Genomic DNA, 72,089 nt, shown 5'->3' with positions numbered 1-72,089 from the left:
TGCTCTTGTTGCCCCGCCGCTCCCGCGGTCCTTGTGGCCATAAACGCTTTTCTGGCTGCTGCGCGTCTCTGCCCCGATTGCAGTCCGGCCCCTGGCACCGGCTGCGGTCGTGTTCTCCGCCCTTTTCATCGTTTTCCCTCCCCTTCTCCCACTGACAACTCGGCCGACTTCACCCCCGTGCCCCTCGATCGGGCTTACCTGCCGCTGTCGTAGAAGGGATGATCACTGATGTTGGACTTCGTGGCCAGAAGACCAACCCGGGTTCCCGATGGCCTCCCGTGCGATGCAGTGCTCAGCAGGATGTTGAGGGCGGATGCCCTTTTTCGACGCCCGTTTCTGAGAACGAAGCTTCCTTGGATGCAAAACTGCCGCTAGGTAAGATCAGACTCGTCGCCACTGTTGAGTCTGTGTTTACAAATGCAGTTATACTGAATAACAGGACACAGACTACAGAAGTAAGTAAACAGGTCTTTAGTGATTGAGGGTCAGGGTGGAACTGAGGTACACTTTGCTCTGCAGGGTTTATATACCGGTGTGGTCACCACCGGTACTACAATGTACAGGAGCCATCAAAAAGTAGTCCATCACCTTAAGGTATCTGTTGTGTATGTACCTTTAAGAGAATAACTGGTCTCAGACTGCAGTACCGGCAGTGACCACCCCTGTATAAAAGGCGCTAGAGAGCCTCTGTTGTTTAGTTTTGCTTATGCCTTTCACCAGTAAAGACTTGTTTGTTTCTTTCCTGCTAGTCCGTGTCTCAATCATTCACGGACTTAACACTGGCGATGAGTTAGAAACGAACTTACCTGCAACTCAGCAGCAGCTCCAATGACATGTTGAAGGTCGGAGCCAGAAGAAAGTAGAAAAAAAAAAGAGGCCATTGAAACTCGAGAAACGGGCGTCGACCTTCAATCATCGATTTCAAAATTTGCAGGAGAGACTGTCCAGAGCCAGGCTGGGTTCTTCGGTCCGTGGTTTCCCAGCTAATCGGGCTGGTGGCAGGTAGTGCTCTGATCCTTCCTGGGCTGCAACGGGGCCGGGCAGCGAGTTGGGAAGCAAGGAGAGAGAGAGAGGGTGGAGCATACAGGGCGCGGCCGGTGTTTCGAAGCTGGGCAGCGTTCGGACCTCAGAAGAGGGAGGGAAGTGTCCCAGAGGATCCGCTCCGCAAGAAACCGTGGAAAGCAGCGCTAACAACAGCGGGGAAGAAGGAAAACCGCGGGAGGCGCCATTTTGTTAAATCGGAGAAGAAGGCAAAGCGCGGGAGGCGCCATTTTAGATTTGCAAGATGCCAAAGACTGGCTGTATCACTGCTTTTGATAATACCTTAGAGGACTGGACCACGTATGTGGAAAGAGTCGAGGTATATTTCGAGGCAAATGAAATAGCGGAGGGGAAAAAGGCATCGATATTGTTAAACTTAATGGGCGCTAGAACATACGGCCTATTGCGGGACCTGATTACTCCAGCCAAACCGAAGGTGAAAAGTTTTAACGAAATTGTTGCTGTTCTACAGGAGCACTTAAACCCTGCACCGCTGTTGGTAGCAGAAAGATTTAAATTCCACAGGAGAACTCAGCACAAAGATGAGAGCAATGCTGAGTATCTTACGGAACGACGCAAGCTATCAAAGCACTGCCAGTTCGGAGCAGGACTGGCAGATACCCTACGGTATTTGTCTGTGGACTCCTGAGTGAAGGAACACAGAAGAAGTTACTCGCAGAAAAAGAGCTGACGCTAGATAAGGCTTTCAGCGTGGCAGTATCGTATGAAGCAGCAGCCAGGGGAGCTGCAGAAATTCAACAAAAACCACAGGAATACGGCACCCACGAAGTGACACGGGAATTTGCAAAATGTTATCGCTGCGGCAGAACTAACCATGACCAGAAGGACTGCTGGTCCAAAGACAAAATATGCAGACAATGCGGGAAGATTGGACACATTGCATGAGTTTGTAGGTCTGGGAAGAAGACCAGCGACAACAAAAAGGCTACTAAGGAACCGTACAAGAAAGTACAAAAGATGACGGACAGTAGTTCCGAAGACCAGATGAGCGATAGTGAATCCGGAAACAGAAGACTAAGCTGTCTCAAACTTCACAATGTAATCGCAAAAGAGGATCACCGAACCATTTGGGTCACTCTCATGATAGCAGGGTCCCAAGTTAAAATGGAATTGGATACAGGATCAGCGCTAACCGTCATGAATCGACGAGACTACGAGCGGCTATTTTCACACATACCCTTGAGAGAGACATCCATCGTCTTGACGACGTATACGGGGCAAAATGTATACCCCAGAGGAAAAATAAGGGTGCCTGTCAAATACAATGGCAAGAAAATACGGAAATTCTATCTCTACATACTACCAAATGGTGGACCACCGTTATTGGGACGGGAATGGATCAGGAAGATAAACTTAGATTGGCATTCCATTCATGCAATGACGGTGGACGGTAAAAAAGATGAAGACGTCACTCCTGGATGATTGTCAACAATCTTAGCTAATGCCAAAGAGGTATTTCAACAAGAACTGGGCACGCTTAAAGGCGTAACCGCCTCGATAAAAATAGAAGAGAATGCAGCTCCCAAGTTTTTCAAAGCGAGACCGGTACCATATGCAATTCGCCCAGCTGTCGAGGCAGAGCTGGAGAATCTGGAGAAGGTGGGCGTGTTGTCTAAGGTCGACTGGAGCGAGTGGGCGACACCCATCGTTCCTGTCATGAAGAAAACGTTAACCAATAAGTCCGGAGAGCCAAGGAAGATTCGCATCTGTGGGGATTTCAAGGTGATGGTGAAGCCTGTCCTTCGCACAGTACAATATCCTCTTCCAAGGACAGAAGACATCTGGAGGGAAGCGTTTTACAAAAATTGACCTAGCACAAGCATATTTGCAGATGGAGGTTGAAGAGTCCTCTAGGAAGTATCTCACGATAAACACTCACAAAGGTCTTTATCAGTATCATCGATTGGTATTCGGAGTAGCATCGGCTCCGGCGATATGGCAAAGAGCGATGGAACAAGTCCTGCAAGGGATTCCGGGGACTCAGTGTTACTTGGACGACATCCTTGTAACAGGTGAAGATGACAGTGAACACCTTAACAACCTAGAACAGGTGCTCACTAGACTACGAGAACATGGGCTGCGAGCCAACCGCCCCAAGTGCGAATTTAAAAAAAAACATATATCGTATTTTGGCCACGTGATTGATGAAGAGGGGTTACATAAGTCCCCTGACAAAATTGAAGCGGTTGTTAAGACCCCAGCACCTGAAAATGTGTCGCAGCTGAGGTCATTCCTCGGGTTGGTGAATTACTATCATAAGTTTTTGCCGAATTTGTCGACAATTCTGCACCCACTGAACGCCCTGCTACGAATGGGGGTAGCATGGAAATGGAGCGATGATTGTAAGCGTGCTTTTCAGAAGAGTAAGGACTTAATCACTTCAAAGGAAGTATTGCCTCACTCCAACCCAGCACTGCCAATCAGGCTGGCATGTGATGCGTCTCCCTACGGCATTGGGGCGGTACTGTCACATAAATTCCTTGATGGTTCAGAGAGGCCGATAGCTTTTGCGTCATGCTCGTTAACTTCTGCCGAGCGTAACTACGCCCAGATTGACAGAGAGGCCCTCAGCCTAGTGTGGGGGGTGAAGAAGTTCAATCACTATCTGCACGGTCAAAAATTTACTCTACTAACCGATCATCAACCTCTTGTCTCCATTTTCAACCCTCAGAAGGGCGTACCGATAATGACAGCACAACGGCTGCAGAGATGGTCCCTTTTCCTAGGGGCACACCAATATGACATCGAGTACAAAGGAACTAAACAGCATGGAAATGCTGATGGATTGTCACGTCTACCGTTGCCGACGGTGGAAGAAGAAGACCTTGCAGTGGATCCAATGGAGTTATTCCACTCGACCATAGTCGAATGTCTCCCTGTGACGAATGCAAACATAGAAAAGGAAACACGGAATGACCCGACACTATCACGGGTCTATGATTTAACGGTGAAGGGATGGCCAGCACATGGCGAACCACTGTTGTCAGCATTCTCGCCGAGAAGAGAACAGCTGTCAGTGTGCAGAGGAACCTTGATGTGTGGATCCAGAGTAGTAATTCCACCTAAGTTGACGGATAGAGTGCTCAATGAGCTTCATGAGGGTCATCTGGGTGGGGTAAAAATGAAGAGCTTAGCCAGAGCGTTTGTGTGGTGGCCGGGAATCGATAGAGAAATCGAAGAGATGACCAAGAGCTGTGCAGGATGCCAGAAGGTCCAAAACGCCCCACCACAAGCTCCTCTGCATCCATGGGAGTGGCCCTCATCTCCATGGCAAAGGGAGCACATTGATTTTGCTGGTCCCTTCATGGACTCGATGTTTTTAATTGCGGTGGATGCACATTCAAAGTGGCCAGAGGTAATAAAAATGTCCTCAACCACCACGGAAATAACTATCACAGTTTTACGAACCATATTCGCCAGGAATGGGCTGCCTGAACAGATTTGCTCTGACAATGGACCACAGTTTGTGTCTGAAGAGTTCCGGAGGTTCTTAAAGAACAATGGTGTTCAGCATTACACATCTGTCCCATTTCATCCAGCCACTAATGGAGTGGCCGAGAGGTTTGTCCAAACATTCAAGAAGGCTATCAAGGCAATGTGTAATGAAGATATACCCCTACAACACAAGGTGGACAACTTCTTGTTTGCCTACCGGAATGCGACACATGCGGTTACGAACCAAACTCCAGCCATGATGTTCTTCAATCGAAGACTACGATGCCGCTTGGATTTGGTTAAGCCAAATGTCCGAAGAGATGTGGAGAACAGGCAGTTTCAGAATATGAATGAAAGGCCGACCAGGAATTTTAAGATAGGTCAACCAGTTTTGGCCCGTGACTACCGCACTGAGAAATGGCAGCCAGGAACGATTTGTACACGACAAGGACCTCTCATGTATACCGTGGACGTTGGGGAGAGCATTGTAAGACGACATGCTGACCAGATTCTAGAGTCACTGTAAAACGTCAACTCCACACCACGATCTAATACACCTGGTAATGAAATTGACGTTCCAATTGCAGCTACCGCAGACCCGGTAATATTGGAAGCAGATGAACCAAACAACGACATTGATTCCGACTCAACATTGCCAGAAGAACCTGATACCCCAAAGAGGCGTTATCCAGACAGAATCAGGAAGCCTCCTCAAAGACTGAACTTATAATTGCTTAAACTTAACCAATGTATCTAGCAACAGTAATTGTGATTGTAATTCGTTATCATTAGTTGTTAAATGAATGTTATGTACTGTTTATCTGAAAGGGGAGGAATTGTTGTGTATGTACCTTTAAGAGAATAACTGGCCTCAGACTGCAGTACCGGCAGTGACCACCCCTGTATAAAAGGCGCTAGAGAGCCTCTGTTGTTTAGTTTCGTTTATGCCTTTCACCAGTAAAGACTTGTTTGTTTCTCTCCTGCTAGTCCATGTCTCAATCATTCACGGACTTAACAGTATCCTCTTAAGGTAATACAGGTTACATACACTACATTGATAGCCTTCTTGAATGTTTGAACGAACCTCTCAGCCAATCCATTGGTGGCTGGATGATATGGGGCGGATGAGTAATGCTTAACACCATTGTTCTTTAAGAACCTCCAAAACTCTTCAGACACAAACTGTGGTCCATTGTCGGAACAAATCTGTTCAGGCAGCCCATTTCTGGCGAATATGTTTCGTAAGACTGTGATAGTTTTTTCTGTGGTGGTTGAGGACATTTTTATTAACTCTGGCCACTTTGAATGTGCATCCACAGCAATTAAAAACATCGAGTCCATAAATGGACCAGCAAAATCAATGTGCACCCATTGCCATGGAGATGAGGGCCACTCCCATGGATGTAGAGGGGCTTGTGGTGGGGCGTTTTGGACCTTCTGGCATCCTGTACAGCTCTTGGTCATCTCTTCGATTTCTCTATCGATTCCCCGTCACCACACAAACGCTCTGGCTAAGTTCTTCATTTTTACCCCTCCCAGATGACCCTCATGAAGCTCATTGAGCACTCTATCCTTCAATTTGGTTGGAATTACTACTCTGGATCCACACATCAAGGTTCCTCTGCACACTGACAGCCGTTCTCTTCGCGGCGAGAATGCTGACAACAGTGGTTCGCCATGTGTTGGCCATCCCTTCACCATTAAATCATAGACCCTGGAGAGTGTCGGGTCATTTCGTGTTTCCTTTTCTATGTTTGCATTCGTCACAGGTAGACATTCGACTGTGGTCGAGTGGAATATCTCCACAGGATCCACTGCTGGTGCTTCTTCCACCGTCGGCAACGGTAGGTGCGACAATCCATCAGCATTCCCATGCTGTTTAGTTCCTTTGTACTTGATGTCATATTGGTGTGCCCCTAGGAAAAGGGACCACCTCTGTAGCCGTTGTGCTGTCATTATCGGTACGCCCTTCTGAGGGTTGAAAATGGAGACAAGAGGTTGATGATTAGTTAGTAGAGTAAATTTCTGACCGTGCAGGTAGTGATTGAACTTCTTCAGCCCCCACACCAGGCTGCGGGCCTCTCTGTCAATCTGGGCGTAGTTACGCTCGGCTGAAGTTAACGAGCGTGACGCAAAAGCTATCGGCCTCTCTGAACCATCAAGGAGTTTATGTGACAGTACCGCTCCAATGCCGTAGGGAGACGCATCACACGCCAGTCTTATCGGTAGTGATGGGTTGTAGTGAGTCAATACTTCTCTTGAAGTGATTAGAAAGGCCCGCTTACATTCATCGCTCTATTTCCAAGCTACTCCAGTTTGTAGTAGGGCGTTCAGTGGGTGCAGAATTGTGGACAAATTCGGCAAAAACTTATGGTAGTAATTCACCAATCCTAGGAATGGCCTCAGTTGCGACACATTTTCAGGCGCTGGAGCCTTAACTACCGCTTCAATTTTGTCAGGGGACTTATGTAACCCCTCTTCATCAATCATGTGGCCACAATACGATATCTGTTCCTTAAAAAACTCGCAGTTGGGGCGATTGGCTCGTAGCCCGTGTTCTCTTAGTCTAGTGAGCACCTGCTCTAGGTTGGCAAGGTGTTCACTGTCATTTTCACCTGTCACTAGGATGTCGTCCAAGTAACACTGGGTCCCCGGAATCCCTTGCAGGACTTGTTCCATCGCTCTTTGCCATATCGCCGGAGCTGATGCTACTCCGAATACCAGTCGATTATACTGGTAAAGACCTTTGTGAGTGTTTATCGTGAGATACTTCCTAGAGGGCTCTTCAACCTCCGTCTGCAAATATGCTTGTGCTAGGTCAATTTTTGTAAAACGCTTCCCTCCAGATAGTGAGGCGAAAATATCTTCTATCCTCGGAAGAGGATACTGTACTGTGTGAAGGACTGGGTTCACCATCACCTTGAAGCCCCCACAGATGTGAACCTTCCTTGGCTCCTCAGACTTATTGTTTAACGTTTTTTTCATGACAGGAACGATGGGTGTCACCCACTCATTCCAGTCTACCTTAGATAACACGCCTGCATTCTCCGGATTCTCCAGAATTGCATACGGTACCGGTCTTGCTTTGAAAAACTTGGGGATTGCACTCTCTTCTATTTTTATCAAGGTGGTTACGCCTTTAAGAGTTCCCAGTTCTTGATGAAATACCTCTTTAGCGTTAGCTAAGATTTTTGACAATCGTCCAGGTGTGACGTCGTCATCCTTTTTAACAGCCACAGTCAGTGCCTGAATGGAGTGCCAGTCTAAACTTATCTTTCTGATCCATTCACGTCCCAATAACGGTGGTCCACCATCTTGCAGTATGTACAGATACAATTTCTGTATTTCTTTGGATGTCTCTTTCAAGGGTATGTGTGAGAATAGCCGCTCGTAGTCTCGTCGATTCATGATGGTCAGGGCTGGTCCTGTATCCAATTCCATTTTGACTTGGGACCCTGCTATCGTGAGGGTGACCCAAATGGTTCGGTGATCCTCTTTCGCGATTATGTTGTGAAGTTTGAGACAGCTTAGTCTCTTGTTCCCGGATTCACTATCGCTCTTCTGGTCTTCGGAACTACTGTCCGTCATCTTTTGTACTTTCCTATACTGTTCCTCAGTAGCCTTTTTGTTGTCGTTAGTCTTCTTTCCAGACCTGCAAACTCATGCAATGTGTCCCATCTTTCCGCATTGCCTGCATATTTTGTCCTTGGACCAGCAGTCCTTCTGGTCATGGGTTGTTTTGCCGCAGCGATAACATTTTTCAAATCCCTGTGTCATTTCATGGGTGCCGTATTCCTGTGGCTTTTGCTGTATTTCCGCAGCTCCCCTTGCTGCTGCTTCGTACGATACTGCCAAGCTGAAAGCCTTATCCAGCGTCAGCTCTTTCTCTGAGAGTAACATCTTCTGGGTTCCTTCACTCAGGAGTCCACAGACAAATTTGTCCCGTAGAGTGTCTGTCAGTCCTGCTCGAACTGGCAGTGCTTTGATAGCTTGCGTAGTTCCGTAAGGTAATCAGCATTGCTCTCATCTTTATGCTGATTTCTCCTGTGGAATTTAAATCTTTCTGCTATCAGCAGCAGTGTAGGATTTAGGTGTTCCTGTAGGATATCAACAATTTCGTTAAAACTCTTCGCCATCGGTTTGGCTGGAGTGATCAGGTTCCGCAATAGGCCATACGTTCTTGCGCCCATTAAGTTTAGTAGTACTGATGCCTTTTTCTCATCGGCTACTTCGTTTGCCTTGCAATATACTTCGACTCTTTCCACATACGTGGTCCAGTCTTCTGTTGCATTATCGAAGGCAGTGATATTGCCAGTCTTCGGCATCTTGGAAATCTAAGATGGCGCTTCCCGCGCTTTGCCTTCTTCCCCAATTTAACAAAATGGCGGCTCCTGTGCTTTGCCTTCTTCCCCGCTGGATTAAGATGGCGCCTCCCGCGCTTTCTGTCTTCTCCGCTGCTGCTAGTGCTGTTGCTGGCTTTTTTATGCCTTGATGGCGACGCCCTATGGTCTTCGCGCATTTCCCCCCCGCGCTGCTGCTAACGCCACTCTCCGCGGTCCCCGTGGCAAACTGCAGCTCCTCACGGCTTTCTGCGCTTCTAATATCTTTTATTTTCCCGTCGTCAGAGCAAACCCCACGGGACACTTTCCTCCCTCTTCTCGGGTCTGTACGCTGCCCGGCTTCGTAGCACCGGCCGCGCTTTGTATGCTCCACCCTCTCTCTCTCTCTCCTATTCCCGACAACGCTGCTCGGCCCCGTTGAAAAGCCACGCGATCGAGCTCTAGCCCGCCGCAGCCCAGGAAGGGTCAGTGTACTACCTGCCACCAGCCCGATTAGCTGGAACACCATAGACAGGATAACCAAGCCCCGCTCTCGACAGCCTCTCCTGCAATCTTCAAATCCGATGAATCAGAGGCAGTTGCCCACGGTCGACGCTCGTTTCTTCTGTTAGTTTTTTTTCTTTCATTCCTTCTTCCTTCTGGCCTCGACCTCTGACAACTTCGCTTCAGGGATGGAGCCCCATGAGGTGGTGCAGACTGCAGGTAAGTTCGGATCTGCTCGTCGCCAGTATTATGTCCGTGTGTAATTGAGACATGGACTGCAGGAGCTGGTTACAACAGGTGTTTACTGAGTGGAGACAAAACTGGAACTACTATGCAAAGTTACTACACAGGCTTACACACAGGGGTGGTCATTACTGGTACTGCAGTATACAGGGGCTGCAGAATATAGTTCCTTCTGCAAAGTACATACACTACACTTCTGTGTCCTCCCCTGGAAAAAACTCTCTCCCAACTCTCTGACAACTGCACTTATGAAATCCCAACTGTCCAGCCTTTGGCCCTCCATTCACCACAACATTTCTGCAGCTACCGATCTGCTCAACCACACCATCACCACCACCATTGATGCTCTAGTCGCTATTAAAACAATTACTCTCTCTCACCCTGGCCATTCCCCTATGTACGGCCCTCATCTTCGCTCCCTTAAGCTCAAGGGACGCAGGCTTGAACGGATATGGCGGACAACTGCTTTAGCCATTCATTGCCAGATCTGGCTGTACCACATAAAGCATTATCGGGTCCTGCTCTTGTCTGTCAAAATTTCTCACTATTCCAGAGTCATTCTGGAATGCAAAGATAAACCCCGGCTTCTATTCTCCACTGCTAACCATCTTCTTAAACCCCTCTACCCTGTCTCCTCTCTCTCCTCCACCCTCACCTCCGACAACAAATGTGAGGAGCTCATGCACTTCTTTGTCTCTAAGATTGAGACCATCCATTCAGCTACTTCTGCCACTTCTCTTCCTTTCCCTAGCCCACTGGGCCAAATTTCCTCTAAGGTTCCCGTTGCCCTAGCCCTGAACTCATGGGGGTGATTTTCATTCAGAAGTCGGGAAGGAGGCGGGACTACATCTTTCGGGGTTGTAGTCCCGCCTCCATCGAGGTGCGGCCAAGCCACACAATTTTCACTTGATTGACCTTGTTGAGCCCACCCAGCGGGCTCAGCAGGCCAATTAAGGGCCACCCGGCAACAGGTGACGTCACAGACTGAAATTTCATCTGTCAAGGCGTGTTTACAGATGAAATATCAGCGTTTCACAGCTGTTTGAAGCTGTCAAACACTGACAGTCTTACTTCTAACCTGAGTCCTTCTACGCAGACACAGTTAAAAATCACACCGGCACTGAAAGCTGCAGGCTGTCACTTTTGACAGATCGCAGCCATTCTGCTTTCTGTGCCGGCTGAATGATGGACTCTCGAAACCTAGAGGAAGGAAGGCTGTAAAGGTAAGTGCAGGTAATTTAAACTTCTTTACACACTTTAGACACACCAAACACACTTACCTTTGCACTCATGCACCTATCACTCACCTGAACACCGACATCGCGACCCCTCCAAGTCCTTCAACCCGATGGCCCGACTCCTCTAACTTGGCGTGGCTTGGAGCCGTCGGGAATCCCACACGACAGCCTTCAAAATAGGGATTAGGCTAAAAAGTGCCTGTTAACAGGCAGTTAATTGGCACTAATCCCTTCCCGCCTCGGGTCGGCGGGTCCCAGTGCGGGGCGGGTACCTGCCTCCTTTGAAACTTACATGGAGGCGGGTTTTGGGCGGGATGGTGTCGGGACCCCCGAATTCGGGAATTTAACCCCCCGCACACCTCCAATCCTGACTCCACGGCACACTGAAAATCGACCCCCACATCTTTCTCCAGTTTCTCTCCGATCTCCCCTTATGACATCTCCGCGCTTATCTTGACCATGAGACCCATTTCCTGATCCCTTGACCCTATTCCCACCAAGCTGCTGACCACCCAACTTCCTTTTCTGGCTCCCATGTTAGTTGACATTGTTAACGGTTCTCTCTCCTCAGGTCCTGTCCCCCTCTCCCTCAAATCTGCAGTCATCACCCCTCTCCTCAAAAAACAACCCTTGACCCCTCCGTCCTTGCAAACTACCGCCCCATCTCCAACCTCCCTTTCCTCTTCAAAGTCCTTAGGGAGAATTTTCCCAGCCCTGGGGAGGCGTTTATGGAGGCGGGACTGCCGGGAAAATGGCAGAAACTTGGAGCGGGTACTGACCCCCCTCCCAATCCGCCTCCGTGCCATCTTCCCGGGAGGTGGGACCCCAAGTCGTGCGGGGACCCATCTCCTCGAGGCAGGAAGGGGATTAGAGTCAATTAACTGCCTGTTAACAGGTAGTTAACAGGCAGTTTTGAGGCTTTTCCCCATTTTACGCCTGCAATTGCGGGCTTTCCGATGGCTGCGAACCTCGCCAGCATCAGCGAGGTGAGCAGTGGGTCTGTGGGGGTGAGGGGGTCAAAATATCAGCTGTAGAGGTGAGTGATGGGTGCAAGTGTGGACAGGTAAGTATGAGAGGTCAGTGTAAAGTGTGGGAAAAAGTTTCCTTACCTTTGCTTCTTTCTGCAGGCTTCAATCTTTGAGGACCCAGAGGTGCCTCATCTCAATGGCAGAGATGACAGGATGGCTACTGCATTCTCAGATGCAGCAGCCATCTGCTTTCTGCTGAGGAGAGCGGTCTTGGTTAGTGTGTGTACAGGGGCTCACCTTAGAGCATTGTGACATTGTTAGTAAAGGATGAAATCAGAGCAATAGTGAGAAAGGATATTGGCTCAGAAAATCAAGATGTAGAATCAGTCTGGGTGGTGCTAAGAAGCAAAATTAAAGCACATGGGATTGGTGGTAATATACTGGCATGGTTAACAGACAGGAAACAGAGAGTAGGAATAAATGGGTCTTTTTCAGGTTGGCAGGCGATAACTAGCGGCGTGCTTGGGCCCCAGCTATTCACAATACATATCAATGATTTGGATGAGGGAACCAAATGTAATATTTCCAAGTTTGCTGACTGAAGTCAATGGGAATCGCGGGGGGGTGCTGAACTCTCCACTGGCTGGAGTGATACCTAGCACAAAGGAAGATGGAGGTCAATCATCTCAGCCCCAGGACAATGCTGCAGGAGTTCCTCATTGCATTGCCCTAGGCCCAACCATCTTCAGCTGCTTCATCAATGACCTTCCCTCCAACATAAGTTCAGAAATGGGGATGTTCGTTGATGACTGCACAGTGTTCAGTGCCATTCGCAAATCCTCAGATAATGAAACAGTCTATGCCCGCATGCAACAAGACCTGGACGACATTCAGGCTTGGGCTGATAAGTGGTATGTAACATTCATGCCACACAAGTGCCAGGCAATGACTATCTCCAACAATTGAGAGTCTAACCACCACCCCTTGACATTCAATGGCATTACCATCGCTGAATCCACCACCATCAACATCACCATTGACCCGAAACTTAACTGGATCAGCCACATAAATACTGTGGCAACAAGAGCAGGTCAGAGGCTCAGTATTCTGCAGCAAGTGTCTCACCTCCTGACTCCCCAAAGCTTTTCCACCATCTACAAGGCACAAGTAAGGACTGTGATGGAATATTCTCCACTTGCCTGGATGAATGCAACTCCAACAACACTCAAGAAGCTCGACACCATCCAGGACAAAGCAGCCCGCTTGATTGGCACCCCATCCACCACCTTAAACATTCACTCCCTCCACCACTGGTGTGCCATGGCTGCAGTGTGTGCCATCTACAAGATGCACTGCAGCAACTCGCCAAGGCTTCTTCGGCAGCACCTACCAAACCCACGACCTCTTCCACCTAGAAGGACAAGGGCAGCAGTTGCATGGGAACACCACCACCTCCAAGTTCCCCTCCAAGTCACACACCATCCTGACTTGGAAGTATATCGCCGTTCCTTCATCGTCGCTGGGTCAAAATCCTGGAACTCCTTCCCTAACAGCACTGTGGGAGTACCTTCACCACACAGACTGCAGCGGTTCAAGAAGGCGGATCACCACCATCTTCTCAAGGGCAACTAGGGATGGGCAATAAATGCTGGCCTTCCCAGTGACACTCACATCCCAGGAACGAATTTAAAAAAACTCAGCTGCCTGTGTCCAAACTCACGCCAAGTCCCATTCACCCATCACCTCTGTGCTCGCTGACCTACATTGGCTCTCGGTTAAGCAACATCTCAATTTCAAAACTCTCATCCTTGTTTTCAAATCCCTCCATTTCCTCACCCCTCCCTATCTCTGTAATCTCCTCCAGCCCCACAACCCCCCTGAGATATTTGCGCTCCTCTAATTCTGCCCTCTTGAGCATCCCTGATTATCATCGCTCAGCCATTGGTGACCGTACCTTCTGTTGCCAAGGCCCTAAGCTCTGGAATTCCCTGCCTAAATCTCTCCACCCCTCTACCTCTCTTTCCTTCTTTAAGACACTCCTTAAAACCTAAGCTTTTGGTCACTTGCCCTAATTTCTCCTTAGGTGGCTCGGTGTCAAATTTGTAACACTCCTGTGAAGCACCTTGGGATGTTTTACATTAAAGGTGCTAGATAAATACAAACTGTTGTTGTTGTTAAAACTGGTATTCAAAAAACAAACTAACATGTAATTCATGACAATCTTATGGTCCCTGCCTCTTATCTCAGTCTCTGGAATTCCATCAATTCTCTCAGCTTTTCTCACAGACTGACTGTTGCTTTGCAAACAAGGCTGGTTGGAGTCTGCATTTTTAATATTTGGTTAATCAGGCCTCTTTCTTCCATTTTAAAATCTAACCGGGTCTACCCAAGGCATATTACACTAGTTTAAAAGCATGATTATTCAGGAATCGGCTTATATTGACTAACAGTTACATAATATAAACTTAAACCTACAACTAATAATGCTTAATAACAACAGAAAAAGCTGGAAAAACTCAGCAGGCCAGGGCAGCATCTGTGGAAAGAGAAGCAGAGTTAACATTTCAGGTCGATGACCTTTCGTCAGAACTGGAAAAAAGCAGGAAAAGGAATAGATTGTGAAGCAAGTTAGGTGTTGGGAAAAGGGGGAGGGGATGAAAGAACAAAAGGGAAGGTCAGTGATAGGATAGAAAGCAGGAGAGATTAAGAGACATTGAGAGACATTAAGAGATATTCAGGGCAAGAGGAGGTGGTAATTGTTGTGTATGTACCTTTAAGAGAGAACTGTTTTACAGCTCCTGTATACTGTAGTACCGGCAGTGACCACACCTGTATATAAAGCCAGAGCAGGATTCTGTACTTCAGTCTTGAGACTACTCTACTCTAGTAAACAACTGTTGATTGTTAAGTTACAGCCTCCGTGTAGTTCTTGGGGAAACATCCTATTTAAAGAATCACAGATCTAACAGTGGCGACTACAAGCGGCTATTTCCACATATACCCTTGTGATATACCTATCAATTCCTCCAATAAAAGGCGAAGAGTTACGAAGGTGACTAAAGGTTTTTATTGACTAAATAACAGAGCCCACTCTCGTGGGTGATCCGATCCAAGCAGGAGGAATACCAGCCAGTCGCTCACCTTTATACCTGGCCTGGTGGGTGGAGCCAAGGCGGAGTCGGCAGTGGTCATCCCAGGTATAGCAGTGTGGCAAGAGGCGACCTCGTACCGTGATACAATAGTGGTCAGTGATACAGTTATAACGAACAGTGGTGAACAGTGCTAACTACTAACAGTGATACGATAGTGAACGTGGTTTACCACATTCACCCCTTGTTTAGAATTAAGTCCGGCGGGGTGAAGTGTACTACCAATTCTGGTAGGTCAGTCTGTCCGGAGGCTTCGTAAGCCTCTCCGATCGCCGCAGCAGTGGTGTTGCCTTATCCGGTGCTGGTGCCTTATCCGGTGTTGATGCTGGTGTTTGCGTGGTCGGCGAGGGCTCGTGGGGTTCCGGCATGCCGTCTACCTGGGCTGGGGTTGCGGGGGGTGGTGGCGGTGTTTCCGGATCGGCTGAGGGTGCGAGGTCTCGTAGGGAGACAGTGTCCTCCCGCCCGTCTGGGTACGCCACGTAGGCGTACTGGGGGTTGGCGTGCAGGAGGTTCACCCTCTCGACCAGGGGGTCCGTTTTATGGGCCCTCACGTGTTTCCGCAGCCAGACCGGCCCCGGGGCGGTCAGCCAGGTTGGTAGAGTGGTTCCCGTAGTCGACTTCCTGGGGAAAACGAACATTCGTTCATGGGGGGTGGTGTTAGTGGCCGTGCAAAGTAATGACCGGATGGAGTGCAGCGCTGTCGGGAGGACTTCTTGCCAGCGGGAGGTTGGGAGGCCCTTAGACTTTAAGGCTAAGAGGACGGCCTTCCATACCGTTGCGTTCTCTCTTTCCACCTGACCGTTACCTCTGGGGTTGTAGCTGGTGGTCCTGCTTGCTGCAATACCTCTCTCTAGGAGGAATTGCCGGAGTTCCTCGCTCATGAAGGAGGAGCCCCGGTCGCTGTGTATATAGTTCGGGAACCCGAACAAGGCGAAGAGGGCATTCAGGCACTTAATGACCGTGCTACTGGTCATGTCGGGGCAGGGGAAGGCAAAGGGGAAACGGGAGTACTCATCAACGATGTTGAGGAAGTACACATTACGGTCAGAGGACGGGAGGGGCCCCTTAAAGTCGATGCTCAGGCGCTCGAAGGGGCGGGTGGCCTTGATCAGGCTTGCTCGGTCCGGCCTATAGAAGTGCGGTTTGCACTCCGCACAGGTCTGGCAGTTCCTGGTCATGGCCCTGACCTCCTCGATGGAGTAGGTCAGGTTGCGGGCCTTAATGAAATGGTAGAGTCTGGTGACTCCGGGGTGGCAGAGCTGGTCGTGGAGGGTCTGAAGCCTATCGATATGCGCGCTGGCGCATGTCGTTCGTGAAAGGGCATCAGGGGATTCGTTCAGCTTGCCTGGCCGGTACAAGATCTCATAATCGTAGGTGGAGAGCTCGATTCTCCATCTCAAAATCTTGTCATTCTTGATTTTGCCCTTCAGCTTGTTATTAAACATGAAAGCCACCGAACGCTGGTCGGTGAGGAGGGTAAATCGTTTGCCTGCCAGGTAGTGCCTCCAGCGCCGTACTGCCTCCACGATCGCCTGGGCCTCCTTCTCGACCGACGAATGTCGGATCTCGGGGCCCTGTAGGGTCCTTGAGAAGAAGGCCACTGGCCTCCCCTCCTGGTTTAGGGTGGCGGCTAAGGCGAAGTCGGATGCGTCGCTCTCCACCTGGAAGGGGATGGACTCGTCCACTGCGTGCATCGTGGCCTTGGCTATGTCTCCCTTAATGAGGGAGAAGGCCGCGCACGCCTCCTCCGTGAGGGGGAAGGAAGTGGCTTTCAGGAGGGGTCTGGCTTTGTCCGCGTAATTGGGTACCCATTGGGCATAGTAGGCGAAAAGCCCCAGGGTTCTCCTAAGTGCTTTAGGGCAGTGGGGGAGGGGTAGCTCCATGAGGGGGCGCATTCTTTCTGGGTCGGGGCCGATGATTCCGTTCTCCACTACGCAGCCGAGGATGGCAAGGCGCGTGGTGTTAAACACACATTTCTCCTTATTGTAGGTGAGGTTCAGCCGTTGGGCCGTACGGAGGAATTTCTCCAGATTCGCGTCATGTTCCTGCCGGTCGCGGCCGCAGATAGTGACGTTATCTAGGTAGGGGAATGTAGCCTGCAGTTCGTTCTGGTCAACCATCTGGTCCATCTCCCTTTGGAAGACCGAGACCCCATTAGTGACACCGAAGGGGACCCTAAGGAAGTGGTATAGGCGCCCATTCGCCTCGAAGGCGGTATACTGGCGGTCCTCAGGGTGGATAGGGAGTTGGTGGTAGGCCGACTTCAGGTCGATGGTCGAGAATACTTTATACTGTGCAATCTGATTGACCATGTCAGATATGCGGGGGAGGGGGTATGCGTCCAGCTGGGTATATCTGTTTATGGTCTGGCTGTAGTCGATGACCAGGCGGTTTTTATCGCCGGTCTTTACGACTACGACCTGGGCACGCCAGGGGCTGCTGCTCCCCTCGATAATGCCCTCTTTCAGGAGGCGCCGCACCTCAGAGCTAATGAAGGCTCTGTCCCCGGCGCTATACCGCCTGCTCTTGGTAGCGACGGGTTTGCAGTCAGGGGTAAGGTTAGCAAACAGAGAGGGTGGCGGGACCTTGAGGGTGGAGAGGCTGCAGGTGTTACGCGGTGGGCGGTTTAACGTTTGCTGGTTGTTGACTGTGAGTGGGGGGAGGGGTCCACCGTATGCTAGGGTTACGCTTTGGAGGTGGGATTGGAAGTCCAGCCCTAGTAGGACGGCAGCGCAGAGATGGGGGAGGACGAGGAGTTTAAAGTTTTTATACTCCGTGCCCTTAACCGACAGGGTCACGACACAGTAGCCGCTGATGTCCGTGGCGTGGGACCTCGATGCCATCGAGATTCGGCTGCGCGTTGGTAGGACAGAGAGGGAGTAGTGGCTCACCGTGTCTGGGTGGATGAAGCTCTCCGTGCTTCCGCTGTCGAACAGGCAGGTCGTGGCGTGGCCATTCACTTTGATGTCCATCATTGACTTGGACAGATGGTGCGGGCGGGCTTGGTCCAGGGTGACGGAAGCTAGTGTGTAGCTGAGCGCGTCGTTGTCATCTGCGGGCAAGGCGGTCGGGCGTGGTGAGTAAAATGGCGTCTCCCACGAGGTAGGGCAAAATGACGGAGAAGATGGCTGCCCCCGTAGCTCACATGAGGCACTATTGGGGTCGGTTGCCTTAATCAAAGATGGCCGCCCCCATGACTCATGTGTGGGGATGCTGGCCTCAGTTGCCCTAAACAAAGATGGCCACCCCATGACTCATGTGTGGGGATGCTGGCCTCAGTTGCCCTAAACGAAGATGGCCGCCCCCATAGTTCGCATGCGGCACTGCTGGCCTCTGAGGATCCGCTCCTGCAGGCCTTGGAGAAGTGGCCTTTCTTCAGGCAGGTTTTGCATATGGAGTTCTTGGCTGGGCAGCGCGACCTCGGGTGCTTCTCCTGGCCACAAAAAAAACAGCCGGCGGCCCGATCGCGGATGCCCGATGTCGGGGCCGGTGCCGGGGGTGGCGGGGCCGGTCGGGCCCGGGTCGCCGACGCAGAGGTAGGTCCCGGGGGCGGCGCTGGGAAGGGTGCTGTGGTAGGGGTCGGGCCCGAGTCCCAGGGTCGCGAGCAGTACCTGGTGAATGCTTCCTGATCTTGGTGGGCCACTTCCAGGGAGATAGCGAGGGCTTCAGCTTTTTCCATGCTGAGGTCTTTAGCTTCCAGCAGTCTTTGCCGTGAGTACTCGGACCGTAGGCCTTTCAGGAATGCGTCGCGGATATTATCTTCAGTATTTTCGGCTGCCGACACCGATTTAAAGTCACAGTTCCTGGCGAGTGCATATAGCGCCTGTGAGAATTCGGCTACTGATTCTCCTGGCTGTTGCGGCCGTGATCTTAGGAGGTGCCTAGCGTACATGTAGTTTACCGGGGTCCGGTACTTCTGTTTCAGCAGGTTGATGGCGGTCTCGTAGGTAGTCATGTCCTCGATGAGAGTGTATACTCTCGGGCTCAGTTGTGCCTGCAGGACACTTAGTTTGGATGCCTGAGGGACGCTGGATTCTCTCAGGTATGATTCGAAGCAGACCAGCCAGTGTTTAAAGTCTGCGGCTGAGTTTGCTGCTCGTGGGTTCAGGTCCAGGTACGGCGGTCTGAGGGCTCGCAGCCAAGCTGGCTGGTGTGGCTGTGCTCCTGGGAGCTGCGCTGGTGGCTCCTCCGCCGGTTGTGACTCGTTGTCGGACATCATTAAATTTAGTCAATAAAATTGATATACCTATCAATTCCTCCAATAAAAGGCGAAGAGTTACGAAGGTGACTAAAGGTTTTTATTGACTAAATAACAGAGCCCACTCTTGTGGGTGATCCGATCCAAGCAGGAGGAATACCAGCCAGTCGCTCACCTTTATACCTGGCCTGGTGGGTGGAGCCAAGGCGGAGTCGGCAGTGGTCATCCCAGGTATAGCAGTGTGGCAAGAGGTGACCTCGTACCGTGATACAATAGTGGTCAGTGATACAGTTATAACGAACAGTGGTGAACAGTGCTAACTACTAACAGTGATACGATAGTGAACGTGGTTTACCACACCTTGAAAGCTACAGAGATTGTCTTGAAGACGTACACAGGGCAAAAAGTCTACCCCAAAGGAAAAATAAGGGTGAAAGTGATATACAAAGGCCAGGAAATACCTAAAATGGACCTATATGTATTGCCAGGTGGAGGACCACCACTACTAGGACGTGAATAGATCCGGAAGATACAATTAGATTGGCATTCCATACAGGCACTGAAGGTTGAGGCCAAAAAGGACGACGACGCCACACCTGGACGACTGTCAAAAATGCTAACTGACACACAAGAAGTGTTCCAGGAGGGACTCGCAACACTAAAAGGCATAACAGCAACGATTAAAATAGAGGAAAATGCAAGTCCAAAGTTTTTTACGGCCAGACCGGTGCCTTATGCGATCCGACCAGCCGTTGAAGCATAGCTGGAAGGGTTGGAACATTCAGGAGTGCTGTCCAAAGTAGACTGGAGTGAATGGGCTAAACCCATCGTCCCTGTAATGAAGAGGTCGTTGAGTAATACGCCTGGGGAACCAAAGAAGGTCCGCATCTGTGGGGATTTTAAGGTGACAGTGAACCCAGTCCTTCACACGGTACAATATCTGCTTCCACGGATTGAGGATATTTTCACCTCGCTATCTGGAGGTAAACGCTTCACCAAAATTGATCTGGCCCAGGCGTACTTGCAAATGGAGGTAGAAGAAGCCTCGAAACAATACCTCACGATCAACACTCATAAAGGTCTCTATCAATACAACCGACTGGTGTTCGGGGTAGCATCGGCTCCGGCTATTTGGCAAAGGGCAATGGATCAAGTCCTGCAAGGGATTCCAGGGACCCAGTGTTATTTGGATGACATCATGGTCACGGGCGAAAATGACAGTGATCACCTCGCCAACCTGGAGAACGTGCTCACTAGATTAAAGGAATATGGGCTATGAGCTAATCGCCACAAGTGCGAGTTTTTCCAGAAGCAGATCTCGTATTGTGGCCACATTATTGATGAAGAAGGGTTACATAAGTCTCCTGAAAAGATTGAGGCAGTAGTCAAGGCTCCAGCACCGGAAAATGTGTCACAACTGAGGTCGTTCCTCGGGCTGGTAAACTACTACCATAAGTTCTTACCAAATTTGTCTACAGTAGTACACCCACTGAATACCCTACTGCAAACGGGGGTACCATGGAAGTGGAATGACGAATGTAAACGAGCTTTCCAGAAGTGCAAAGAATTGATCACATCAAAAGAGGTGTTGGCCCATTTCAACCCAGCACTACCAATTCGGTTGGCATGTGATGCATCACCCTATGGTATTGGAGCGGTGCTGTCGCACAAATTCCCAGACGGGTTGGAGAGGCCAGTAGTCTTTGCGCCTTGGTCACTAACCTCAGCCGAGCGCAGCTACGCCCAGATCGACAGGGAGGCCCTCAACCTAGTATGGGGAGTAAAAGAATTCAACCACTATCTGCATGGGCAGAAGTTCACCTTGCCGACTGACCACCAACCACTGGTCTCCATCTTTAATCCAAAGAAGGGCGTTCCGGTGATGACTGCACAACGGTTACAAAGATGGTCCCTTTTTCTAAGAGCGAACCAATATGAAATAGAATATAAAGGCACGAAACAGCATGGAAATGCTGATAGGCTATCACGCTTGCCACTGCCTACTGTGGAGGAAGCACCAGCAGTGGACCCTATCGAGATATTTTATTCGTCAATAATTGAACGATTGCCAGTAACTAACGCGGATATAGAGAAGGAGATCCGACACTGTCTCGGGTGTATGATTTGACGGTGAGGGGATGGCCAACACATGGCGACTCACTGTTGCCAGCATTCTCATCCAGAAGAGAACAGCTGTCAGTATGCCAGGGGACAGTGATGTGTGGATCCCGAGTGGTAATTCCACCCAAGTTAAGGGAGAGAGTGCTCAATGAGCTTCACGAAGGTTATCTGGGAGGGGTAAAAATGAAAAGCCTTGCTAGGGCTTATGTGTGGTGGCTGGGGATTGATCAACAAATTGAGAACCTAACCAAGAGCTGCTCAGGATGCCAGAAGGTCCAAAATACACCACCACATGCCCCTCTACACCCATGGGAGTGGCCCTCCTCTCCATGGCAACGGGTGCATATTGATTTTGCTGGTCCATTCATGGACTCAATGTTCTTAATAGCAGTGGATGCGCACTCGAAATGGCCTGAGGTGATAAAAATGTCCTCAACCACTACAGAGAAAACGATTGCAGTCCTACGGACCATATTTGCCAGGAACGGCTTGCCAGAGCAGATTTGCTCTAATAATGGACCACAGTTTGTGTCCGAAGAGTTTGGGAAATTTATGAGAAGGAATGGGGTAAGGCATTACACATCCGCCCCGTATCATCCAGCCATAGATGGATTGGCTGAGAGGTTCGTACAAACCTTTAAAAAGGCGATAAAGGCCATGCGCAATGATGAAATTCCACTACAGCATAAGGTGGACAATTTCCTGTTAGCCTACAGAAATGCGACACATGCAGTTACCAACCAGACCCCGGCCATGATGTTCTTTAACCGAAGGTTGAGATCTCGTCTGGATTTGCTCAGACCAAATGTGCGAAGAAATGTTGAGGATAAACAATTCCAGCACATCAATGAGAAGCCGACAAGGAGCTTCAATGTAGGACAACCAGTCTTGGCCCGTGACTACCGAACAGAGAAATGGCAACCCGGAACAATATGCACACGGCAGAGGCCATTAATGTACACAGTGGATGTCAGGGAGAACATTGTGAGACGCCACGTCGACCAGATCTTAGCGTCACAGGAACGAGTCAACCCCACGACTCGCGTACCTGGGGATGAACCCGACATACCGGTAGCATCTACCTCAGAAACAGTAGCAGTGGAAACTGATGAACTAACCGACGAAAGGGTGCCAGAATCGCCTCCGCACCAAGAACAAGAACCTCAGGGAAGGCGCTATCCAGAAAGGATCAGGAAGCCGCCCCAAAGACTGAATTTATAAATGGACTATTTTCAGTTAATGTTGCATGTTAAAATGTTAATTGTTAAATGAATGTTATGGTTCTGTTAATCTAAAGGGGGAGGAATTGTTGTTTATGTACCTTTAAGAGAGAACTGCTTTACAGCTCCTGTATACTGTAGTACCGGCAGTGACCACACCTGTATATAAAGCCGGAGCAGGCTTCTGTACTTCAGTCTTGAGACTACTCTACTCTAGTAAACACCTGTTGATTGTTAAGTTACAGCCTCCGTGTAGTTCTTGGGGAAACATCCTATTTAAAGAATCATGGATCTAACAGTAATAGGACAGGTTAAGGAACAAAGGATGGCTATAGATGAGGTGTGAATTACACTGGCATAATGATGGACAGCTGCCATGTGGGAGGGAAGAAAAAAGGCCAAACAAAAGTGTGGATAAAAAAATAATAAAAAATGTACATGTATGTGATAGTGGCCGAGGTTATGATCTGAAATTGTTGAACTCTATCTTGAGTCCAGAGGGCTGTAGAGTGCCTAATCGACAGATGAGGTGCTGTTCCTCGAGCATACGCTGAGCTTCCATGGAACAATGCAAGAGGCCGAGGACGGTGAGGTCTGAATGGGAATGAAGCGGTGAATTAAAGTGACAGGCTACCGGGAGCTTGGGGTCCCCCTTATGGACTGACCGGAGGTGTTCCACAAAGCGGTCACCCAATCTGCGTTTGGTCTCCCCAATGTAGAGGAGACCACATCGTGAGCAATGAATACAGTATACTAAATTGCAGGAAGTACAAGTAAATCGCTGTTTCACCTGGAAGGGGTGTTTGGGGCCCTGGACAGTGGGGAGGTATAAGGACATGTGTTGCATCTCCTGCGCTTGCACGGGAAGGTGCCGGGCGAAGGGGAAGGGGTGCTGGGGGTGGTAGAGGAGCGGACTAGGGTGTCGTGAAGGGAGCGGTCCCTACGAATGCTGAAAGGGGAGGTGAGGGGAAGATGCGTTTGGTGGTGGGATCACGCTGGAGGTGGCGGAAATGGCGAGGATGATCCGTTCAATATGGAGGCTGGTGGGGTGAAAGGTGAGGACAAGGGGAACCCTATCGTGGTTCCGGGAGGGTAGGGCAGGGGTAAGGGCAGAAGTGCGGGAGATAGAACAGACACGGTTGAAAACCATGTCAACCACAGTAGAGGGGAATCCTCGGTTGAGGAAGAAGGAAGACATGTCGGGAACACTGGTATGGAAGGTGGCATCGTCAGAGCAGATGCGGCGGAGATGGAGAAACTGGGAGAATGGAATAGCATCCTTACAGGAGGCGGGGTGGGAGGAAGTGTAGTCCAGGTAGCTGTGGGAGTCAGTGGGCTTGTAGTGAATGTTTGTCAATAACCTATCCCCAGAGATGGAGACTGAGAAGTCGAGGAAGGGAAGGGAAGAGTCGGAGACGGACCATGTGAAGGTGAGGGAAGGGTGGAAATTGGAAGCAAAGTGAATGACATTTTCTAGTTCAGGGCGAAAGCAGGAGACGGCACCAATTCAGTCATCAATGTACCGGAAAAAGAGGTGACGGAGGTGACCCGAGTAGGACTGGAACAAAGAGTGTTCCACATATCCCACGAAATGGTAGGCATAGCTAGGATCCATGTGGGTACCCATAGCAACACCTTTGATTTAGAGGAAATGAGTGGAGTCAAAGGAGAAGTTGTTCAATGTGAGAACAAGTTCAACCAGGCGGAGGAGGGTGGTGGTGGATGGGGACTGATTGGGCCTCTGTTCAAGGAAGAAGCGGAGTGCCCTCAGGCCATCCTGATGGGGGTGGAGGTGTAGAGGGATTGTACGTCCATAGTGAAAAGGAGGCGGTTGGGGCCGGGAAACTGGAAACTGTTAAAGTGGCGGAGGGCGTCGGAAGAGTCGCGGATGTAGGTGGGAAGAGACTGGAGAAGGGGAGAAAAAGTAGAGTCGAGATAGGAAGAGATAAGTTCCGTGGGGCAAGAACAGGCTGAAACGATGGGTCTACCAGGGCAGTCCTGTTTGTGGATCTTGGGAAGGCGGTAGAAGCGGGCTGTGCGGGGTTGGGGAACTATGAGGTTGGTGGCCATGGGGGGGAAGATCTCCAGAGGAGATGAGGTCAGTGACAGTCTTGGAAACGGTGGCTTGATGTTCGGTAGTGGGGTCATGGTCCAGGTGGAGGTAGGAGGAGGTGTCGGAGACGAAAGGTCATCGACCTGAAATGTTAACTCTGTTTCTCTCTCCACGGATGCTGCCCCGGCCTGTTGAGTTTTTCCAGCATTTTCTGTTGTTATTTCGGATTTCCAGCATCCGCAGTATTTTGCTATCGTACTAATAATGCTTATTTCATTTCGTCCATGTTAGTGAGTGGGAATCTGAAATGGAGATTTCTCAGGATTCTTACACTAGGCATTTGTGTACATTATTTTAAGACATTGATCACTTCAAATTAAACTAGACAATTCATGGGGAAAAAAAAGACAACATAATTAATTTAGTTCCTTTGGAATAAAGAGACTCTCGCAGTGATTGCTGGCAGCGTTTATTGTGTTGCTCGGCACGACTAGTACATGCAGCCCATTGGCTCTACACGAGTTGGATAGTGTAATTACTCATAACATTAGTGACTACATATATCAAATACTCAATGGGATTGGCTTTTATGCTAAACTACAGAAGTGTGTAGAAGCTGTTAGTATTCCACTGAACACACACTTTTCCAATTGCAGCAGTTAAAGCAATGGTGTAGAATGAGTAAGCGTCAGCAGAAGCGTTTCGACCATTCTTTTGGGTGGAGTTCTATGAAGCTCTGGTTGAACACGTGAGGCCTTACACTATTGGAAAGACTGCGTAGTTGGCAATTCCACAGTTATTCCTCCTGTCCTTAGCCATGTTGATGTAACCTCTGTTACCCCAGCCTGTTCCCCAACTGGAAAATAAGAAAAAAGAATGACATGAACATCACAGTTCTGTTCAAGTGACAGGCTTGAGGAACTGGGACATTTTAGGTTGGTAAAGCATAGATTTTGAGGGGATATGATTAAGATCTTTAAAATAACGGAGGGATTGGATTCTGTCCAAGTATATAAGTTATTTGAGCTTGATAGCCAAGCAGAACCAGACTACATCAGTACGAGTTGTGAAAACAAAGTTAGGTTAGGTGCCAGCAAGTTCTTATTTTCTTTGTGACCTCTGATGTAAGTTGCCAGTCCATGCGGTGAGTGCAGATTCACTTCAAGCCTTCAAAAGGGAGTTAGGCAAGATCCTGCGAGTTGAAGACATCTCAAGTTATAGAGATAGGTGGGTTAGTGGGGACGAGTGATATCAGTCACCGTGCTGTCCTGGAGCTTGCCGGATTGCCTTATGGGGAGAAGAATTTCCCAGAGTTTTTAATTACATTGTCCTAAGATTGCCTCTCGCGGGAGATTGTGTGACTGCGGAGGGAGAGTTGATGGTGCATGTAGATTGCACCATGTCAGGATGAGGCAGGCTTGATGGACCAGATGGTCTTATCTTGTCCTTTTTTGTACCTATGCATCCTGCCCTCCAAGGATATTGGGCCAGAAATTCGCGGCCAAAGGCGTGAGTGCGCTCGGGGTACTCACGCATCTGGCCGTTGGAAATGCCGGCGTTCAGCATGAACAGCGCATGCGGGGAACGCCGGCATTTCCAGACCTCGAGCGCGTGCGACTGCACAGGCAGCGCTTGCGCAGTGAACTTTGTAGATTTCATTCATGAAATCCGTGAGGGTAAGTCCTCAGAATTTACACTTGAAAAAAGCAAGTGTAAAGTGGTTCATTGGCTGCGGAGGAAGAAACATTTTATCGTGGAGCTTCTGAAATGCAATATTTTTGTTTGGGAAAGGGAGGGAAGTTATTTTAAGAAATTTTAAGTAAGTTTTAAAGTTAAAATTTTTTTATTTTTTAAAAAGGGTTTTCAGAACGGTAGGTAGAAGGAGCAATTGTGGCTGTGTGAATGGAATGTGAGAATGAGTTATGTATGTATGTCCACATATATTCCTTTACGTATATGTATGTATGTTTTATATTCCTTTACTAATGTGTATGAATGTATGTTTTTAATTATGATTTTCCAATAAGTTACTTTCTCTGAAAGTCATAATTAAATAATATATTCATACACATAAGTAAAGGAATATATACATAACACGCAAAGGAATATATACAGACATACATACTTTCAGAAGCTCCACGATAATAAATATCTTCCTCCGCAGCCTCTGGAGCAACTGTACCCATGCTTTTTTCATGTGTAAGTTGTAATGACTTGACCTCACTGAAAGCATTAATGAAAGCGGCGAATTATACTGCGCACGCGCTGCCTGTGCAGTCGCACGCGTTCTGCCTCTGAACCCCTTCGTTCAGAGGACAGGAAATGCCGGTTTTCCCCACATGCACTGTGCATGCTGAAAACCGGCATTTCATCCAGCCAGATGCGTAAGTACCCCGACCATACTCGCGCATTTGGAAGGGAATTACTGGGCCAACATTTTACATGTCAATAAAATGAAAAATTTAACAATTGCACAACTTGCCCCCTCGCATCTGCGACTGAGGGTCCAAGGAGGTGCATTGCGCAAGAGGTCATCGTCGTACGTATCCTCACACTGTTCCCTTTGGGGAACTGTATGAAGTGGTGGAAGGATTTATGGCCGTGATTAACGCTCATTCCGTGACCGTAACCATCTTTGAACCAGCCATTAGGGTGGTTAGTCCTATGGCGGGAGGGTTTTACGGGCTCCCACAACCCATCTGAGGGGGGGGGGCCACCAACACCCACGGACGCAAGTATCCTGCTGGATGTCCACCCAGAATTTAAAGTTGGAACTCCGACTCCACTTGCCGGGACTGTCTGGAGTGGGGTTCAAAGCCCTACTCCTTCTGGCCCAGCGGCGGGGGTGCTTACTGCTATGCAAAAGGCCCACTCCGCACAAAAGGTGACACCCATATGTTTCCTGCGCCTTTTCCCTCCCCGTGACTGGAGCCCTATGCTGCCATTTCACGTTGCTAATCGGATTGGGCCTTTGTCATAGCGGTAGGATCCCCGCCGCTGGGCCAGATCAGGGTAGGGTTTCGAACCCCGCTCCAGACAGTCCCGGCAAGTGGAGTCGGAGCTCCGGCTCTAAATTCTGGGTTGACATCCAGTGGGATATTTGCGTCCGTGGGTGTGGGTGGCCCCCCCTCCTTGTATAGCTTGTGGGAGCCCGTAAAACCCTCCCGCCATAGGACTAACCTCCCTAATGGCTGGTTCAAAGATGGTTATGGTCACGGAATGAGCGTTAATCATGGCCATAAATCCTTCCACCACTTCATACAGTTCCCCAAAGGGAACAGTGTGAAGACACGTATGACGACGACATTGCTAAATAAATAAATGGAATTTAAAAAATTCTTTTAGGGCTTTTAAAAGTCTTTAAATTGCTTTAATTCTGTTTAAAACTACTTCAGATTACTCAAAATAATGTAAACATTTTAAAAAGTTTATAAAAGTTACCAAAATCTTCAAAAAACTTCCAAAAACCTATTTAAACTGCTGCTTTGCATGTAAAAATGGTTAGCAGCTTGACAGAAACATTGGGGGCGTGTCCAGTGAAACTGAGACCTCAAGGGGCATGTCTCACTTGCACTGCACGCTCCTGGCTTCGCGCTGGCTGCACTCCTGGGCGGCGTGACATCATACGCTGCCCGGGATTCTTCTTCTGGAAACACCAATTCCAGGCGTCCCTGGAGCTGATCGGCAGTAGCGCGGGGTAAGTGTAAATACAGGGCTTGCATGCGCTGCAAGCCCCGTTCTGGAATTTCTGGGCCATTACATTCTAATTGCTTGCTTCCAAATGTTGCCATCCCATTCACCCCTCATACCTCACCCAACCATTCTAACACCCCATCAAACCCTGATACTATCCATCTTACCCAACCATTCTACCACCCGAGTGAACCCTGATACCATTAACCTTATCCAACCATTCTACCACCTTATTCAACGCTGATACTATCCACCTCACCCAACCCTGCCACCACCCCATCCAACCCTGATATCATCCCGCCCAACTCTCCCATCAATCCTTCACATCCACACAAACACATTTTCGCGATTTTGCTGAACTCGGCGGGTCTGTGACGGGTGATATCGGTGGCGGGTCCCGACCCCGTTGCTGTCTCCATCCTGGCCTCTGAAATGAATTTCCCGATTGGGCTTGTTAAGCCTGCCCAGCGCGTTTGCCGGCCAATTAGAGGAAGCGGGTCTGGTGACGTCATTTGATGGCGTGTCATCAGCCAGTTTCCTTAAAGGGACCAACCATGGTCAACTTTCTTTTGACATTTGTGCTGTCAGTGTTCTACAGCATTGAGGTGCAAACACTGACAGTGACTGCACAGAGGCACAGGGCTTCACCCATGCTGTCCCATGGAGGGAGCCACAGAATGCAGGGAGGTCCTCTACCCTTCCGATGGGCGGAAGACACCTCCACAGGAGATCAACACAGCCAGGTTGCACATTGCAGAGGAGGGTACATGCAGGGATTTGGTCAGGAGGACCTGGGTGCAGATCCGCAAACGTTTCAATTATTTCAGTAGTTCATGAAACGTTAGTACAAAGCACACTCAACCTCATCCTGCTGTGCCTCTCATCACATCCTCATCACTCTGCCTTCCCTACCCTACTCCTGCACATCCTTACTCACATCAACTTACCTTGCACCTCCACCCATCCCTCTCTATCTACATTATCATTTCCCCATCTCACTAGCCACCCCTCACACTTACCCTCATCCTAGTCCAATCATACCAACTAACAACTCACAAGGGTAGGCACTTGGGTGTTTTATGCAATGTTCATGTAAAGTTTCTGTTAATGTGGTGTCAAACATTGAAACCTTTATTTTCAACACTTTGCATTCTTGGACAGATTTGTGTGCACCTTTGAAAGTGGGTTAGTGAGTTGCAGTGAATGGTGAGACATAACGGTACCCCCCACAATGGTGGTGAGTATGAAAGGAATGGCTTGGGCATTGTAGGGATGCTTTATGATGTTGGTGTGGAGTGGTGCCAACTTGGTGCATCATGTGGCAGCCAGGGTGTACAGCGTCAAGTGAAGTAAATGTGGCCATGATGAGGCCATCCCTGGCCTCTCGGGCAGCAATGTGATTGGGTGCTGATGCCCTCTGTCCTGTGCAGCTTCAGGTGATTGTGGAGAAGATTGGTGGTGTTGTTGTTGGTGCTGCTGGTGTGCCTGGTGCTGCTGGTGTTGGGGCTGATCGTGGTGGGATTCTGAGGAACAAGATGAGAGAGTATAAAAGAGTACCTATGCTGATGGAATAGATGGCAGGTGAAGTAGAGATGACAGAAGCGATCTGTCAATGTGAGAGAGGTAATGAGGTCAGACTGGATGGAGACTTATGTAAAGACTTGTAGCATGGTGACTCTGTTGTGTAAATGCTTGAGGAAGTGCTTGCAGCTGAGGGAAGGTATCTCTGTAAGGTGGGAGCTTTTACTGCACATTTGAAGCTGTCAACTCAACAGCTGATTCAATGGCCACTAAATTCCCACCTCAGTTTGACAGACGTGGTCCATGACCAGCGTGGACCCCATGGGTGAGCTATCAATGCAGAAGGTGAGCTCAAATTGATTCTTAAGTAGCTCTAAACAAGCCACTAATTACCTGAATTGGGTCCCCCACTGTGAACCCGACGCTGCGTGTCGGGTCTGCTCAGCGCTCACAGTCCCATCATCAGGGAAAGGCGGGTCCACAGCGGGGTCCCGACCCGCTGGGGAAAAAAAACACTTCCCCACCCGACCCGCCATTGATAGCGCTTTCTTACCCCCAGCAAAATCCAGCTTATAGACTACAGCACAGAAACGGGCCATTCAGCTCAGCTGGTCTGTGCCGGTGTTGATGCTCTACATGAGTCCCCTCCCACCCCTCTTCATCCAACCCTATCAACATATCCTCCTATTATTTCTCCCTCATGTGCTTATCTAGCTTCCTTTAAATGCATCTGTGCTATTCGGCACAACTACTCCTTGCATAGAAACATAGAAGATAGGAGCAGGAGTAGGCCATTCGGCCCCTCGAGTTTGCTCCGCCACTTAATGAGATCATGGCTGATCATCCAAATTCAGTACCCTGTCCCTGCTTTCTCCCCATATCCCTTGATCCCATTAACCTTAAGAAATATATCTAACTCCTTCTTGAATATATTAAATGAATTGGCCTCAACTGCCTTTTGTGGTAGAGAATTCCACAGGTTCACCACTCTGGGTGAAGAAATTCCTCCTCATCTCTGTCCTAAAAGGCTTACCCCTTATCTTTAGACTGTGACCCCTGGTTCTGGACTCCCCCGCCATTGGGAACATCCTTCCTGCATCTAGTCTGTCTAGTCCTGTTAGAATTTTATAAGTTTCAATGAGATCCCCTCTCATTCTTCTAAACTCCAGCGAATATAAGCCCAATCGACCCAATCTCTCCTCATACGTCATTCCTGCCATCCCAGGTATCAGTCTGGTGAATCTTCGCTGCACTCCCTCTATGGGAGTGCCAACCAGTTCTCTATCCACGTCAGTACCTTACCCCCAATCCCATGTGCTTTAACTTTACACGCTAATCTCTTATGCGGGACCTTATCGAAAGCCTTCCGAAAGTCCAAATACACCACATCCACTGGTTCTCCCTTATCTATTCTACCAGTTACATCCTCAAAAAATTCCAGTAGATTAGTCAAGCACGATTTACCTTTTGTAAATCCATGTTGACTTTGTCCGATCCTGTCACTGTTTTCCAAGTGCTCTGCTATTACATCTTTTATAATGGACTCTAGCATTTTCCCCACTACCGATGTCAGGCTTACCGGTCTATAATTCCCCGGTTTCTCTCTGCCACCTTTTTTTTTAATAGTGTGGTTACATTAGTTACCCTCCAATCCATGGGAACTGTTCCAGAGTCTATAGAATTTTGGAAGATGACCAGCAATGCATCTACTATTTCTAGGGCCACTTCCTTAAGTACCCTAGGATGTAGATTATCAGGCCCTGGGGATTTATCGGCCTTCAATCCTGTCAATTTCCCTAACACCATTTCCCTACAAATACTGATTTCATTCAATTCCTCCCTCTCATTAGACCCTATGTTCCCCGACATCTCTGGGAGGTTATTTGTGTCCTCCTTTGAGAAGACAGAACCAAAGTATGTATTTAATTGGTCAGCCATTTCTTTGTTCCCCATTATAAATTTCCCTGATTCTGACTGCAAGGGACCTATGCTTGACTTCACCAATCTTTTTCTCTTCACATATCTATAGAAGCTTTTACAGTCAGTTTTTATGTTCCATGCAAGCTTACTCTCATACTCTATTTCCCCCCTCTTAATTAATCCATTTGTCTTCCTTTGCTGAATCCTAAATTGCTCCCAATCCTCAGGTTTGCTGCTTTTTCTGGCCAATTTATATGTCCTCTCCTTGGATTTTATGCTATCCCTAATTTCCCTTGTTAGCCACGGTTGCACCACCTTTCTTGTTTTATTTTTATGCCAGACAGGGATGAACAAATTCTGTAGTTCATCCATGCGATCTTTAAATGTTTGCCATTGCCTATCCACCGTCAACCCTTTAAGTAACATTCCCCAATCCATCCTAGCCAACTCATGCCTCATACCATTGTAGTTTCCTTTATTTAAATTCAGGACCCTAGTCTCTGAGTCAACTACTTCACTCTCCATCTTACTGAAGAATTCTATCATATTATGATCGCTCCTCCCCAAGGTGCCTCACACAACAAGATTGCTAATCAATCCTTTCTCATTACATAATACCCAGTCTAAGATGGCCTGATCTCTAGTTGGTTCCTCGGCATATTGGTCCAGGAAACCATCCCGTATACACTCCAGGAATTCCTCCTCCACAGTATTGTTACTAATTTGGTTAGCCCAATCTATATGCAGATTAAAATCACCCATGATAACTACTGTGCTCTTATTGCACGCATCTCTCATTTCCTGTTTAATGCCATCCCCAACCTCAGCATTACTGTTTGGGGGTCTGTATACAACTCCCACTAACGTTTTCTGCCCCTTGGTATTTCTCAGCTCTACCCCTACAGATTCCACACCATCAGAGCTAATATCCTTTCTTACTATTGTGTTAATCTCTTCTTTAACCAGCAATGCTACCCCACCTCCTTTTCCTTTTTGCCTGTCCTTCCTGAATATTGAATACCCCTGGATGTTAAATTCCCAGCCTTGGTCACCCTGGAGCCATGTCTCCGTAATCCCAATAATATCATATCCATTTACATCTATTTGCGTAGCTAATTCATCCACCTTATTACGAATGCTCCTCGCATTAAGACACAAAGCCTTCAGACTTGTTTTTTTAACACTGTTAGTCCTTTTAGAATTATTATTTACTGTGGCCCTGTTTGATTTACACACTTGATTTCTCTTCCTTCCACTTTTGCTTTTCTCCTTCCTGTCTTTTGCTTCTATCCTTGCTTCCCTTTCCTCTGTCTCCCTGCACAGGTTCCTAACCCTCTGCCATTTTAGTTTAAACCCTCCCCAACAGCACTAGCAAACACTCCCCCTAGGGCATCGGTCCCAGTCCTGGCCAGGTGCAAACCGTCCAGTTAGTACTGGTCCCACCACCCCCAGAACCGGTTCCAGTGTCCCAGGAATTTGAATCCCTCCCCCTTGCAGCATTCCTCTAGCCATGTATTCATCTAAAATATCCTTCTATTTCTACTCTGACTAGCATGTGGCACTGGTAGCAATCCTGAGATTACTACTTTTGAGGTCCTATTTTTAAATTTACCTCCTAACTCCCTATATTCAGCTTTTAGGACCTCATCCCATTTTTTACCTATATCGTTGATACCTATATGCACCACGACAGCTGGCTGTTCACCCTCCCCCTCCAGAATGCCCTGCAGCCACTCCGAGACATCCTTGACCCTTGCACCAGGGAGGCAACATACCAGCCTGGAGTCTCATTTGCGGCCGCAGAAACGCCTATCTATTCCCCTTACAATAGAATCCCCTATCACTATAGCTCTCCCGCCCTTTCTCCTCCCATCCTGTGCAGCAGAGCCACTCATGGTGCCAGGAAGTTGGCTACTGCTGCCTTCCCCCAATAAGCCATCTCCCCCAACAATATCCAAAGTGGTATATCTATTATAGAGGGGGATGGCCACAGGGGACCCCTGCACTACCTGCCTGCACCGACTACTCTGCCTGGTGGTCACCCATTCCCTTCCTGCCTGTGCAGCCTTTACCTGCGGTGTGGCCAACTACCTAAACGTGCTATCCACGATGTCATCACCATCGCGAATGCTCCAGTATACATCCATTCACAGCTCCAGCGCCGCAATGCGGTCTGTCAGTAGCTGCAGCTGGATACACTTCCCGCACACATGGTCGTCAGGGACACAGGAAGTGTCCCTGATTTCCCACATAGTGCAGGAGGAGCATGCCACGGGTCCGAGCTGTGCTGCCATGACTTTCCCTTTAATTAATTTGAATTAAATTAAATCAAATCAATACCACTAATTACACTACAATTAAATGATATACTCAAGGGCCCTTGTTTACTAGCATTACCTGCGACACAACAGAGACCCTAGAAACTATAAACCACAAAAATTAAGTTTGGAAAAAAGCAAGAAAGAGAAAAATACTCACCAACCAATCATTTAGCTGCTTTCTGGTGACGTCATACTTCGATTACTTGCAGTAGCGTGTTCCTCATTTTTACCACTCTTTAGGTAAAGATGTTTCTCCTGAATTCCCTATTGGATTTATTAGTGACTAGCTTATATTTATAATCCCTAGTTTTGGACTCCCTACAAGTAAAATCATTTTCTCTATGTCTACCCTATCAATCCCTTTTTATAATCTTAAAGGCCTCTATCAGTTTACCCCTCAGCCTTCTCTTTTCTAGAGAAAGGAGCCCCAGCCTGTTCAGCCTTTCCTGATAAGTATATCAGTATACCAGTCTGGTATCATGCTTGTGAATCTTTTATGTGCCTTCTCCAGTGTCTCTGGATAGTAATCAGCAGTGGAAACTTTGGCTGATGTTTCCCTCCCTACCCCAGGAATACTGAGATCAAATGCAGTTTTCTGCCACTGCTCCAACTGTGATCAGTTGTATGTCATTTTTTAAAGTACATACCTGTTTTTAACAATCCAATAGTTCATTCCTCCTTGATTTCCATATCCAACCATCAGCACTGCATGGTTTATCCTCTGGCTGCATCTTGGATCATAGTACACTCCTGTAAGCAGACACTTATCCTTAACATGATATAACTGGAAAATGTATAATTAACGTCTCTGTTATTCCCTTCCCACAGGTATTTGCTCTTTGCCATCATTCCCTCTCTAGTTATCTTCCAGTCCACAATCCTGTTCACAAAACCTGACTTCCTGCTGTCACAGTTTTGTCACTTTTGCCGACATCAATCCCAATGTCCACAAGTTTAATGAAAAATGTTGATGTAAACTTGTCATGTTGTAATTACACCCTCCAACCAGTGGTAATTACACCCTCCAACCAGGACTCATGGGTATCAAGGGATATGGCAGGAAAGTGGCGTTGAGGTCATAGATCAGCCATAATCTGATTGAATGGCGGAGCAGGCTCGAGGGGCCATAGGGCCTACTCCTGCTCCTAATTCTTATGTTCTTATGTGGTGCTGCAACACCTCAGAGTTACATCTCCCAGCCCCTCAGCCCGTACTGCAGAGAAACTCCTGCTCCCCAACCAACTCTAATCCCAAATTGCCGCAAACATTGTTAATTAACCACAAATAATAAAATGGAATCAAAGTACTGTATTATACAAAATTAAGAACAGCATATATAACTTTAACCCCACTTCAACTGAATTTACCATGTGCATTGACTGGTATGTTATTAAAAATCATGTCTAGGTTGCACACTTCCTGTTGTCATAAATTTTGGCCAGGCTTTGGTCACTGTTTACCATTGCCCACATTTCCCATTCAGTTTTGCTGTCACCCATCACGATGTAGTTGTGGGCTCTGGTCACTAGGTGGTTCTATGGACTAACTTTCTGAATCTCTCAACTCCATTGCATCTTAAATATATTTTAAAAAACTTATATTCATCAACTGACCATAGGCAGCACCAGGGTCTTGCTCATAGCATGCAGTTCCTGTACATTCATGTGACAGTAAACTAACATTTCTTTGTTTAAATTATTTTTGGATTCTTTGGTCAATATCGGTTTCTGCAAGCTACATTACACTCTGGAATGCAAAACGGCCACTCAGTATATGGTTCAATAAAGCATTTCTTGACACCTTTCTGCTTAGATGTCATTCTATTCACTTTGGCCAGCCTGACATGTTGGGCAACTACAGACAGACAGGCTGAGAGAAGCCTTTGAACCTTCCTGTAATGGCAAATGTATTTTTGTAAACAAACATTCTGTGTAATTGGTAATCTGTGAACAGTTGTTTATCAATGTAATTATGAGAGATACCGTTTCCTAATGCCCTTTTTTCAGTACATTTTCAAAAGGATGTCGAAAGGTACATGTGAGACCGACTTTACCTCAAAAGTCAGTTAAGGAGTTAGAAGGCACCAGGGAGACTGAGCTTGATGTGTCAGGTTTCACCACTTAAGAAGTGAGCTATTGGCCCAGAAATTTGGGTCGGAGGCTTCCCGCGGGTGCAAGCCTCCAACCTGCACTTACCTAGCGCGCCGGCCATTGAGCTGTGGGCCCGCGTGGGATTCCGATCCTGGGCCTGCTCCAACTGCCGGTGCACAGTGCTTGCGTATCCCAGGGGCGCAGTTAGTTTGAAGCGTCCCCTGGGATCACGTGGGCCATGGAGAGCCAATCGTAGCAGGGAATCTGTATTCATAGATTTGACAGGAAGACCTGTCAAATCCATGAATACAGTTCAGCCCCAAAACCTAACTAAAACTTCAAATAAATTTAAAAAAAATCACATTTGTAAAATAACTATAAATTACATAAAATAACTATTTTAAACAATAATTTAAATTTTTGAAAAAATTAATTACAGTTTCTAACGGGGCTAAAAATAAACTTACCTTTCTTTAAAGTATTTAAAAATAATAAACCTGTGGAAAAAATGTTTTACTTTTGCTTAATTCACCACTTACCTTGTTAAAAGCAGGCCTTGTGACTGCTTTTTAGAAGCGTAGCTCCTGGAGACTTACCCTCCCGGAGAAACCTGCAAAAAGACCGGAAGTTCCAGGCGTACGGGCTGCCTCTCCGGCGCACGCGTTCGACCTGTGAACCCCTTCCTTTAAGGAAACGGAAGTTCCGGTTTCCCGCGCATGCGCAGTGCATTCACGAAAGCGGCACTTTCGTTGGGCCTACGCATGAGTACCCAGCGCGTACTCACTCACCCGTGGGGACCCGAAGTTCTGGCCCAATGTACCAGGGGTTGGTAAAACTTGAAAGAGATGTAAGGGAATGGTAGCTTCCTTTATAAATATTGAAAAGGAATTGATAATGAAAAAAAGTTAACCAAGGAAGTGGGTGCAGATGTATGATTTTTAATATATTATATAGAGTAGTTTGATAGGCCTATTGATGCCTATTATCCATAGTTTCTGTTTCTTACCCGCGTTATAATACTGGAAGGACCTATGTCCTGCATCAACAGCAACAGCTATGGGTCCAACTCTTGCCACTGCGTTTGCTAAAGACCTTTCGTTGCGTCTGACGATTCGGTAATGACTGCAGGTGGCAGCAATCTTATGTCTCCGAAATTTGCAGTATCCGTCCTAAGTGATAAAGAAAATGGTAACGGTTAAAGTTCATTAATACCGTGCTTTTCAAGGTACCAGCAATATCTTTACAGGATCTTTAACAGCCCATTGGACCTTAAAGATGGTGCAGTGCTTCGGAAATTGAAGACACAACCATTGTTGCCATGTTCAGATGAAGAGGGAACAACTATGAATGTGATAAATATTGAAGAATCTCCTTCTTGTCTGTTGGGGGGAAGATGTTGGCCGCAGCATGCTCCTCAGTCACCTTGTCACCAATGCTGCAGTTACTGTAGCTCCAGAAACACAGAGTGGATTCAGAGCAAAGAGAAGCGTGTTATAAGTAGAGAGTCTGGGAAGAGCACAGTGCGAGGTAACACTGATCTCAAAGTCTGCCTTGTAGTTGTGGTCTCAGGTTACCTCTATGGTTGTGAAACCTGCCCTGGCATCAAAGAGCTTGACAAGTTTCACAGCGCCTCAGGCCCATTACACATATCAAAAGGCAAGGCCTCGTTCCCCAGTGTGAGGTGCTGAAACAGGGAAAATCAATGAGTGTTGAGACAATACCAATAAAATCACAACTCTGCTGGATGAAAACAGACACAAAATGTGTCCTGTACAAGGAGCTCAAACATGAGTGTCTGGAGTAGACCTCCCTTTCCTCTCCAATATCCTTGAACGTGTTGTCACCTCCCAAATCCCTGCCCATCTTTCCCGCAATTCCATGTTTGAATCCCTCCAATCAGGTTTCCGCCCTTGCCAGAGTGCTGAAACGGCTCTCATCAAAGTCACAAATGACATCCTTTGTGACTATGGCAAAGGTAAGATATCCCTCCTCGTCCTTCTTGACTTGTATGCAGCCTTTGACATGGTTGACCATGTAATGTATATACCTTTAAGGGGGGAACTACTTTTTACAGCTCATGTATGCTGCAGTACCGGCAGTGACCACACCTGTATATAGCACTGAGTAGTAATCTGTACAGCCCAGTTCCCGTGTGAGCCACGTTGAGTAAACACCTGTTATACCATTCTCCTGCAGTCTGTGTCTTATTATACACAGACACAACAGACCACTCCATCCTTCTCCAACGCCTCTCCACCGTCGACCAGCTGGGTGGGACTGCACTCGCCTGGTTCCTTTCTTATCTATCTAAACTTAAACAGAGAATCACCTGCAACAGCTTCTCTTCCCACTCCTGCATCGTTACCTCTGGTGTCCCTCAAGGATCTATCCTTGGCCCCTTCCCATTTCTCATCTGCATTTTGCCCCTTGGCGACATCATCCGAAAACACAGCATCAGTTTCCACATGTACGCTGACGACACCCAGCTTTGCCTCACTACCTTTTCTCTCGAGCCCTCCACAGTGTCTAAATTTTCAGGCTGCTTGTCCGACATACAGTTCTGGATGAGCAACAATTTTCTCCAATTAAATATTGGGAAAAGCTAAGCCATTGTTTTCAATCCCCACCACAAACTCTGTTCCCTAGCCACCAACTCCATCCCTCTCCCTAACATCTGTCCGAGGCTGAACCACACTGTTCACCACCTTGGTGTCATATTTGACCCTGAAATGAGCTTCTGACCACATATCCGCAGCATAACAAAGACCGCCTACTTCCACCTCCGTAACATCACCCGTCTCCGCCCTTGCCTCAGCTCATCTGCTGCTGAAACCCTCATCCATGCCTTTGTTACTTCTAGACCTGACTATTCCAATGCCCTACTGACTGGCCTCCCACATTCTACCCTACGTAAGCTTGAGGTCATCCAAAACTCGGCTTCCTGTGTCCAAACTCGCACCAAGTCCTGTTCGTCCATCACCCCTGTGCTCGCTGACCTACACTGGCTCCCAGTTAAGCAGCGCCTCGATTTCAAAATTCTCATCCTTGTTTTCAAATCCCTCCATGGCCTCGCCCCTCCCTATCTCTGTAATCTCCTTCAGCCCCACAACACCCCGAGATATCGGCGCTCCTTTAATTTTGCCCTCCTGAGCATCCCTGATTATAATCGCACAACCAATGGTGGCCGTGCCTTCTGCTGCCTAGGCCCTAAGCTCTGGAATTCCCTGCCTAAATCTCTCCGCCTCTCTACCTCTCTTTCCTCCTTTAAGACGCTCCTTAAAACCTACCTCTTTGACCAAGCTTTTGGTCACCTGCCCGAATTTCTCCTTATGTAGCTCGGTGTCAAATTTTTTGTCTTATTTTTGTCCTGTGCAGCAGCTTGGGATGTTTTATTATGCTAAAGGTGCTATATAAATACAAGTTGTTGTTGTTGTTGTTGTAAATTGCATTCCGTAAGGGTAAATGCCGCTCATTAAATGACCACACTTACACATAGGCTGCTCTTTCAAATAGTTTGCATCCCAAATTTGACCCTCCCACCAAATATTAATAACTTGTGTATTGGCCACACCCCAAACTTAAACTGCTTGTTTTGTGCTTAAAAACACAGCTTATATTTGAGTTACTGACCAGCCAGATGGACTGTATGGGAGAGCCAGACAGATCAAAATAATCTTTCCTAGTCCTGTTTTTCCCAGTCCTGTACATCATTATGTCACTGTGGTAACTTGTACTGGGGGATGCTGTAAGTTCCTCAGATCAAGCACAGAGCATGCCCGATGATGTGCTGTCTCAGCTGACACTGGCACCCCAACAATCTGAGTCACAGGATAGTGAGCAGTCGGTTAATACACACAAACTTAAACACTCTTAATTCCTCATCCGAATTGTGTGACAGCAGGAGGTGTTGAGTGGAGATTGGATAGATCCTTATAAGATATGGGGGAAATGAAAGGGAGAGCTAGCCTCTTCCTAAAAGGCGTCATTCTCGCACCCTTCATAGCGCTGGTTGTACGGTGACAGTGGCGGCTGCCTGGGAGCAGATTCCCAGGGAAGAATTGATCCAAAGTACAATGTTATCTTACATTCTATTTGGACTGAGCTTTGCTGTCTAATGCCATGAATGCTGTAAATATATTGTACCTGGTGAATTTGAAAACACGTTTAAAAGAGATTTACCCTTGCAGTGTACGGATAAGTTGCAGCAGAGTTGATGCCTTTATTTCTGCTCACGTATTTAAAGGCATTCGCCATCCATCCACCCCTACATCCATGGTTTCCATAACTTCGGGTACAATCAACCAGGTTCTGTTCACTCAGAGAAACCAGTTTTCTTGCCTTCTTAAACCACTGTCCTTCGAGGGCACTGTTTGCACTGAAAGCCCAGCATGAACCACATTGTCCCTGGTAATTACAGAAATACAATCGCATTAAAAACATTCTGATGTAAAAATAAAGGGCTAGAAATTCAGCTCCGTAGTGCCTGGTTTTTCGGTGCTGTGGGTGCCATTTTGTGATGAAAATGGCGTCTGCACCGTGCGCGCACACTTCTGGTGTGGGGCATGTTGGATGTCATTTTGGTGAGGGCGGTTGGGCGGCCGTTAGAAGCTGTCTTGTTTTGCACACTTTGTACAAAAATAATAAATTGTAGGACAATGGAGTATTACAGTTTAAACTCTTTCAATGAAGCATCAGGTCTGTGAACTCAAACATACAGCACCGTGTGGACAAGATGGAGTCAGGACCCTGGGTCCTCCAAAACAATAGCAGTCCTTACAGATGCCTGCAGGCCAATGACAACTCAGCATGTGATCATATGTGAATATAATAGGTATTCCTTACAGATGCCTGTGGACCAATGATAATTCAGTATGCAAATATTACATCCCCTTTCTTTTAAAAGGAAAATGTTATGCATTGCTTTTGAACCTTTCTTCTACATAATGTTCTCAGTAGCATCAACATATAAGTAAATTAACATTTAACTAGCACTGAAAACATCTCAACATTTCAATAACGATGTACAGTTTGTTTTTTAGGGCAGCGATCCGCCTACACCCTTTGACAGTTTACAAGTCAAGGATAACTCTAGGCTTGACCTCTCGTCCTGACCTTGTGTGGTATGGAACTGAGCATGCTCCTGAATCGGTCAACAAATCAGGTTCAGGTTTATGTTCAGGTAAGTATGATGTGTTTTGTGTATTGCTCTGTTCATCACACTCTGTTGCACTGATCCTCTCGTCGGAATGATGGTGTTGTTCCTTGGTGTTCAGGAGGTGCCTGCGATTGCGGCGGTACACGTGTCCTCCTGGGGTGCGGACACGATATGATCGCTCAGTGTCAGCTGGCTGGATGACGACTGCTGGCTTCCAGTAGTCATGCTCCTGGATTCTGACGGATTCTCCATTGTGCAGCGGCGGCAGTAGTCTAGCTGACCTGTCATAATATCTCTTTTGGTGTTGCCGTCTGTGAAAACATTTTGCATGCACTTGCTTGCAGCTGATGACCTCTGGCTGCAGCTGCTGGTTGGTGCTTGGAAGGATTGAACGAAGTCTGCGGCTCATCAACAGCTGTGCTGGTGACTTGAAGTTGTCAACCGGAGTGTTGCGGTACTCAAGAAGACCGATGTAGGGGTCTCTTGTCTGCTTTGGCTTTGTCCATGAGTACCTTTGCAATCTGGACAGTTTTTTCAGCAAGGCCATTACTTTGAGGGTAATGTGGTCTTGATGTGACATGTGTGAAATCCCATGCCTTGGCAAACGACGCGAACTCTTTTGATTTGTATTGGGGGCCATTGTCTGAGACTAAAGTCTCTACAATGCCATGCCTGACAAAGGCTGCCTTTAGCTTGTGGATCAGAGCTGCAGATGTGGTGCTGTGAAGCTTGTCCAATTCAAAAAATCTGCTGTAGTAATCAACAGTCACTATGTAGTCCTCGTTGTTCCATGTGAACAGATCCGTTGCTGCGACCTGCCAGGGCCTGTCTGGGATACAGTGAGGTATGATGGGCTATTTGACATTTGATGGGCAGCGTTCTAGACAAATAGAACATTTTCCGACAATGTCCTCAATGTGTTTGCACACTCCGGGCCAAAACATAATGTCACGTGCTCTTTGTTTGCATTTTTCCATGCCCATATGTCCAGCATGAATTTTTGTCAACATCTCTTCTCTGAGACTGGTAGGAATTATGATTTTCTCCCCTTAGAAGACGATTCCGTTGATCTGTGACAGTTCGTCTCTGTGGTTCCAGAATTCAGATATGCTCTGAGTGCATTTCCTCCTTTCCTCAGGCCATCCTTCATGTATGACTTTGCTCAGCAGTGTGAGTTGTGCATCTTTCTCTGTTCCTGCTCGGATCTCCTTCAGTTTTGAGCCACTCACAGGTAAGCTGCTGTACACCACGTGCACCTGCACATCCATGCCTTCACTGAGGCTGTTGTCCTGGTAGCTAAGAGACTTTCTGGAGAGTATGTCTGTGACAGGAATGTCTTTGCCTGGACGGTGAATGATTGTGAAGTCGTACTTCTGTAGCTGAAGGATCATTCTCTGTAGCCTTGGTGGGGCTGCGGCTAGTGGTTTCCTCATGATTGACTCGAGGGGCTTGTGGTCAGATTCCACAATGACTTGTCGGCCCATAGATGTACTGGTGGAAACGCTTACATCCAAACAGAATTGCATATAACTCTTTCTCGATTTGAGCATAGTTGATTTCACTGTCTGTGAGAGATCTGGAAGCATAGCCGATGGGCTTTCCTTCTTGCAGTAATACTGCGCCTAGTCCGTACTTTGACGTGTCCACTTGTAGTCTGAGCTCTTTGTTGGGGTCGAAGTAGGCAAGAACTGGTCCTGGTTCTCTGGTGATTAGGTCTTTCATTTTCTGAAATGCTGTGTCATGTTGTTTGTCCCACAGGAACTCATTGGATTGTTTGAGCAACTGACGCATGGGTGCGTTGATTTCGGAGAGGCTCGGGGCAAACTTGGCTAAGTAGTTAACCATGCCTAGTACTGTCTCTAGCTCTGCGCGGTTCTTCGGCTGCTCCATCTTCTTGATGGCGGAGATTTTCTCTGGATCTGGCTTAATGCCATCAGTTGAGAGGCGATGCCCGAAATAACTGATCTTGGTGGATCCGATTATGCTTTTCTCGGGGTTGAGCCGGATACCTTTCTCCCATGACCTTTGTAGCATCGCACGGTGGTTCCTGTCATGTTCCTTTCTATTCCTGCCATAGATGAGGATGTCATCTATGATTGTGACTACTCCATCGAGGCCTTCATAGGTTTCATCGATCTTCCACTGGAATTCATCCTGAGTTGAGATAAGACCAAATGGGAAACGCAGAAATTGGTAGCGTCCAAATGGTGTGTTGAATGTTGTTAGCTTAGATGACTCTTCCGTGAGCTTGATATTCCAGTATCCTGATCGTACGTCCATTACGCTGAAGTAACGTGCTCCCACTAGCTTGGGTGTGATGTCATCTAGCGTTGGTAGAGGGTAGTGAGGGCGTTTGATAGCCTTGTTCAAATCTCTGGGGTCGAGACAGACTCTGAGCTTGCCTGTACGTGGTTTCTCAACCACTACTAACGCATTGACCCACTCTGTCAGTTCTGTTTCCCGGACGATGATTTCTGTATTCTCCATGCTCTGCAGCTCCTCCTTCAGATGACTATGTAGAGCAAGGGGTATCCTTCTTGGTGGGCAAACCACAGGGGTTGCTGCTGGGTCAAGGTGAATAGTGCATTCGCCTGGGAATAGTCTGATTCCTTTGAAAATGTCAGCAAACTCCTCCATGACTGTCTGCTTCTCAACTGGTGCTGTCAATGATAGCACTAGCTTGATGAGGTCCATGTCTAAACATGCCTTTAGACCAAGCACTGGAGGTGCTCGAGTGTCAATAATGTAAAAATCCAACATCATGTCATTTTCTTTGTACTTGCATTTCATCACGCATGTGCCTTTTACAATGAGCTGCTCACCCCCATAGCTGGTCAGTCTGCGTGAGCTGGGCTGTAGTTCACACTCATCCTTCAAGCTGTGATACTCACTCAGAGGAATTACATTAACCTGAGATCCAGTGTCTAGTTTAAACTTAAGCTCTTTGCCCTGTTTTCCTATCTCAATATCGGCATAGGCTTGCTCAGTCCCTGAAATCTGTTTTTTCTGTGACACAGAATCAATAAACAGTTCCTCTGCATTTGGCTCTCTATCTGGCATTTGGCTGTCATTCACTGTGTGTACTGCTTTTCCGAAAACAGTCTTGCAAACTTTAGCAAAGTGGTTCTGTTTACCACATTTAGTACATTGCCTTCCTTTGGCTGGGCAGTACTCCTTTTCTCCATGCCAGTTGTTTCCACAATATCCACAGTTTTTGAAGCGTTTTATATCTGTGTCGCCCATTTTTAGAACTCTCGCTGTTCTTTCTGTTCTGAAACACGCTCTCTGGGCAGTGTTCTTTGGTGTGTGTCGATTAACTGTGTGCACTGTCTGCTCACGCGAGCTGCTCGTGGTGCTGGTTATGGTTTTCAACTGTGCTTGGGCTATCTCGTGTGATCTAGCTATGTCCATAGCTTTGTCCAGCGTTAGCCCGGACCCAGCATTCAAAAGTTTCTCTCTCACTTTAGCTGAATGTATTCCAAACACGATGCGGTCTCTGACCATCTCATCTTTATCTGCATATGCACAGTCTTTTACCGAAATAACAACAGAAAGTGCTGGAAAAACTCAGCAGGTCAGGCAACATCCGTGGAGAGAAATTTGAGTTGACGTTTCGGGTCGAACCCTTCTTCAAAACTGGAAAGAAAAGGAATTAGGTTGAAGGCAGGGCTGCGATCAGACAAAAGAAGTGAAAGAAACAAAAGAGCTAGACGAGATGGTAATAGGCTGAGATTAGGTGTAAAGTGTACTGGCAGGGCAAGAGATAGCTGCCATATGTGAAAGAGAAACAAAAGGAAAGGGGGGGGGAAAGGAGTGGAAAAATTACAAGAAAAAATGTGTAATAGGGGCCAAGGTTATGGTCTGAAATTGTTGAACTCGATATTGAGTCCGGAAGGCTGCAAAGTGCCTAATCGGAAGATGAGGTGCTGTTCCTCGAGTTTACGTTGAGCTTCCGTGGAACAATACAAGAGGCCAAGGACGGTGAGGTCTGAGTGGGAATGGAGCGGTGAATTAAAATGACAGGCGACCGGAAGCTCGGGGTCACCCTTACAGACTGAATGGAGGTGCTACGCAAAGCAGTCACCCAATCTGCGTTTGGTCTCCCCAATGTAGAGGAGACCGCATCGTGAACAGCAAATACAGTATACTAGATTGCGAGAAGTACAAGTAAATCTCTGTTTCACCTGGAAGGGGTGTTTGGGGCCCTGGACAGTGGGAAGAGGGGAGGTATAGGGGCAGGTGTTACATCTCCTCCGCTTGCACGGGAAGGTGCACCAGCAGTTTTAACTCAGTCACGAACTGTTCAAACGACTCACTAGCTCCTTGTACTTTCTCCTGAAACTTGTACCTAGTGAATATCGTATTTGTCTTGGGCATCACATATGCTTCAAAACAGTCAAAATAGCTTTTCAGTACCTTTGCTTCATCTGCGGTGAGAGACCATGTGTTAAAAATGTCTCTCCCTTTTTCTTCAATCCACAGGAGTAGGTAGCTGCATTTTTCTTCCTCTCCTTTTCAACGGACCCGAGAACATCAACTCCACATGTTGCTTGAACTTGCTCCATTCTCTAGGTAAGTTCAAAGATTCCCAATTCATTCGGGGTAAGGGAGCTCCAACGATGTCCATTTTAAATCCCTGTTCTGGCACCATGTCTTGTTTTGACAACACTTTGTACAAAAATAATAAATTGCAGGACAACGGAGTATTACAGTTTAAACTCTTTTAATGAAGCATCAGGTCTGTGAACTCAAACATACAGCACCGTGTGGACAAGATGGAGTCAGGACCCTGGGTCCTCCAAAACAATAGCAGTCCTTACAGGTGCCTGCAGGCCAATGACAACTCGGCATGTGATCACATGTGAATATAATAGGTATTCCTTACAGATGCCTGCGGGCCAATGATAATTCAGTATGCAAGTGTTACAGAAGCGTGCGCTGGAAGTATGTAGAGTAGGCAAATTGTGATGTCAATCGGCGTTCAATGCTGATTTGCTGTCAGCACTGCCATTTTCGGCATCATTGCTGGAGCTAATGTCTTGTCTTAACCTCGCACAGCTGAACACACGTTCAACAGCAACAAGAATCCCCCCACCAGCGATATTTAAAGGAATCAGCAACCACTCTCAGATTAGTTGCTTATTCATTTCTGCTGGCTCTGTGTAAGTTTGTATAAGTCTTTGGTGCATTCCAGAGTTGTTTAAAGTTGATGAGGTGAGAGGGAGTGATGCAGAAAGTAGAGAAAGTATTTGTTCTGAACTCAAGGGTTCTGGTCAGACCACTTACTCCCAGTCAAGGGTGCTGTAGTTGCCATCTCCCTTGGTCTGCAGCATGACAGGGAGATGAGCAGAGGCAATGGAGAAGAGGACAAGCTGCTCGCAGAGGGAGGAGGAGGAGGAGGGGGAGAAAGGCTCTCAGCAGGAGGCCTTACCCACCTAGGGTGCTCCGAGAGCAATTCTCTAACCTCAGCCTTAGCCAGGAGCAGCGTGTGAGGTGACTGCACTTTACAAAGGAGGTGCTCACAGAACATTGCCACCTCTTGCAACCAGTCCTGCAGCCTCACACCAGGGCAAGGACAGCACTGCCAATGGCTGTGAAGGTGCCCGTGGCCCTGACTTTCTTTGTATCGGGACCCTTCCAGGCTGGAGCAGGCAACATCTGTAACATCTCAGTTTGCCATCCACTGCTTCATAAGAGAGATGACAGACGCTCTTTATAAGAACATAAGTAATAGGAGCAGGAGTAGGCCAATCGGCCCCTCGAGCCTGCTCCGCCATTCAATAAGATCATGGCTGATCTGATCCTAACCGCCAATCTACTATCACAGAACCATCTCCTGAATCTAACAGAATTAGACACATGAAATAGGAGCAGGATCAGGCTACACGGCCCCTGGGCCCGCTCCGCTACCCACAGGGCCATGACCGATCCGAACCTAGACTCATGTCCAAATCCCTGCCCGCTCCCCGTAACCCTTAATGCCCTTTACTTCTAGGAAACTGTCTATTTCTGTTTTAAATTTATGTAATGATGTAGCTTCTACAGCTTTTTGGGGCAGCATATTCCATGGACCTACCACCCTCTGAGTGAAGTAGTTCCTCCTCTTCTCAGTTTTGAAAGAGCAGCCCCTTATTCTAAGACTATGCCCCCTAGTTCTAGTTTCACCCATCATCGGGAACATCCTCCCCGCATCCACCCGATCCAACCCCTTCACAATCTTATATGTTTCAATAAGATCGCCTCTCATTCTTCTGAACTACAATGAGTAGAGTCCCAATCTACTCAACCTCTCCTCATATGTCCATCCCCTCATCCCCGGGATTAACCGAGTGAACCTTCTTTGTACTGACTCGAGAGCAAGTATGTCTTTTCTTAAGTATGGACACCAAAACTGTATGCAGTATTCCAGGTGCAGTCTCACCAATACCTTGTACAACTGAAGCAATACCTCCCTATTTTTATATTCTATCCCCCTAGCAATGAAAGCCAACATTCCATTGGCCTTCTTAATCACTTGCTGCACCTGCATACTAACCTTTTGAGTTTCGTGCTCCAGGACCCCCAGATCCCTTTGTACTTCAGTACTTTCCAGTTTCTTGCCATTAAGATAATAATTTGCTCTACGATTTTTCCTGCCAAAGTGCATAACCTCACACTTTCCAGTATTGTATTCCATCTGCCAAATCTCTGCCCATTTACTTAGCCTGTCTATGTTCCCTTGCAGGTTTTTTATGTCCTCCTCACTCACTACTTTCCCTCCCACCTTAGTATCATCTGCAAACTTTGATATGTTACACTCGGTCCCCTCCTCCAAATCGTTAATATAGATTGTAAAGAGTTGGGGACCCAGCACTGACCCCTGCGGAACACCACTAGTTACTGATTGCCAGTCTGAGAATGAACCAGGAGAAGGGTTTAATTGTCTTCTCTCTGACCAGAGAGAAGCAGGAGGAGCGTGCATGTGGCTTTGCCAGGATAGCGGCCTTCCTCATGGTGCAGGGAGCCATCGACTGCACGCATATGGCTTTGCAGGCACCGCATCTAAATGCCGAGATGTACCGCAATGAAAGGCTGAGATGTACCACAATGAAAGGCTGAGATGTACCACAATGAAAGGCTGAGATGTACCGCAAAGGTTACCACTCGTTGAATGTGAAGTTGGTGTTCGACCACGCTCAGCATATCATGATGGTGAATGTCCGGTATCCTGGCAGCAGTCATGATGCTTTTATTCTGCGCTAGTCCACTGTTCCCTCAGTCTTTGAGCCACCACGTCAAACCAGAGGCTGACTGCTGGGGACAAGCCTATCCCTTGACCACCTGGCTCATGACTCCACTCCACAACTAAACACACGTGCCCAGTATGCGTACAATGAAAGCCATGCTGCCACACGAACCATCGCAGAGCCGACCATTGGATTCCTGAAGCAACAGCTCCGCTGCCTGGACCACTCTGGAGGAGCCCTGCGGTACTCACCAGAGTGCGTCTCAAGATTAGTCATGGTCTGCTGCATTCTCCACACCCTCGCTGTCATGAGGACACTGCCCTTGCCCCCAGGCATACATCTTAGCTTCCATCTGTTACTGACCATCACAGCGTCCTCTTGGCCACAATGCTGAAATAAAAGCCACCACAAAACAAACATCCCACTTTTTATATCAATCCATCCAATATTACATTAAAAAAATCAACGAATCACCCATGTGCATTCCCTTAGTGCTGTGATACTTTGCCTGTCCTAGTGCTCTTATGAAATGTTACCCCAGTGACTGGAGCATGGCTGGTGGAAGGCTGCTGACTTTCAGTGGGGGTGACTGCAGATGGCCTTGTAGAATGACCTAGATGCGCTCTGGGCCTAGTAGGCCTGGCTTCGGACTATGATGCGCCATTAAACCACAGACTATACCACCTTGGCATGGGTGGCAGGAATCTGGACTGGCTGGCTGACAGGCAACAGCAAGGCAATGGTGGAGTTGCAGTGGTGGGTGGACGAATGCTGTCATCCTGAGAGAGGACAGCAGGTTCATGCTCCACAGAGCCACTGCCACTTTCCTGGGGCAGCGCCTCAGCAATCCTCGTAATCTGCTGGAGGACATATTGCTGTACTGCTGTGATACCCTGCAAGCCCCTTTCAACACTAGTAAACCCAGTCATGGTAGCAGCAGTCTGTGTTTGCATGGCAACAAGCTGAGCTTGCATGACTTCAGTCTGAACTTCAACTGCAACACTCAGATGTTGGGTGGATGCTGATTGTGCTGCAGTGGAAGCTGCGACTTCCGCCATCAGATGCTGCATGATGGTTGGGTCCACAGGTGCGCCAATGGATCTGCCCATCAATTACATGGTGCAAATCCTGGGCTCCAAGCTCTGCACTAATCCCTGTGCAAGGTTGGTGCCAGATTCCTCCATGCTCCTTAAAATTTCACTCAGGCTTTCTGGCAGGCCTGGCACCGAGCATTTCCTTGTACATACCCATCAGCCTTCTTCTGTAGGCCGCCCCATCAGAGTCCTCATCCAAGTCCTGTGCAGCAGAACTCGTGTGCGACCTCATCCTCCGGGGAGCTGGCACCTGCACCTTTCCCCCTGCCCTGGCTGCAGCCGACTCATGCCCAGTGTCTCACCACATGCAGATCCTGCGTCTAACCTATCCTTTAGAGTGCGCAGCATGTCAGTATCTCAGCTGGGAGCATGAAAATGAGGGAGGGTGTTTCTTCGTCATCATCACTCTCAGCTCCCTCTTCCTCTTGCACCACTGGCTAGCCAGGTTGGATTCCTTTGGTGTCTGAAATGAGAAAGGCACAAGGGTAGGGCTGTGGTGAGTGGAGGCGGGGAAAGCAAGAGGTGCGAGCTTACACCATGTGCAGCTTGTAAATCATAAGAGATTGTGGGATGAGGTGGAATTGGGATGTGAGAAGGAGGATTATGTATGAGGATCTAGCATTCTTTCAGCCCCGCCGCTGGCCATGGGCTCACTGATGCCCCTGCCAAGAATGGACAGCATGGTCTCCTCCATTGGGGTCAGGTTATGCAGGCGCCCCCCTGCCCCCAACCCCACCCCCGTATAGGTCCTGCTGGCGACATTTGTGAGCTACCTTTTCCTGCAAGATAGGGAAATGTGTCAGTGAGTGTGGTGCAATGTGGTTTGGGTGATATGCCTGTAATGACTGAATAGCTGACAGTGTGTGAAAGCTGTGAAATATGGGTGTGAAGCTTGCAGCAGTGGTAAGTGTGTGAGGGTGAGGTGAAGCTATGAATGTGAGGTATGAGTTGTGTTTGGTAGAGATTGTTTATAGGTGAGTGATGTGGGTATGGTGCATTGAGCAGTGTGTGAGGCTAATGGTACAGATGGTGGGACATGGCATTTGAAATGGATTCACTGACCTTGACCATTCGTGTGAGGTCATTAAACTTCCTCCTGCACTGCGTCCAGGTCCTTGGGGCTAAACAGCTGGCATTCACCACAGTGGCTATCTGCTTCCATTGGACCTTTGCCTGGAGGGGACCTCCTGGCCCTCTATGGAAACAGCACCTCTCTCCTCGAGTTGACCTCCTGCACCACGCCTCCAGTGCTGCATCGGAGAACCTAATCACCCGCTCTCTTCCTTATTGAGACATTTTTCTTTTCTCCTCTTCTCAATATCTTCCTCAGCCAGTTCAATGAGTTTCTGCAGGCAGAATGCACCTCCCCGTTAAGAGGTGCAGACTGCCTTTTCAAGTGCAGGCGAGCTTTAAGTGGTGCTAGCCTCACCCACACTTGGGCCCCCCCACTCAGCAGTGCTTCAGTCTGGGCTGAATGTCACAATCATGCTAATCAGCAGGCAGCACAAAATTCATGGGCTGCCTGCATTCCTTTGAACGGGCACGGGGTTAAATCCAGCTCAGACTGATAGGGTGATAATCTCTCTACGGGCTAGATCTCTCTACGGGCTAGAAGAGTCATATGTGAAATTGGATAGTCTCAACCCACTTCTAAATAAGCATGAGACCAAGGTGCATAACTTCAACATTTCTTCAGAACCTCACACTTAAAAATCACGAGAAGGATTCGTTTCGATTTTTACCTGGTTTTTTACTGGAGTAACATAGCCTTTACTGCGCCAGTCGACAGTTACACCCATTTCAACATCATCATTTTCATCACCTTTGTTAAGTATGTGTATTGTATTGAACAATTAACACAAAGACTTAAATGTATAACTCAAACAGGTCTTTACTGGTTGGAGGTGGGGACTGCACATAGGTCTTTACTTCATGCCCACAGGCGGGAACTGAGGGGAGATCAGTACCCACAGTACTATTTATACCCCTATGGCCAGGAGTGGTACTGCGTATCACTATGCCCTACAAGTAGTGCAGTCCTGTCCATAGGTTCAAAGTAGCACACATATTACATACACAACATTCCTCCCTTCTTAGCTTTACAGTCATCTCCCGATTTAACATAACGTAATAACATATATACATATATAACTTCAGGTTTACATAACAGAATAACATAGATACATAGATAACTTCATGTCAAAACAGATCACAGATTCAGTCTCTGCGGAAAACAGTTCACAGATTCAATCTCTGTGGTGTAGTCGGTTCACGTTGCTGGAGTGACTCATTCAATAGTCCTTCCATGGATTTAACAGTTTGAACTTCCGAACTGAATTGGCTCCGTTCGGAGGGACCACGTGTGTGATCTGGTAGAGGTAATAATGGTTCAGATGGGTCATCTTCTGTTTCGACTTTTCCTTTTCTGCTTCTTGGAGACTCTCTGGGCTCCACTGTCAGCTGCCAGCTGCATGCGCAGTTCCTCCTTCTCTTCCTCCTTTTTCCGTAGTAGAGCCACCTTCTCCCGATGTTCCGTAGACTTTCGGTGCTCCTCCATGATTTCTGTATGGTGGGAGTCGAAGTTACAAGTTGGGCAGGACAGGACATAGTAATATTCGGTGTCGTCCTGATCTAGGCCAGCGAGAGGGTCTTCTATTTCCTCCATACCCAGCTGGGCGTTAGCCAGCTTTTGTTCCAAGTCCAGACATCTTTCCTGAAGAGACTTCTTCATGCGTACCTCTTCATCCAGCTTTTTCTGGGCTTTCAGCAAGTCGTTTACTAATGACCTCATTTGAGATTTTACTACTTCAACTTCTTTTGGAGATTGATTGATCGGACTATTCAATCCCTCTACCGGAGCAGCTGTTTCAGCGGTCTGTTGTTCTACGTTGACGTGAGTCAGCGTACTTTTGGCATCCAAGGGCTGCTCTGTTGCAGTCATCTCAGTCTGTGTTGCCACCTCAGCTCTTCCAATAACCTTTGAGAGCTCCGAACCCCTTTCGTTTGAATATTGAAGTTCGTGTTCAAGTTTTTCCCATTTCAGAGTCCTGTCCTTCAGCATATGCAGGAGTTGGCTGACCGTTAACTCCTCTGACATCAGACGTTTTGTGTGCTCCTGCTCCATTTTCTCCATCAGCTGCTTCTGTTGTCTTTCCAGATTCTCCAACTCTATATCAAAGAACTCTTTCGTTGCATTCAACTCTTGCTCAAAACGGCAAAGCATTTGTTCTAATTGCTGTTGTAGTTTGAAATGGAGTTGAGTTCGAGCCCGGTGTCCCTCAGAAATGGGCACATCAGTAGACTTGCCAGACTCAGAATCCACAGTTAAACTATGTTGTTGTTGCTCAGTGGAATTCTGTGCTGAAACTTTGTCTTTTGCACCTGAGTTGGGCTTACCATCATCCGTTCCAGAGTCTGGGCCGACTATCTTCACCGAGTTCTCACTCGTTATTGTTTGTAGGAAATGCCAGTCCATATTCATTTTCCTAATCCACTCCCGTCCTAGTAGTGGAGGACCTCCTTCAGATATCACATATAAGTCCATTATTTGACTGTCTTCGCCCTTGTGGACCACTGCAACCTCTATTTTCCCGATGGGGTACACTCTTTGCCCCGTGTATGTTTTCAATATAATCCCCGTATCCTGTAGGGGAATATGTTGGAATAACTTTCCGTAATCTTTCTTATTTATGACCGTCAATGCCGATCCAGTGTCCAATTCCAATTTTACTTGGACTCCTTCTATCTGAAGAGTGACCCAAATTGTCTGGAGGTCTGCACCCTTACCAGCGTTGAGTACTCTTAAGCTAGCCAGTTCATTACAGCTTAAGCTAGCCAGTTCATTACTGCTAGCGTCTGAATCGGACTCCTGTTCGGTCACCTTGTGTACCTTTGCGTATTTTCCTTGCGGTGACTTCTTGTTGCTGGTCTTCTTCCCTGACCTGCATACTCTAGCTATATGTCCAAGCCTACCACAAGTTCTACATTCTTGGTTTTTAAACCAACACTGGTTCTGATCATGCGTTGTCTTTCCACAACGATAACATTTGCCAGAACTCACACCCAATTTGTGTGCACTGAGCTCCGGTGACCGTAGTTGCATTACTGCCGTGCCTCTCGCTGTGGCTTCGTGTGCTGCTGCCATAGTGACCGCCTTCTCATGCGTCAGCTCATTCTCCTCGAGCAGTCGCTTTTGTGTATCCTGTTTAAATAAACCACACATAAATTTGTCTCGTAGTGCATCTGTCAGTCCCGTTCCAAACTGGCAATATTTCGCTAATTTACGCAATTCCAGCAAATATTCAGCATTGCTTTCATGCTGTAGCTGCCTTCTGTCGTAAAATTTAAATCGTTCCGCTAGCATCAGCGGCGTGGGGTTTAGATGATCTTTCAGGACAGTAACAATCTCATCGAACGTCTTATCCGCCGGTTCATCTGGTGATAACAGGTGTTTCAATTGCCCGTATGTCTTCGCACCCATTAAATTTAATAATGTTAGAGCTTTATCTTGGTCACGAATTTTATTGGCCTTACAATAATTTTTTACTCTTTCAACATATATGGCCCAATCTTCGAGGTCACTATCAAAGGTGCTAATATTCCCGTGTTTAGGCATTGTAGATTTGCAATTTCTCAGATTTTATTTTCTTTACTCGTTATCAAAGATGGCGGCTTCCCGCTCTTGCCGTCGTCCTCCGCCCACAAAATGGCGGTTTTCCCGCGCTTGGCGGTCTTCACCCGTCCCCCGACACCGTCTCCCTTCAGCCCCTGAGTGCGGCCCTTATCTTCGCCGCGATCGATAGCCCACGCTGTGCACCGTGGCTCTCGCACCTTGAGCTTCTGCAGCCGCCGCGCCTTTCAGTCCGAGTGCGGCCCTTCTCTTTGGTCCCGATCGCTGGCCCGCGCTGCGCCTCGCACTTGAAGCGGCTCCCGGCCTCTGGCTCACTCGCTCGCGCGGCTCTTGCTCGCTCGCTCCCTCCCGGGCTCTGGCTTACCCACGAGGTTATGGAGGCTTCAGGGTCCTAATGCCTGTCGCATCCAGTCGCTGGAAGCTGTCAGGATTTCTGCTGCCCTTCAGTTTTGAGTGGGGTGTTGAGGATTGAAACCTCTCTTCAACGTCCTGTCTTTGGACGAAGCCGCGTGGAATAACTGCCGCAGGGTAAGAACCTGACTCGTCGCCAGTGTTAAGTATGTGTATTGTATTGAACAATTAACACAAAGACTTAAACGTATAACTCAAACAGGTCTTTACTGGTTGGAGGTGGGGACTGCACATAGGTCTTTACTTCATGCCCACAGGCGGGAACTGAGGGGAGATCAGTACCCACAGTACTATTTATACCCCTATGGCCAGGAGTGGTACTGCGTATCACTACGCCCTACAAGTAGTGCAGTCCTGTCCATAGGTTCAAAGTAGCACACATATTACATACACAACAACCTTCATCACTTTCATCATCTTCATCATCTTTATCAACTTCTTCTTTAGTCGAGTGAAGCTTGGAGGAATCCATTCATGAGTTTATTGAACTCTTCAGTGGTCTAGAAAGTCAAGTACATGGGCGTCATTAATGAATTGACTGACTTTTAATAGAGAATGTGCAGGAGGAAGCTAAACCGCCTCCCAGGGTTACATTTTCATCCATTCACTGAGTCGAGCAAAAAAGGGAGATGAGAGTATCAAGCAGTGCTCACACTCCATACTCATGTCTAATCTTTTACTAAAATAAGGAACTGCAGGAGAACATGAGTCCATCCATTTTTTCCACAGTCCAATATAAAGGGTGGGGGTTGGGGGGGCGGGGTGCACGCAGCCTGAAGGTGATAAAGCACCTCTCTAGTCTATGGTACAATAATCAAAATGGTGGCAGTTATTATACGTGCACCTTATTTTATATGAAACCATTTGTTAATCTTCTACGGTAATTATAATCTTACTTTCATGGAATCATAGGGGGAAAATGTTAGTTGGTTTGCGCCTCCCGTTAGTGCCTTAAGAGGGCGCTAATGGGGTGCAAAGCAACTAGCGCCCGTGCGCTGCGATGTTTGCGCCGCTCACAAAATTAACTAGACATTCTGCGCCGGAGCTAAACACTACCACCACGATCTCCTGCGCCGGCAGATTGTGACGTCAGTCGAGAGTGCAACGACCCGGTAGCACCCCGGACCAGATATTGAGTGGTGCCCCCTGTCTTACTGCCTGCCGCTAGCAACGACAGGTTGAGGGGAGCGTTTTGCAATCGGGAAGGGACTGGGGGAGCGCTATTTAAAGGCGACCGCTTCCTGCCTTTTTTTGTCGGCGAAATTTTTGCACCACGCATCCTGAGTGAGAGAGAAAGACTATTCAAAGCTGTCTTGAGGAGTTTTGGGTACTGGGCAGCACTTTACAGGTTCTTTCTGATTTGATCTTCCTTGCATCTATTTAGAAGAGAATATGGGGGCTGCACTCTGAGCTCTTTCCCTGGGTCTCTCCATTGTTCTTTCCAACAGATTTGATGTACAGGTCTCTCCAGGCCGAGGTTCAAGGCTGCAATGAGCAGGGTGTGGATGGAGAGCAAGATCGACCCTCCCCTTTAAGAACTGGCTGGCGCCAGTGTGTCTGTGTTCCATTGCTGACTGACATCACATGAGCTTCGCCAGCGCTCTGAGGCAACGCCTTGCTCCTCGGCCTTTGTGCCTTAAGACAGGTGTGTAGCACCTGATTTAGCGCTCCAATCACCTCCAGGGGCAATAAAAGCCAAGTTTGCAGTCGGAGGCGATAATTAGCGTCAGGCGCTAATCTTTGCACCCGGCTGATAATTGCGCCCCAAATGGGGCGATACTGAATTTCTCCCCCATAGAAATTTACGGCACAGGAGGACATTTGGCCCATCGTGTCCATGAGGAGAAAGGGTAAAAGCTACCATTCCCCCAGGAGGCCATTTGGCCCATTGTGTCATGAGGAGAAAGGGTAAAAGCTACCATTCCCCCATGATGGCTGAGTTTGTTGGTGCATAACTGAGCCATACCGATCAGGAGGTTCTCAGGTTCCACCATCAGCTTGTGCTTAATTAACTGATCTCAGCTGGGGCTGCAGTTGGGGTCTATAATTGGCCTTAGTGCCCTTGGACTTAGAAGATAAAGTCAGGCAGGATTCCCATTTCTGATTACAATTCAGTTCACTGGAGAGTAGCTGTTGCACAAGGATCAGGTTTGGTTTTGAAGCTGCCCTGGTCAAATACTTTGCCCACACTAACTGTTGAGGCTCAAACATCAAGACTGAGAAAACAGAGGCTGCCTGTAGACCTGTCTCCCATGAGTCATTGCCCTTGTTTCACACCAATTTTCCAACAGTTGAATCAATTTTTATGATAAAATATAATGACAATGAATCTAAATTCCCATTGATCCCAATGTTGGGTTTTAGTCCATCGCTGCGGGAGGTTAGGACCAAGGAGAGATTAATGCAGCTGGTGTGTTGAGCACTGCCAACACTATCCATCATTTCTATGGAGCCAGTTAGCTTGGCCAACCCATTTTCTTTTTATTCACCCTGCAAAACCAAAAAGTAGAGCAGACATAGGGCAGTGTCCCAGCCCATGGTACTGGCAGTTTAACAAGAGCAAATAGAATGTAATGAGATATAAAATGGAGAGGAGAATCTTGGTAAGGGAGGCTGAAGTCTTTGTTAAAATGAGGTGCTATGATATCCCTAACTATATCACACCTCATTCAGTAATAACACATCAATTGACCCCCATATTACACATCTTGTACACACCAGATCTCCAAACTGGTTCATTCCCACAGTAAATGTGTGCTTCCCCATTGAGTGCTCCAGGTTATGCTGTTCGATGTATCTCATACTGTCCTCCCATATCATTCTTCTGTACGCCTCCTCTTCCTGAAAAAGACATTTAGCCAGTCAAGCTCTAGCACCTTTTTATTGTTAAAATTATACAACAGTTTTAAAATCCCTGTGCAAAAGGTGAAATAATATTTTGCATTCAGGTTTCTATCCCCTCATCCATATCAGAGTGGGTGCACTCATTACCCTTCCCATACACACTCAAACCTAAAGCAGATTGAACCCCTAGTCTTGAGAGATCAACACAAAGTACAGTAGGAATAAACAACTGAGGAATATCTATATTTTTATTCCTGGACATAATATTGGAGTAAGCAACATCGAAATTGGATAATAGTGGAAGGATATAGGTCATGTATTTCACGGGTTAGATTTTGTCACCTGTACTCCATTAGTAGGGGAGATATGTTCTGATTGCCGTGTGCAGTGCCAACGTCAATGTATTTAAACTTAATGGCTTGAAGCTTCCCAAGGGTTATTTATGGTTTCTGCAGTAATTCAGCAAGGACCAGTGGAATCCCCAATGATCTGAGTTACACCAAGTCTCTGCTGTTTCCCTGCTAGTCTTCTACTGGAGATACGGAGTCTGGGAGAACTCCCATGGAATTTCAGGGCCAATATGGTTTCATTTTCACTTCACACCTCTCCCGTCTTAACTCCAAGTGGGAATTCTCAATAATTTAGTAAGTGCATGGAATCCCTTCCCCCTTGTGAGTGAGCTGAACGTTTGGAGTAGATTCCGTACTGGAACAAATTCCCTTTTACCTCCGTGTACAGCTTCTCATACTGTGATTTCCAGTTCTTCCAATCTTCATCCAGTGTTGAATCAAATGTGTGGCCTGAGGCTACAACCAGAATAGACACCACCACATAGCCCAGAAACAGTGAAAACAGTGAAAACTTCATGATGGACAATCTAATGGGGCAAAACCAATGGCATTAGTCATGGAGTGGACAATATACATAGATCGGGAATGTTTTCGGGACGGTTATCTGGACCAATATGTCGAGGAGCCGACTCGAGATCAGGCCATTTTAGACTGGGTATTGTGCAATGAGAAGGGACTTATCAGCAATCTTCTTGTACGAGGCCCCTTGGGTCAGAGCGATCATAATATGATCGAGCTCTCAGTCGAGATGGAGAGTGAGGAAATTGAATCAGAGACTAAGGTCCAGAACTTAAATAAAGGGAATTACGAGGGTATGAGACGGGAATTGGGTAAGATTGATTGGGTGGTGTTTCTGGGGGGATTGACAGTGGATAGACAATGGCAAGCATTCAAAGATAGAATGGAAGAATTCCAGAACATGTTTAGACCGGTTTGGCATAAAAATAAACCTAAAAAAGGTGACTCAACCGTGGATAACGAGGGAAATTAGGGACAGCATAAAATCAAAAAAAAGGGCATATCAACTGGCAAAAAAAAGCACCAGACCGGAAGATTGGGGGCAGTACAGGATACAGCAAAAGAGGACAAAGGGATTAATCAGGAAGGGGAAAATAGAATACGAAAGTAAACTTGCAGCAAACATAAAGACAGACTGCAAAAGCTTTTATCGGTATATCAGGAGGAAAAGACTGGTAAAATCCCAAGTCGGTCCCTTGCAGTCCGATTCGGGAGAATATATAATGGAGAATAAGGAAATGGCAGACCAATTAAACTCATACTTTGGTTCTGTATTCACAAAGGAGGACACAAATAACCTCCCAGGAATATCGACAAACATAGGGACTAATGAGAGGGAGGAGCTGACAGAAATTAGTATCTCTAGGGATATGGTGTTGGGTAAGTTGAGGGGACTGAAGGCCGACAAATCCCCGGGACCTGATAAACTACATCCTAGGGTACTTAAGGAGGTGGCCCTGGAGATAGCAGATGCTCCAAGGATCATCTTCCAGAACTCCATTGACTCGGGAACAGTACCCGTGGATTGGAGGGTAGCTAATGTTACCCCAATATTTAAAAAAGGGGGGTAGAGAGAAAGCAGGGAATTATAGACCAGTAAGCCTTACATCGGTTGTGGGCAAAATGCTAGAGTCCATTATTAAGGATAAAATAGCGGAGCACTTGACAAATGGGGAAAGGATCGGACAGAGTCAACATGGATTTACAAAGGGTAAATCGTGTTTGACTAATCTGCTGGAATTTTTTGAGGAAGTAACTGTTAAAATAGATGGGGGAGAGCCAGTGGATGTGGTGTACCTTGACTTCCAGAAAGCCTTCGATAAGGTTCCACACAAAAGATTATCATGCAAAATTAAGGCTCATGGGATTGGGGGCAAAGTATTAACGTGGATAGAGAACTGGCTGGCGGATAGAAAACAGAGAGTTGGAATAAACGGCTCGTTTTCGGAGTGGCAGGCAGTGACCAGCGGGGTGCCGCAAGGATCTGTCCTGGGACCCCAGCTGTTCACAATATATATATAAATGATCTGGATCAGGGAATTGGATGCAATATTTCCAAATTCGCTGACGACACTAAACTAGGAGGAGGGGTGGGCTCTGATGAGGATGTCAGGAGGCTACAGTGCGATTTGGACAGGTTGGGGGAATGGGCGGATACGTGGCAGATGCACTATAATGTGGATAAATGCGAGGTTATCCACTTTGGGGGTAAAAACAGGAGGGTGGATTATTATCTAAATGGCAATAGATTGGGAGATGGGGAAGTGCAGAGGGACCTGGGTGTTCTTGTGCACCAGTCACTGAAGGAGAGCATGCAGGTGCAACAGGCGATTAAGAAGGCAAATGGTATGTTGGCCTTCATATCAAGGGGGTTCGAGTATAGGAATAGGGATACCTTACTACAGCTGTACAAGGTGCTGGTGAGACCGCATCTGGAGTATTGTGTACAGTTTTGGTCGCCCCATCTGCGGAAGGATGTTCTTGCCATGGAAAGAGTGCAGCGGCGATTCACCAGGCTGATACCTGGAATGGCGGGAATGACCTACGAGGAGAGATTGAATAGTTTGGGCTTGTACTCACTGGAGTTTAGAAGATTGAGAGGGGATCTCATCGAAACATATAAAATTATGGCAGGCCTGGACAGGCTGAATTCAGAGAGAATGTTTCCAATGGCAGGGGAGCACAGAACCAGGGGCCACAGTCTAAAAATAGCGGGCAAATCATTTAAAACAGAGATGAGGAAGAATTTCTTCACTCAAAGAGTGGTGAGCCTGTGGAATTCCCTGCCACAGAGGGCTGTGAAGGCTAATTCAATAAATATTTTCAAGAGAGAATTGGATATATTTCTGAAGGCTAAGGGGATTAAGGGTTACGGAGAAAAGGCGGGGACGGGGTACTGAACTGGTAAGATCAGCTATGATCTCAGACGAAGATCAGCCATGATCTCATTGAATGGCGGAGCAGGCTCGATGGGCCGAATGGCCTACTCCTGTTCCTATCTCTATGTTTCTATTACTCTGCATGGAGAGCAATATATGAGATAGTATTCTCCCCAATCATCTTTCAATTGCTCTCACATTTTTGCATCTTAGCTTCACTGAACAGAAAAATACTTCACGACCATAGTGGATTGGAATCATAGAGTCATAGAGTTAAACAGCACAGAAAGAGGCCCTTCGGCCCATCACGTCCGCGCCGGCCATCAAGCCCTGTCTAATCTAATCCCATTTTCCAGCATTTGGTCCGTAGCCTTGTATGCTATGGCATTTCAAGTGCTCATCAAAATGCTTCTTGAATGTTGTGAGGGTTCCTGCCTCTACCACCCTTTCAGGCAGTGAGTTCCAGACTCCAACCACCCTCTGGGTGAAAAAGTTTTTCCTCAATTCCCCTCTAAACCTCCTGCCCCTTACCTTGAATCTATGCCCCCTTGTTATTGACCCCTCTACTAAGGGGAAAAGTTCCTTTCTATCCACCCTATCTATGCCCCTCATAATTTTGTATACCTCAATCAGTTCCCCCTCAGCCTTCTCTGCTCCAAGGAAAACAACCCCAGCCTGTCCAGTCTTTCTTCATAGCTGAAGCACTCCAGCCCAGGTAACATCCTGGTAAATCTCCTCTGCACCCTCTCCAAAGCAATCACATCCTTCCTATAGTGTGGCGACCAGAACTGCACACAGTACTCCAGCTGTGGCCTTACCAGCGTTTTGTACAGCTCCATCATAACCTCCCTGCTCTTATATTCTATGCCTCGGCTAATGAAGGCAAGTATCTCATATGCCTTTTTAACCACCTTATCCACCTGTTCTGCTGCCTTCAGGGATCTATGTACATGCACACCAAGGTCCCTCTGATCCTCTGCCTTTCCTAGGGTCTTACTATTCATTGTGTATTCCCTTGCCTGGTTAGTCCATCCAAAATGCTTCACCTCACACTTTTCAGGGTTAAATTCCATTTGCCACTGTTCCGCCCATCTGACCAACCCATCTGTATCGTCCTGTAGCCTGAGGCTTCCCGCCTCGCTATTTACCACCCCACCAATTTTCGTGTCATCTGCGAACTTACTGATCATACCTTTTACATTCCCATCCAAATCATTAATGTAGACCACAAACAGCAAGGGACCCAGCACCGATCCCTGCGGTACCCCACTGGACACAGGCTTCCAGTCACAAAAACAACCTTCCACCATCACCCTCTGCCTTCTGCCACTAAGCCAGTTTTGGATCCAATGTGCCAAGGCACCCTGGATCCCATGGGCTCTTACCTTCCTGACCAGTCTCCTATGCGGGACTTTATCAAAAGCCTTACTGAAATCCATGTAAACCACATCCACTGCACTACCCTCATCCACGCACCTAGTCACCCCCTCGAAAAATTCAATCAAATTGGTCAGACATGATCTTCCCTTGACAAAGCCATGCTGGCTATCCCTAATTAATCCCTGCCTCTCCAAGTGGAGACCAATTCTGTCCCTCAGAATTTTTTCCAATAATTTCCCTACCACTGATGTTAGGCTCACTGGCCTGTAATTCCCTTGTTTATCCCTACTACCCTTCTTGAATAATGGTACTACGTTAGCTGTTCTCCAGTCCTCTGGCACATCCCCTGCCATTAAGTCTATTTAAATAATGTTGTTCAAAATTTAAGACCAATTATCTGAAAGAGCAGATTATAAGGAAAGCATGTGAACTTAATTTAAATTGCACTGAAGTGATGAGTGAGCCTTGGCTCAGTGATAGCATTCTCACCTCTGAGTCAGAAGGTTAATGGCTCAAGTAACTACAGTAGCAGTGAAGTGGTTATGTAACTGGACTAGTACTTCAGAGGCCTGGATTGATAATCCAGAGAACATGGAAACAGAACAAATCCCACCATCTGCAAATAAAAAAAACGGGTATCAATAAAAGTGTGGTCGCCAGGCGTAATTGATGGGGGAATTACCCAATTAACTCTATTCTGGCTGGGAACAGTTGTGTCACTATATTCAGCCTTAAAAGTGAACATGAAGCTGTTGGATTGTTATAAAAACCCAACTGGTTCACTTTCTTCCCTAAATCCCCTCTCTTCACTGATTGGCTATGACTATCCTTACCTGGTCTAGCCTATATATGACTCCAGTCCTACATCACTCTTAATTGCCATCTGAAGTGGTCCAGCAAACTACTCCACTATATCAGGGAACCTGGTGATGGGCAATAAATGCTGGCCTTGACAGAAATGCCCACATCCCAAGAATGAATTTTAAAAAAAACCCACACCAGTCAAGAGCAAAGACAAGAATTGCTCTCTTTGAATACTGGGTGAACATCCAAAGGGATACTTGCAATCGCTGGAAATAGAGTCCTCCCCCTCCCCCCAATCATAGCCCCAATGAGCAGCAGAATAGAACACCAACCTCTGCATATTATATTGTGATATTTCACTGTGAATACTGGCACCAGTACTGGGGAAAGAGGGAGCTGTTCTGTTGGGACGGGCTCCACTTAAACCAGGCTGGAACCAATGTCCCGGCGAACTGAATAACTAGGACAGTAGACAGGGCTTTAAACTAATGAAGTGGAGTGGGAGGATTCAGGAAAGAGTAAATGGAAAAGCAGCAAGAGAAATGTCAAGGCTCTAGAGCAGAGTCGAGTTTTGGGTAAAAATAAGCAGTTTGGGTCAGGAAGGGACAGAGAGAGTAACAAAGTTAATAAGACATCAGTGACTAAGGTGATATCAGGCAAAAATAGAAATAAGTCAAAGCTAAAGGCACTATATCTGGATGCGTGAAGCATTCGCAACAAAATAGATGAATTAATAGCAAAGATAGAAATTAACAGGTTTGATCTAATAGCCATAATGGAGATGTGGTTGCAAAGTGGCCAAGGTAGGGAACTAAATATTCCAGGATACTTAACTTTTAGAAGAGATAGGCAAAATGGAAAAGGAGGAGAGGTAGCCCTGATAATAAAGGATGGGATAAAGACAGTAGAGAGAAAGGATCTTAGCTCTGAAAATCAAGAAGCAGAATCAGTTTGGGTGGAGCGAAGAAACAGCAAGGGGCAGAAAACATTGGTGGGAGTTGTTTATAGGCCCCCAAACAGTAGTTGTAATGTAGGGCAGAGTATAAATCAGGAAATTAGAGGCACATGTAACAAGAGTAATACAATAATCATGGGGGACTTTAATCTACATATAGACTGGGCAAATCAAATTTGCAGTAATAGTGTGGAGGACGAATTCATGGAATGTATGCAAGATAGTTTTCTCGATCAGTATGTTGAGGAATCAACTAGGGACAGGCTATTTTAGATCTAGTATTGTGCAATGAGAAAGGGTTAATTAATAACCTTGTAGTAAAGGGGCCTTTATGGAAGAGTGACCATAATATGATAGAATTTTATATTGAGTTTGAGAGTGATTTAGTTAAATCCGAAACTAGGGTCTTAATCTAATCAAAGCAAACTATGTAGGTATGGGGGCGAGTTGGCTAAGGTAGATTGGGAAACTACATTAAAAGGTATGACGGTAGCCAAGCAATGGCTAGCATTTAAAGAATTAATACATAATTTACAACAAATATACATTCCTTTAAGGCACAAAAACTCCACAGGAAAAGTGGCCCAACGAGAGAAGTTAAAGATAGTATTAGGTCAATGACTTGCCAAAAAGAGTAGCCTGAGGATTGGGAGGATTTTAGAATTCAGCAAAGGGGGACCAAGAAATTGATAAAGAAAGGGAAAATAGAATATGAGAGTAAACTAGCAAGAGACATAAAAACAGACTGTAAAAGCTTCTAAAGGTATGTAAATAGGAAAAGATTAGCGAAAGTAAATGTAGGTCCCTTACAGGCTGAGACAGGACAAATTATAATGGGGAATAAGGAAATGGCAGAGAAATTAAACAAGTATGTTGGGTTGGATTTTGCCAATAGGGAGCTTTTGGAGGTGGGACTCCCATTTGTCGGGTTTTAGTCCCACCTCCATCATCTTCTGGCCAACCCACACCAGTTTCCCTTGATTGATCTTGTTAAGCCTGCCCAACGGGCTTAGCAGGCCAATTAAGGAGAAGCCGGTTACAGAGAACATCAGCGTATGATGTTTCATCTGTCAGAAATTTGACAGATGAATTGTGATCATTTGATAGCTCTGTGAAGCTGTCAAACACTGACATTCTTTGTAGTTTGATGAGTTCTTGAATTCAAGACTCATCAAACCTCTTTCTTTAGCAGAAATTAGATGGTTGTTGCATTGGAGAATGCAGCAGCCATCTGCCATCTCTGCCGTGGAGATGCGAAACTCTCTGCATCCCCAACCATTGAAGCCTGCAGGAAGAAACAAAGGTAAGTAAACTTTTTCTAACGCTTTCCACTTACCTCACATACTCACCTCTCCACACTTGCACCTATCACTTATCTTCACAGCACACTTCTGCACCCCTCCAACCCCCGCAGACCCACTGCTCGCCTCGGTGACCCTGGCGGGGTTCGCAGCCTTCGGGAAGCCCGCACTTGTGTGGGCAAAATGGGGATAATCCTTTTAACTGCCTGTTAACTACCTGTTAAGAGGCAGTTATGTGGCTGTAATCCTCTTCCCGCCTCCAGGAGATAGGACCCGGCGTGGGTCGGCTACCCGCCTCCTGGGAAGATGGCACGGGGTGGGTTGGGGGCGGGATCAGCACCCGCCCTCAGATTCTGCCATTTTTCGAACAGTCCCGCCTCTAAACCCACCTCCCCAGGGCTGGCAAGATCGCACCCCATGGGCTGGATTTTATCAATGGGGACGTGATGGAGGCGGAACTCCCACTTTTTGGGTTGTAGTCCCGTCTCCATCGATTTGTGGCCAACCCACACAATTTTCCCTTGATTGACCTTGTTGAGCCCACCCAGCGGGCTCAGCGGGCCAATTAAGGGACACCCAGTTACAGGTGACGTCAGGGATTGACATTTCATCTGTCAAGAGCTTTTGACAGATGAAATATCAGCATTTGACAGTTCTGTGAAGCTGTCAAACACTGACAATCTGACTTCTAAGTTGAGTCCTTCTCCACAGACTCAGGTAGAAATCTCTCCAGAAGAGAACGCAGAATGCTGCAACTTTTGACAGCTCGCAGCCATTCTGCTTTCTGTGCCAGTGAGGTGAGAGACTCCCGAGACCAGAAGGAAGGAAGCCCGCATTAGTAAGTAAAGGTAAGTAAAACTTATTTAAAAGCTTTACACACACCAAACATATTTACATCTGAACTCATGCCCCCATCACTCACCTGAACACCGGACATTTTGAACCCTCCAAGCCCTTCAGCCCGACGGTCCGCCTCGCTAACTTGGCGTGGTTTGGAGCCGTCGGGCAGCCCACACTTCAAGGCTAAAAATAGGGATTAGGCCAAAAACTACCTGTTAACAGGCAGTTAATTGGCACTAATACCCTTCCCACTTCGGGGAGGTGGCTCCCAGCACAGGTCAGGTCCCCTGGGAAATGGGCATGGAGGCAGGTTGGGGGCAGGAAGGGTTCGTGCCCCCCTATTCTGCAATTTTCCTCCCACTCCCGCCTCCAAACCCGCCTCTACGGGTTTTGGAAATTCGAGCCCTATGTATCTGTCTTCACGGAAGAAGATGCAAAGAACTTCCAGGAAATAGTGGTGAACCAAGGCTCTAGCAAGAATGAGGAACTGAAAGAAATTAGTGGCCCAGAAATTCCAGAACGGGGCTTGCAGCGCGTGCAAGCCCCGTATTTGCACTTACCCCGCGCTCGTGCCGATCAGCTTCTGGGACGCCTGAACTTGCAGAAATAGAAAGCACATTCCCGGGCAGCGTATGACGTCACGCCGCCCAGGAGTGCAGCCAGCGCGAAGCCAGGAGCGTGCAGTGTAAGTGAGACACGCCCCTTGAGGTCTCAGTTTCACTGGACACGCCCCCAATGTTTCTGTCAAGCTGCTAAGGATTTTTACATGCAAAGCAGCAGTTTAAATAGGTTTTTGGAAGTTTTTTGAAGATTTTGGTAACTTTTATAAACTTTTTAAAATGTTTACATTATTTTGAGTAATCTGAAGTAGTTTTAAAGAGAATTAAAGCAATTTAAAGACTTTTAAAAGCCCTAAAAGAATTTTTTAAATTCCATTTATTTATTTAGCAATGTCGTCGTCATACGTGTCTTCACACTGTTCCCTTTGGGGAACTGTATGAAGTGGTGGAAGGATTTATGGCCATGATTAACGCTCATTCCGTGACCGTAACCATCTTTGAACCAGCCATTAGGGCGGTTAGTCCTATGGCGGGAGGGTTTTACGGGCTCCCACAAGCTATACAAGGAGGGGGGGCCACCCACACCCACGGACGCAAATATCCCACTGGATGTCAACCCAGAATTTAGAGCCGGAGCTCCGACTCCACTTGCCAGGACTGTCTGGAGCGGGGTTCAAAACCCTACCCTGATCTGGCCCAGCGGCGGGGATCCTACCGCTATGACAAAGGCTCAATCCAATTAGCAACGTGAAATGGCAGCATAGGGCTCCAGTCACGGGGAGGGAAAAGGCGCAGGAAACGTATGGGTGTCACCTTTTGTGCGGAGTGGGCCTTTTGCGTAGCAGTAAGCATCCCCGCCGCTGGGCCAGAAGGAGTAGGGTTTTGAACCCCACTCCAGACAGTCCCGGCAAGTGGAGTCGGAGCTCCAACTTTAAATTCTGGGTGGACATCCAGCGGGATGCTTGCGTCCGTGGGTGTTGGTGGCCCCCCCCCCTCAGATGGGTTGTGGGAGCCCGTAAAACCCGCCCGCCATAGGACTAACCACCCTAATGGCTGGTTCAAAGATGGTTACGGTCACGGAATGAGCGTTAATCACGGCCATAAATCCTTCCACCACTTCATACAGTTCCCCAAAGGGAACAGTGTGAGGATACGTACGATGATGACCTCTTGCGCAATGCACCTCCTTGGACCCTCAGTCGCAGATGCGAGGGGGCAAGTTGTGCAATTGTTAAATTTTTTATTTTATTGACATGTAAAATGTTGGCCCAGTAATTCCCTTCCAAATGCGCTAGTACGGTTGGGGTACTTACGCATCTGGCCGGATGAAATGCCGGTTTTCAGCATGCACAGTGCATGTGGGGAAAACCGGCATTTCCTGTCCTCTGAACAAAGGGGTTCAGAGGCAGAACGCGTGCGACTGCACAGGCAGCGCGTGCGCAGTATAATTCGCCGCTTTCATTAATGCTTTCAGTGAGGTCCAGTCATTACAACTTACACATGAAAAAAGCATGGGTACAGTTGCTCCAGAGGAAGATATTTCTTATCGTGGAGCTTCTGAAAGTATGTATGTCTGTACATATTCCTTTGCGTGTTATGTATATATTCCTTTACTTGTGTATGAATGTATTATTTAATTATGACTTTCAGAGAAAGTAACTTATTGGAAAATCATAATTAAAAATATACATTCATACACATTAGTAAAGGAATATAAAACATACATACATATACGTAAAGGAATATATGTGGACATACATACATAACTCATTCTCACATTCCATTCACAGCCACAATTGCTCCTTCTACCTACCATTCTGAAAACCCGTTTAAAAAAAAAAAATTAAAGTTTAAAACTTAGTTAAAATTTCTTAAAATAACTTCCCTCCCTTTCCCAAACCTAAATATTGCATTTCATAAGCTCCTCCATAAAATATATCTCCTTCCCCAGCCAATGAACAACTTTACACTTGCTTTTTTCCAAGTGCAAGTTCTAGGGACTTACCCTCACTGAATCCATCAGTGAAATCTACAAAGTTCACTGCGCAAGCACTGCCTGTGCAGTCGCACGCGCTGTGAATAGACCTTGGGTCTGGAAATGCCGGCATTCCCCGCATGCGCTGTTCCTGCTGAACGCCGGCATTTCCAACGGCCAGATGCGTGAGTAACCCGACCGTACTCACGCTTCTGGCCTGGAATTTCTGGCCCAGTATTAGTTAAAAAATAGGACTGGAGAAATTAATGGCACTGAAAGCCGATAAATCCCAATGATATGATGGCCTACATCCTAGAGTTTTGAAAGAGGTGGCTATAGAGATAGTGGATGCATTGGTTGTCATTTTCCAAAATTCCATAGATTCTAGAATGGTTCCCGTGGATTGGAAGGTAGCAAATGTAACCCCACTATTTAAGAAAGGAGGGAGAGAGAAGCGGGGAACTACAGACCAGTTAGCCTGACATCAGTAGTAGGGAAAATGCTAGAATCTATTATTAAGGACATGGTAACAGGGCACTTAGAAAATAATAATCGGATTGGGCAGAGTCAACACGGATTTATGAAAGGGAAATTATGTTTGATAAATCTGGTAGAGTTTTTTGAGGTTGTAACTAGCAGAATAGATAAAAGGGAACCAGTGGAAGTGGTGTATTTGGATATTCAGAAGGCATTCGATAAGGTGCCACACAAGAGGTTATTAAACAAACTTAGAGCACTTGGGATTGGGCTTAAAATGCTAGCGTGGATTGAGGATTGGTTAACGGACAGAAAACAGAGTAGGAATAAATGGGTCATTTTTGGGTTGGCATGCTGTAAATAGTGGGATACCTCAAGGATCAGTGCTTGGGCCTTAGCTATTCACAATCTATATCAATGATTTGGATGAGGGGACCAAATGTAGTATATCCAAGTTTGCTGATGATACAAAGTTGAGTGGGAATGTAAGTTCTGAGGAGTATGAAAGAAGGCTTCAAGGGGATATAGACAAGCTAAGTGAGTGGACAAGAACATGGTAAATTAAATATAATGTGGAGAAATATGAGGTTATCCACTTTGGTAGGAAAAATAGAAAAGCAGAGTATTTTTTTAAATGGTGAGAGATTGGGAAATGTTGGTATTCAGAGGGACCTGGGTGTCCTTGTACACGAATCACTGAAAGTTAACTTGCAGGTACAGCAAGCAATTAGGAAAGCAAATGGTATGTTGGCCTTTATTACAAGAGGATTTGAGTATAAGAGTAAAGACATCTTACTGCAATTATATAGGGCCCTGGCGAGAACACACCTGGAGTATTGTGTACAGTTTTGGTCTCCTTACCAAAGGAAGGATATACTTGCCATATAGGGAGTGCAACGAAGGTTCACTGTTAGATCCGTGATTCTGAGAGTATGATGCTTTTCAATAACTACACGGATGCTGTAACTTAACAATCAACAGGTGTTTACTGGAGTAGGGTAGTCTCAAGACTGGGGGTACAGGGGCATGCTCAAGACTTATATACAGGTGTGGTCACTGCCGGTACTACAGTATACAGGAGCTGTAAAAGTAGTTCTCTCTTAAAGGTACATACACTACATTCACCAGACTGGCTCCAAGGATGAGGGGATTGTCCTATGAGGAGAGATTAAGTAGACTAGGCCTATATTCTCTAGAGTTTAGAAGAATGAGAGATGATCTCATTGAAACATACAAAATTCTCACAGGGCTTGACAGGGTAGCTGCAGGGAGAATCTTTCCCCTTGCTGCGGAGTCTAGAACCAGGGGGCACAGTCTCAGAATAAGGGGTCGTCCATTTAGGACAGAGATGAGGAGAAATTGCTTCAATCAGTGGGTGGTGAATCTTTGGAATTCTCTACCCCAGAGGGCTGTGGAGGCTCAGTCGTTGAGTATATTCAAGACAGAGATCGATAGATATTTGAATATTAAAGGAATCAAGGGATATGGGGATAGGGCAGGATATTGTTGATGAGGTAGAATATCAGCCATGATCTTATTGAATGTCGGAGGGCATACTCTATATAATGTAAATAATTACACACTGAACACGTACATATTATATACATTGTACTATTATGGTCAGTTTCTCCTGGACCTTCCCCCCCCTTATTACATAGGAACATAGAAACAGGAGTAGGTCATTCAGCCCCTCGAGCCTGATCCGCCATGCAATATGATCATGGCTAATTTGCAACCTAACTCCATATACCCGCCTTTGCCCCATATCCCTTAATATGGTTGGCTAACAAAAATATATCAATCTCAGAGTTAAAATTAATAATGGATCTAGCATCGATTGCCATTTGCAGGAGGGAGTTCCAAACTTTTACCAACCTATGTGTGTAGAAGTGTTTTCTAATTTCACTCCTGAAAGGCCTATGCCCTCTAGTCCTAGACTCCCAACCAGTGGAAATAGTTTCTCTCTATCTACCCTATCTGTTCTCCTTAATATCTTGAAAACTTTGATCAAATCCCCCCTTAACCTTCTAAATTCCAAGGAATACAATCCAAGTTTGTGTAATCTCTCCTCGTAACTGAACCCCTGGAGTCCGGGTATCATTCTGGGTAACCTACACTGCACTCCCTCCAAGGCCAATATATCCTTCCTAAGGTGTGGTGCCCAGAACTGCTCACAGTATTCCAGGTGTGGTCTAACCAGGGCTTTGTATAGCTGCAACATAACTTCTACCCCCTTGTATTCTAGTCCTCTAGATATAAAAGCCAGCATTCCATTAGTCTTTGATTATTTTCTCTACCTGTTCATGACATTTTTGTACCTGTTCAAGCTAAGTTCCTGCTAAGCTCCAAGTTCACTACCCTACACACAGCTCCTCCTCTACCCCTTCACCCTCACTGTCTGAAGTCAATGGGTAGAAAGTACTGTTTGCGATGTTATTGCATGGATACCAAATGCACTGATACCAAATCCCATTCTCTGCTGCTTTGTAATAAATAACTTAATGTCTTTGCTAATATAGTGGAGTCAGGAATTTGGTGTGAGCTTATTAAATGTCTGTACAATAACATGGCAATGGCTATTTCTACCCTTAGGACTCAACACCATCTCCTCCTCCAGCTCATTCTTTACCATTGTCCCAAAGCTGTGGAACTCCTTACTGTTGTGTATTTTGAATGTTGTATTTGAATTGTCCTACATAGCTTACCGTAGTTGTGATGTGCAATGCACTATGGGAAATAGAGTGCATTTAGTTGAGAAGATTCTTTGGAAAGTGATGGCTGTTAACTGAACTCTGTCTCCTGCGTACTCTTTGAATTGTTATACAAGCAAGGTTATTAAACTCTTGAGATTTAACAAAAGTGGCGACGAGGATGTCTGAACTTACGTGGTTCTGCTGTGCGGAAGATTGTCAGGTTTTATGTGTTTTAAACTGTTATTTTTGCCGTGGACAGTTAATTAAAGTGAGGCTGGCTCGAGGATAAAGGAGCTTGCAATGGCGGGAAGACGAGACGGCGTATAAGGTACTAACGACTTGAGGAAGGGGAGGAAAAGCAATGAGTAAATCGGGAAGGACATTTATTCAACTGTGAAACGATCTGTGAATTGAAGCATTAAATAACTGATAGTGATTTTAG

At 47.1% G+C, this 72,089-nt stretch overlaps 1 pseudogene across 1 annotated transcript; it reads right to left on the bottom strand.

Annotated features, from left to right (window-relative positions):
* Positions 1 to 24,963: 24,963 nt before the first annotated feature.
* LOC147108347 (digestive cysteine proteinase 2-like) lies at positions 24,964 to 60,276 on the bottom strand (annotated as a pseudogene). Its single transcript, XR_015080582.1, has 9 exons — positions 60,179 to 60,276; positions 58,142 to 58,292; positions 57,290 to 57,412; positions 54,980 to 55,071; positions 51,273 to 51,352; positions 40,235 to 40,459; positions 37,062 to 37,224; positions 34,613 to 34,715; positions 24,964 to 25,366 (listed from the first exon to the last, which is right to left on the bottom strand). The product of XR_015080582.1 is annotated as a digestive cysteine proteinase 2-like (transcript).
* Between the last annotated feature and the right edge of the window lie 11,813 nt (positions 60,277 to 72,089).

Source organism: Somniosus microcephalus, chromosome 13 (assembly GCF_052327205.1).
Source record: "Somniosus microcephalus isolate GS21.2 chromosome 13, FLI_Smic_1.0, whole genome shotgun sequence".
NCBI classification, from domain to species: domain Eukaryota; kingdom Metazoa; phylum Chordata; class Chondrichthyes; order Squaliformes; family Somniosidae; genus Somniosus; species Somniosus microcephalus.
This window is presented reverse-complemented; position numbering and strand designations above follow the sequence as displayed.